General features: G+C 53.4%; 1 protein-coding gene across 1 annotated transcript; it reads left to right on the forward strand.

The window, feature by feature from the left end:
- The first annotated feature begins 26,269 nt into the window (after positions 1 to 26,269).
- LOC131561693 (hydrocephalus-inducing protein homolog) lies at positions 26,270 to 60,675 on the forward strand. The gene is made up of 14 exons (XM_058811068.1): positions 26,270 to 26,443; positions 38,766 to 38,885; positions 40,677 to 40,811; positions 42,051 to 42,250; positions 44,891 to 45,015; positions 46,279 to 46,483; positions 47,665 to 47,854; positions 51,488 to 51,711; positions 53,602 to 53,669; positions 55,829 to 56,061; positions 57,968 to 58,068; positions 59,315 to 59,450; positions 60,000 to 60,062; positions 60,616 to 60,675. Exons 1-14 carry the CDS (start codon positions 26,270 to 26,272, stop codon positions 60,673 to 60,675), a joined length of 2,034 nt encoding a protein of 677 aa, XP_058667051.1.
- The last annotated feature ends 5,739 nt before the right edge of the window (positions 60,676 to 66,414 follow it).

Raw genomic sequence — 66,414 nt, forward strand, 5'->3', positions numbered from 1 at the left:
CCCTTGGACCCTGACCCCAGGCTGGCTCTGAGAACTCCGGCCCCACGCCAGGAGTGGGGAACTGCCCCGGGCTGGGCATTGACCAGAGGCAGAACCCTCAGAACTGCCCCAGGGTGAGCACTGACCAGAGGCAGAACCCTCAGAACTGCCCCAGGCTGGGCATTGACCACAGGCAGAACCCTCAGAACTGCCCCAGGCTGGGCATTGACCACAGGCAGAACCCTCAGAGCCTCTTGCTCTACGCCGCAAGAGACAAGCCACCAACGGGACCAGGCAGAGGAGAAAGGAGGAGGATCTCTGTCTTGAAGTTCCACAAGGAAGGGTTTATTCCAAGCAAAAGGGTCAAAGCCAAAAGAGCCCTGGACACTCCCGTGCAAGGGCTTTTGTACAGATACAAATCAGAGGGTGAATACAAACAGCAAGCCAAAAGGGAATCCTCAGGGGAGCACTGAGGGGATTACATCAAGTGTCTGGGGCCACTTTGGGTAGGAGGGTGGGGAGGATGGCTCACATGGGCCAATGGGGCCTCCAGGAATAGGGGAATTCCAAAGGGGCATTGCAGACAGGGATTGGCTCCAGGTTAAATTGGCAAAGAAGGTTGGGGAACAAAAGGGGCTGGGTTTGACAGGCAGGGAAAGAGCTGGAACAAGGGGCAGGGAATGGCATGAGGGACAGCTTTGAGGGAGGCTAAAACCCAGGGGTAAACCAACTCAGGGAGAACACGGGGTACCACAGAACAAACCACTTAACAAGGAATCAATACAATAAATTTGAACCGCTACACATGGCTGCAGAGTTTTTTGTCTCCACTGGAGCTTCCTGCAGTGAACACAAATCATTCTGCTGCCCAGGAGGGGGGAAATGACACCACAAAGAAAAGCTCACTGCTTGATACAATGACATCTCTCTAACAGCCACCTTCTGCCCTCATCCTTGCTCTGCCCCATTGCAATCAAATCAATCGCTCTCAAAAACACAAGAATGGCTTCAGGCCTTGACCATAAGGTCTGTGAACTCAGGCATATGATTTTGGAAAGCAAACAGTGCTCTTTGAGGAACATCCCGAGTAAGCCAGCCAGCAGAGGCGTCCCAGCAGTGCAGATCTCTCAGTGCCAGCATGCTCCAAGCTGGCACCAGAGCTAAAGCCCTCCCACCCTGCAGTGCAGCTCCAGCCCTGGTGCTGCAGCGGCTGTGGCTGGGCTCTTGCCGTACCTCGATGTCCCGGTGTCCCTGGGGGAGGATGGTGCCTCCGCTGGGATTGATGGTGAACTCCCTGGGCTCCACACGGAAATGGATTCCCTTGCTCCAGGCCGGGTCGGTGTCCCTGCGGATCTGATCCACGCTGTCCACAGCCGGCTGCGTGCCATCGTCCGACATGCGGAGCTGGAACGTCAGGGGCACCGCGGAGCTGTTGGTGAGGCGGCAGCGCTGCGTGTAGGGAAAGCCTGGGCAAGGACACAAATATCCATTCAGGCACCCAGCAGGCCATGATCCTGGGGGCAAGATCCTGGCAGGATCAAAGTGGCATTGGAGTGGAGCTCTCTATGATCTGAACTACAGCTCACCCAGAAGCTGCGTGAGGAATTAATCGTCACTTAGCTCCCTTTGACACAGATTCCAGACTGCAGCCTTGAAAATGCCCACTCCTAGCCCTGCTGAACACTGCAAGCTTCTCTCTTTGTGATGGGGCCAAGCTCCCTCACCTGCCCCAAACCAGCACCAGTTCTCTCTCAGTGATGAGTGTGCACCCAGACCCAGCATTTACTCTGAGAATTCAAGCTGTCCAATTCCCTGCTCAGCCTGCCAACACTCCCACCTTTTTCAAGACATATAAAGAGTGAGTTGTCAGTGAGAAGAAGCTACAGCAAAAGAAAGTGAGGATGGAATCCGCAACTAGAACGTGAGGCAAAGAACCCTAATGCAGCTTCTCTCTGCAGGATCCTTAAGGCATCTCTTGCTTTGGGCCAAACAGACTGAGCACGTGACAGCTCAGAGCCCGCTCAGCTGGGGGCACAGCCGAGCCTTGCGTTGAGATTAGCAATCAGGAACCAGGTCCCACCTCAGCCCACAAACAGGGACATCACAGCCGTGCTGCTCACTGAGAGTGCTGCCTGCAAGGGTTTACCCCACTTTGGCTCTGAGATTTGCTTTCCATCCTGCAAAGCCAGAGATACAGCCACTCATGGTGGGGATGTCCTGCAGAGCGCGCAGAGCAGCCACAGCCTGCTCTGCACTGCACATCTGGCTGGGCTGGCCAGCTCTGTGGGGAGGAGACTTCTCCCCAGGCCTGCTCACCAAGAGTCAATGGGACACAGATGGGGAGGAAAAACAACTGCAGCTGCAGCCCAGAGCTTCTCTGTGCCCATCCAAGTGACCACTGCCAGCTCCAGCAGGGACTCCAGCAGGGAGGCAAGAGAGGCACAAAAAGGACAAACCCAGATGTCAAAACCTCCAAGGAGACTGAGGCCAGCACATGCAGACAGCAGTCAACAGTTACAAAGAAGCAAAAATACAACAGCTGCCTTCAGCCGAAGAGCCCTTAGGCATGAAATTGGATTCAGCAGGATCAATCTCCCGCTTCAGAACCATATTTCCATCTCTTTCCTTTCGTGTTTCATTCCTTCCAAAGGCAACTTGACAAGCGCCTCCGTGGTGATGCAGGCTGGGGAAGAAGCAGCTCGAGAAAGGCAATGAGTTTCCTTCAGAAGTTCATGAACTTCATTGTTCTGGCTTTAGGCTTGGCAGTGAACGTTGCCCTGGGTCTGGGAAGGGGGACAGGGGTTCTGGGGGGTTTTGGGGGGTTTTGGCCCTGGGCTGGGCTTTTCCCTGGGGGGTTCTTGGGAGTTGTGGCGTGATGCCGTGGGCGGCTGTGCAGCGGGAGCTGAGGCTGGGCAGGGAGCGGAGCTTCCCTTCCTCCCGCTCGGGGGTCGCAGCTCGGCCGCTGCTGCTGCGGGAGGTTTGTGCTTGGCCCGGGGCTGCCCTGGCTGCAGCTCAGCGCTGGCACCGACCCTGCCTGCCTGCCCCGCTGCTGCTGCTGCTGCTGCTGCTGGGCACTGCCCGCATCCCCCTGCCCTCTGGGGCTTTGCAAAAGGAGCATTTCCTCCTTCCCTTCCCTTCCCGCACCGGCTGGGGGGGATCCCTGGCCTGCCAGAGCCCACAGCTCCTCCTGCTGTCACCAGAACTCCACCAAAGGGGAAAAACAGGACTGGGAAATGTCTGTTCTTGCCTTCTTGTCTGTGCTCTCCTGAGACAGTCTAGCAAAGAACTGTTATTCCTTTTCCCACACTTTTGCCTGGGAGCCCTGTCATTTCAAAGGGATAATCATTTGGAGGGAGGGGCTCATCTTTCCATTGCAGCAAGATTCCCACCTTCCTTGGCAGACATCTGTCTTTTAAAGCAGCACAGAGACACCAGAAAATTCTGCCTTTCTATTCCTTGCTTCCACTGGATCTCACAATGGCAAAATGCCCCCTGAGGCAGCAGCAGCAGCAGCAGCTCTGCAGTTCACAGCCTGAAGAGGCTGCTGGGGCAGAGCAGGAGTGAGGGATGCTTTTCTGTTGGAAGGCACACATCCCTGAGGCTGTGTCCCAGCCCAGGGAACACTCACCAAAGGAGATGTCCCCGAAGTCGAGCTCAGCGAGGTCGAAGTGTAAACTCGGTGCAGTGACGCTGCCCCTGCAGGCCGAGGACAGAGCAGGCAATGGCTCGGTTAAAGGCGTTGCAAAGCTCCGGCTGTCGTGGCTCGGGGGCACAAAACCCGGGCTCAGGGCACCCGGGGTTTCCAACCAACACAGCCCCGTGTGCTCAGCACAGGGCCCTGGGCACAGGAGGCAGCTCCAGCCAAGGGGCAGCAGCCAACAGCCCCTGATGGGCTCTGGGCACAGGGCAGGCAGGAGAAGCCCCCGGGTTGCTGGGGGTCCCATGAAGGACCCTGAACACACACCCAGACATGGCTCCGTGCCTCAGTTTCCCCATCTGCAATGGCATGGACATCAAGGTGTCCCCACTAACTTCTGTAAGCAGCCCTTCCAGCCACAGCTTCCCTGCTTTGCTCCTTCTGAGCTGCAACTGCTGTTCCCATGGAGGAGCTTTCTCAAGAGAGTTTGACCCACACAATCATTACAGACACTGTTCTGAGACACGAATCCAGGGCATTCCCAAACATCCTCTGAAAAGGGCAGCAACAGTTCTACCCAGGGCACAGATGAATCCTAGAGGAAAGGACCAGCTTGTCAGCAGTGCACCAGCTGGCACAGCCAAGAGCAAGAGCTTCAACAACCAAACTTGGCTGTCCTGAATCTAGCACAGAACCTCACCTTCCCTTGAACTCAGCAGACACACTCCAAAAGCCACCAACATCCACTGAAATCAGCACTTGAAGCTGCACAACATTCACCAGTTGATTTCATGGTTGATGCCAATCAGTGCCCACTCTGCCTTTTGGTTCAAAATCAAGAACCAGTCAGCTGTGTCCTCTATTGTATTCACACGACTGCCCCTGGCTCTGCTCTGCACATCTCAACAAGAGACCTGCCCCTGCTCAAGGAGAAAGCTGCTTATGCACAAACACCCCATGGCCATTTTGGGGGAGGGACAGAGGAGAATCAATTATTTGATGGTGAAAGGTTCCCTCTTGATTTCCAAATGAAAAAAGCAGCACTTTTCCTCCAAAAACAAAGGCAGCAGACTTGTTTCTGCACTATGGGCAGACCTACTCACCACTTTTCTCTTGCTAAGGAATAACTTCCTTGCTCTTCTGTATCCATCCCCTTATCTCATTGGTATCATCCAGTGCAGATTGCTTTCATTTCTTCACTGCCTTGAGCCAGTGCTGCCCAAGAGCAGCAGCCCAGCTCCAAAGCTGCAGAGCAGCCAGCATCAGCTCTCCTGCTTCCACTCCATTATCCTGCAGCACATGGCTCAGGCTGGCAGGGACAAGGCCTCACGCTGCTGTGGTGCTGAGCACTGAGCTCTGCCTCCCCTATGATCCGCCCTTCTCCCTGTGGCTGGGCCAGGATTGTCTCTTGCCATGGCACCAGCCCACAGTTCCTGACTCCCACATCAGCGCTTTGCTGGCTGTGCAAAGGAGGCACCAGAGCCCTCTGGGCACAGGAGCTGGGGGCACAGCTTGTGCCCCACAGCATGGCCATGAGAGGTGAGCTGAGGCTGCTGCTGCCCATCTGGCAGGGATTATTCACACAAGGTTTTACAAACACTGCTGCTGCTGCTGCAGAATCAGCCAGGCTGGCCCATCTGCAAAGCCCTGGGGGCCTTGCTGGGTGTTCAGGTGGGACATCCCAGAGCAGCTGCTGCCCAAAGCTGATCCATCCCACTGCCTGCCATGGCCCAAGGCACAGGGAGATCCCTGCAGGGACGAGTCATTCCAGCTCCCAGCCACCACACAGGGCAGGAGGCAGCCTGACACCAAAGCAATGCCAGCGGCAGAGCAGAGATTTAGACCTCAGGAAACACCTTTCTCCTCTGCTCCACCCCAAAAGGAGGCAGGTGGGGGATGTCCCAGAGACAGCTACAGATGTGCCCACCCAGCTCCCAGGGTCCTTACTTGATGGTCAGGATGGCAGGCGTAGGAGATCCAGCCACACTGAACTGGAACTCCTCCTCAAAGCTCCCCAGCACGGTGGCACTGAAGGAGATCTGCACAGCCTGGCTCCCACCTGCTGCAATGATGCCCTCCTCGGGGGCAAACTTGAAACACAAACCCAGGTGGGTTGTGTGGTTGGTCGCTGAAGGGAGACAGGTGAAGGGAGCATCAATAGCTCCTGGGTTCATCAGTTTCACCTGCAGCAGCAAGAGAGCAAAATGGAAATACGTGTGGAATCTCCCCTTCTTGTGAGTTATTGTCTAATGATGCAATGAACACCCAGAAAAGGCAGAAAATGCTTTGTGCTGCTGAATGGCAGAAGTCCAAAGATTCAACAGGACAACTTCTGCCTTTGGGTTTTCATGCAGAGCAGTGGCAACTCCACAGAACTGCAGTCACCCTGGGCTTATCCCATGGACACAGAGCAGTGCCCCTCTGCCCAGCAGCACCAAGCACATTGAGAGCTGGCGCTGAGAGCAACGTGGGCTGATTGCAGCTGCCTAGGGAATCACCCCAGAGCTGCTGCTGCCCCAGTGAGCACAGCTCCAACAGCACCATCTACTCATTCACCTTTTCCCAGACCATGAAAACAATACCTTGAGAATGAGGCATCAGCATCAAAACGTACAGAGAGCACCATCGTTTGTAACAAATCTCAGCGTGTCTTTCCCATCCACAGCCAAGATTTTGAAAGTGTCTGCCATGATGCAGTGCCTCATGAAGTTTTGCAAGCTTGACTCTACTGGGGGGGAGACAAATAGATAGAAAAACCCTTTGCTTTATTCCCAGGAACACTTTTCTCTTTCTAGAGCCAGAGATGCACCAAGGTTGAAGTGCTGTGAGGAACTGGTCAGCAAGGGAGAGAACTCCCAAGGATTTCCTGTGATTGCAGCAATAAGCAGAAGACACATGGCTGGCAGCTGTTGGCAGTGGGCTGAAGCTCAAAGGCAGCCACTTTGGTGCAGATGCTTCTGCAGAGCCCAGTCCAAAGGTGCCTTGTGTCTGGCACTGCCACAAAAGCCTCTGAACATGCAGCTTTTTGACCCAGGCTTGGTTTCATGTGCCAAGGAGTTGTTTTGTAGGAAGCCTCCCAGCTGATCCCTAAGGAAGGCTGCCCAAAGGCAGGGACTGGGGCTTCAGGAACAACTGACACACCTTTGTGTCCCCCCAGATTTGAGCAGTCCATCAAATATTCCCTGCTCACAGCTGCCCAGGTTGGCAGCAAGTCCACAGCTGCACCAGGCTTGCTGCTGCCTCAGGAGCCATCAGGATCCATTCCAAGCCCTGCTGCTCACCTCATAGACATGGGGGGTGTTGACGAAAACGTTCCCAAGGTTCAGAGTAGGAGAGCTGAGTTCAACCAAGGGTCCTTGGCCTTCCCCTCTGAGCTGCAGGGGCAGCCTGCTCTCACAGCCTGGGGAGAGATGTCCATTGCAGTACAATCATTCCCTCTGCTCCACTGGATTTTCCAGGCTGCCTCAGTGCTAGTCCCCAACTCTGAGCTGGATGCAACCAGCTCCTGATGCTGCAGGAGAAGATATGGACCCTTCTCTTCCCTCAGGACATATCCCCTGAGGCTGACTTGCAATTTCTAACCCATTCCCTGGGCTGCTTTCCAATTTGAGCCACCAGTTTGCTGAGTTTAAAACATCTCTGGTTCCTGTAGTGACAGGCCATGGAGGTATGGGTAGAAATGGAGAGAAAGGAGATTTGGGTGAGATATTCGGGAAGAAATTTTCCCTGTGAGGGTGGTGAGGCACGGGAGCAGGTTCCCCAGGGATGTTGCGGAGGTTCCAGCCCTGAAAGTGTTCCAACCCAGGCTGGAAGGGGCTTGGAGCTCCCTGCTCTATGGGGAGGTGTTCCTGCCCATGGTAGGGGCCTTGGGACTAGATGATCTCTAAGGTCCATTCCATCCTTACCATACTGTGATTCTGTGGTTTCCTTCCCCTGCACCTAGAGGAGCTTTGAAATCCATTCAGTGCAGGCACAAAGCTCCAACAGGGTTTGGCAATTGCCAAACTCCCTGGCCCAGGAGCACAGGACTTTGTTGCCCAGGTGCTCCCCTTGTGACACTCAGCACTGTGTTCTATTGCCACAGACTGAGAGCTGCAAGGTGACAACTGCCACACAGGGAGAGAAGCAGCTGCTGGCCAAGGCTGCTCCCTCTACCAACAGCCCGGGCTCAGTGGGCTCAGCCCCCTCTGCTCTGCTGCTGTCTGGGCACTGGGAGGTGGTCCAGGCTCAGGGAGCCCATTTCTAACTCAGCTCCTGCTCCCTGATGATGGATCCATGGCAAATGGAGCCATCCTGGAGGCCAGGGTCCTGCAGGGGCTGAGTGCTTGTTCACTAAAGCTGTTCTGCTCTGGAGCTCTCTGGCCTTTGAGGGAATGCTGGCAAAGCCACGGCATGAAAACCTCTCCCTGCACTGCCTGGGCTGTTCTGGGATCAGTCAGGCACACACAGCATTCTGAGCCCTGGCCTGGCACGGGGGACTCCCTGGGAGCTGCAGGGCCAGGGGGGATGTGCCAGCACTGCCCTGCTGACCAGGGACCCTTCCCAGCACTTCCATGGGAGCCCAGTGGGCTCAGGCTGGCACCAGGGCTTCACTGAGAGGGACAGAGGCAGGGCAAAGGAGCTGCACCTGAGATGCTGCAGTAAGCCACACTTCCATACTCCAGTGCTTCCAGGGGTTTGAAGGTCACCTTGATTTCAGCTGAACAATTCGGCCTGATTTCTCCCTCCTACACCAGAAAGGGACAGCAAAAGATTGGTCTGCAAACTTCACATTCTTGTTTTCACCACCCTCCTGTAAGCCTTTGTTTAGAGCATCAGTGATGAGTGAACAACACAAGGAGTCAAGGAAACACTCCAAACCCAGCCCAACACAGCTCTCAATGCTCAGCTGATCAGCTCCCACTCTCCACAATATTCCTGCTGCTCTGACACAAGCTCTTGGGCACATCATGCTGCTGTCAGCTACAGTGGGATGCAACTGCCACTGTGCCCTGCTGGCTCTTGGCCTTAGATGGGCCATAGCTGTAACCAAGAAGAGAACATGATCCCCTTCCTTGGAAATAAAAATATTAGTTTAACCTCTACTGAAAGAAAGCAGAGGCTGGGATTATTCTAGGGTTTACTCCAAGATGAGAAGGGTGTTCCACTGTGCACACACCAGGCATTCATCATCTCTCACAATGCCAGTACTCAGAATCAAGGCTCTGGTTGATGGGAACATGTGGCAGTTTGCTTGCATCACCAGAAAAGGAAAAGGTTTTCTGTCCCTGTGTGCAGGACAACTCCAAAGGCCCATTTTAACCTTCCACCCTGGTGTCCAGGCTCACAGATGACGCTGGAAGGGACACTCAGAAATAGTGCAAGGCATGGTTACAGGAGGGGATTGGCATTTCTGTCATTAACCTTGGGCTGAATTTGGCCTCCTTTTGCTAGGGAACAATTGCAAGCTTCAGGTCAGTGTGTGAGCTGGCAGTGCTCCAACAGCCTCTGCTGAGCCCCACCTGTGGGGGGAGCCCCTGCCTACAAGAACTGCTCCCAGGGACACTGCAAGGACACGCAGGCAGTGCCTTGAGCTCGAGCCTGGCAGCAGAGCTGGGCTTTGTCAGGCTCCCAGCCCTGCCTGGAGCCTGCAGGGCACAAATGCTTTCAGCAGCGAGCCCTGCAGCCTCACCAGAAACTCCATGTCCTCCCTGCCAGCACATGGAGCCAGCTGAGGATCTGCCCAGTGACCGCAGCAGGGGAAGGGGTGGGTGTAGGGAGTAGGGTGGGTGGGAGGAGGAAGAGAAGGAGGAAGAGAATGTTCTCAGCTATCACTTACCATTGGCTCATTAAAAAAAATGTCATCAGAGAACAGCATGGGGTCTTCTTGCACCTTTGCCATCTTCTCCTGGACCATGCTGCTCAGGAGGGCACTGTGATCTCCACAACAGCCGTTCGCCTTTTCCATTTCTTTCTCCTCTGTGAAGTTTTCCTGGGACACCTCTTTGGGCGGCCGCAGCAAGCACTGCCTGCAGCCCCAGGGAGAGACAAGGCCAGCAGATGGTTTCATGAGCCACAGATTTGCAGAGAGAAGTGTGAGCACAGGAGAGCAAAGCACTTGAGGAGGAGCAGCAGCAGCAGCTCCCCAGCAAAGGCTGAGCCCAAGCCACGAGGGTCCCACAGGGATCAGAGGACAACTTGCTGTTCCCTGGCCCAGCAGGGAGTTTCACTCCACCCTTGCAAGCTCAGCAGAGGTTTGCAAAGCCAGCATCCCTCCAGAGAGCCTCCTGCCTCAAAGCCTCTGCCACAGCTGAGGGAGAATCAACCAGCCATTTCAAGTGGCTTTTCTTCCCACTGAGCTGCTCGGGGGGGCACAGAAAGATCACAGAGCACCCACTGCAGCATTTCCCTGGCAAGGGGAGACAAAGCTGGCTTGCAGCTACGTGTTACCAGCATCACTCTTTGTTTCTTCCAGTTTGGACCTGCCCCGTTCCCTACTCTGCCTTTCACAAGAGCATCCCAGAGCACTTCCACAGGAAATTGATGAATTCAGGCACCGAATCCCTTCAGGGACATTCAAGTTTTTATATGCAATATGCATGAAAACAGAGGCTCTGAGAGGGGAAGGAACTTTGTTGTGCGGGAGGGAGACAGCAAACTCCTGGAGAGACCTTTCCATGAGCCAGAGCTTTTTGGATCCCATCCCAGTGCATGGCACTAGAATGTCCTGAGAGGGAAAGGATCCTGCACTATCTTCTCTCACAAAAAATCCTCTCTGCTCTGAGAGCACAAAACCTCTCTGACAGCAGCACAGGGACACACTACCAGCCCGCATGGGCAAGGAGATTTTGAAGGAACTAAAGGGAAAAAAGAGGCTGTATCACCTTTGGAAAGAGGGACTGGCAACTCAGGAAATGCTTAAGGATGTTGCCAGGTCATGTCGAAAGAAGAGAAGAGAGACAAGAGCCCAATTAGAACCTGAGGAAATCCAGTCATCCCAATCAACCTTTCCTTCTACAGCCCCACTGAGGAAACCAAAGTTCCTGGCCTTGGTGCTTTGTTGCTGGTCAATCTGTCACTTCAAATGTGTTCTGGGGACTTTGCTGATGAATGCATTACACACAAAAACAAAGAGAACATCTGTCAAGCTGAACTTTGTTCATGTCAGTAGTAACAGCTGATGAACTTGCTTCAGGTTCTGCTCATTCAGGACCTCTTGCTGTAATTATGGGCTGACCTGTTCCCATTGCCACTGGTGAGGACATCACTGCTGGCTGATGGAGAAGCCTTGGGCCAGCAATGTTCATGTGCTGGACGTGAGACTTTGGAGGGAGGGGAGGAAAGACAAGGCCCCAGCAGCCCCAGAGCCAGATCAGTGCTCATGCTCCTGCATCTGCCCCCTGCTGTCCAGGAAATCTGGGACACAGAAAGCTCCAAGGCCACTGGAAGCAAGAGCAGATGCCTTCCATCCTGCTCACTTCCAGCCAGGCTGCAGGGCAGCAGATCCAGTGCTTGGTTCCTTCTGTAGCTCTTTCCCAACTCCGCTCTCACCCAAAGGTGTTTGCACAGGGACAGATGAGCTGCCTCACCTCTGCGTGCTCAGCTGGTACCGAGCTGCCCGGGCACCGACATTGCGCACCAGCAGAGTCTGCTGGGTGCTGACCTTGACTGGACACTTGGAGAAGTCCAGCTGGGCAGGGAAGTCCAGCACAGCTCGGGCACCAATGGCCCGAATTGGCACAACGATCCTTTCCCTTGCAGTGAGGCACACCAGCTCGTGGCAATAATCCTGCAGGAAAAGAAACTGGCTCAGCACAGGACATTTAGTGCCATCCCCATGGCAGAAGAAAAACCATTTCCTATACCCCTTCAAGGGCATCCATTTACCTATTGCACCCTCACATGAACACTAAGTTCTACTGCTATGTCACGTTTTAAAGGCACCTGCGCACTTTGCAAAATCCGTCTCAGTGGCATTCAGCTCTTGTGTCACTTGGCTCATACAGATAACAGCCCTAGGCCACCATCATTTCTACTCTAAACTTTAATGATGTTAAAGAATTCCTAAGCCCCTTCTAAGCAACATGGAGCTGGGGAACACAGGGCATTGCTCTTTAGGCTTCTATATTCCCACTGTCTGAGAATAGGACAAAGTGTTCAACTAACTCTTAGCAGCAAAAGGAAGAGGAGAAAACAGCTGCACCCAAAGACATCCTGCACCTCTGGCCTGGTGCAGAAACATCAGTTGGCTCACAACTCCCCTCTAACTTTGCCTGTCCAACCAAGTCAGGAGAAGAACGGTGCTAAGAGGTAGCAGGATGCTGTTGGAAAGGGCCTCTCTTTGTTTCCCTGCAAGGCTTCCTCCCTTCCATGCCATGCCCTCAACCCTTCTGTATGAACAAGCCTCCAGATCAGAACATGAACCCTCCAGATCCCAGCACTGAGATCAGACTTGCCAGGGCCTCAGCACTGCTGTTCAAAGCTCCCCACAAAAGCACCTTTGGCACGGAATGGGTGCCAGCTGACAGAGCAAGCACAGGGACAGGCATGAAGACAGAGCCCCAGCAGTGTCACTGCCACGGGCTCTGGGCTCACAGCTCTGCCTGCAGCTTGTACCTGCCCTACACCAGCTCCTTCAGGCAGGTGTCCAAGTGCCCTGCAGCTCAGCAACCTCCTGCTGACCAAGGGCACCCAGGGCCCAGTGTGCCTGTGCCAGGCCGGGCTCACGGGCACAGCACATCCTCTGCCCTGGCCCTGCAGCTGTGCCATGCTCACTTGTGCTCTGGGACAGCACAGCTGCAAGGCTGCACAACAGAGGGGGTGAAAAAGCACCGGCTTTGCTCCAGCCCAGGGGCAGGCAGGGAAGCTGTTGGCAGTCCAGGAAGGAGGAAAGCTCTCTGACCTCTTTGTTCCTCCGGTGTTTTCCATCAGAATGAAACCCCTTCCACTGGACCTAGAGATGGCCCAACATCTATCAAGAGCCCTCTGTCATTTTCATCCTGTTTCCCGTGCATCTTCCCTTGGCAATGCTCAGCAGTGTGCAGGGAGGGCAAGCAGAGCCTGTCAGGCCTGGCTGCAGTGCCTGCCAGCAGTGCCAAGGTGTGACTGGCTGCAGGCTGCCTGCCCACGCCTGGAGCCCAGCTCACAGCATGCAATGGGCTGGAGCCAGAGTGCAGGGAAAACAATGGCTGTGGAGATCATTGTGTGGTTTGGCTCCTCCAGCCTCACCTTGTTCTTGCTGGGGGTGAAGCGGATGCGCACAGGGGCAGAGGCGCCCGGCGGCACGGCACGGTACGCATCGCTGGAGCTCACCAGCTGGAAGTAAGGTGAGCTCTCCATGGAGACCTTCACCACGTGAAGAAACTGCAGCAAAGACATGAAATTATGATTTTGCCACTTGTGGAAACAGGACAAGGGGAGACCTGTCCATGCCCTGCTAACATCCCTCCCCTGCCCCTTTTCCAAAGCACTTCCAGCTGAGCAGGCACAGGCACATCATTCACAAGGCTGAACTTGAATCCCTTCTCTGGCTCCAGCATTTTGGCCAGGGGCAGTAGGGCAGCGCCTGCTGGGAAGGAAGGGCCGAGCAGGTCAGCACCAGCAGGATGGAGACACAGCACCTGAACCAAGTCACCTGCATGTTCAACAAGGCCAAAAAACCTGCTGGCTTCTGCCTGCACACAGCCATGAAGTGGTCATGTTCCAGAGGGGGAATGTGCTACCTAAAAGCAAACCAGCCCATTTCTGTGGGGGAAGGAAGAAATTCCCTTCTAGCAGATCAGGTTTGGGTAGGGACCTTCTGGGGATACAGTCAGGCAGGCAGAGCAGCAAGACAGGAGACCAAACACTGTGGTCTTACTGGGAATAAAAGCAAACCTGAAAAGCAAAAGAAGGAATGAACACAGCAAGACAATCCCTAAAACAAGGAGATGGCAAAGAGAATTTAAATGGGCAGTAAAGCAGTAAGGAAGAATCATAAAACCATGAGAGCAACCAGCTTGCCAAAAGTGACAGAAACACAGACAGGCGGTGTCTATTGACCATGGGGCTTCAGAGGCATTTTCTGCCTGGAGAAACAGGACCAGCACTGACTGACAGTGTGGTTCCAGTATGAAAAGCCAATCTTGGCTCTCCAGGGCTTCCTGCTGCCTGTGCAGGCAAGCTGGGCTGCTGGGCATTCCTGCCTGCAGCCAGCAGGCCAGGTTCGGCCCTCTGGGGTACACAGACACAGCACACATGCATTTTCTAGCACACTGATCTCATCAACCCCTGAGTACCAAAATGCTCTCCAAAAATCTAAACCAGGTGATTTGGACTCCCTCCTCTCTCCTCCCGCCAGCCCATTCTTGGCACAAGCCTCACTTGAGAAAATGTTTCCCTGACTGAAATACAATGGTCTCAAGTTTTCCTCCTTACAGTGGAACACAACTGACATTTTTCAACTTTTTCCCTCTCAGCTCTCTTGGGAAACTGCAAAACAATGCCAATTTCTTCAGGTGAAGGTGGAAACCTCCAGGAGCACATGGCTTTGGATGTGCTGTGCTTCTGCAAAGGGAAAGCAGAGCACCGTGTTGCTTTTGGAAAAGCTGAGCAGAGCTGGATGAAGCTGAGCAGGAGCCTCAAGTGGAACCTGAAGGCCTCTCACTGCTTCTGCTCCATCACTCTGATTGCAGGGCTCTTGCAGAACACGGTTCCTGCAGGGCCAATGCCATTAATGAGAAGTGATTCCAGCATAAAGTGCAGAAGGCTCAGCCCCTGAGCTTTGCCTGTGAGCTGCACAAAGGGAGCCAAACTGGCTGAGAGAGGCAGAGATTCCTACCAGGAGCCAAGATTAACCAAGGACACACAGGGTGTGCTATAGACCCAAGGCAAAGCATGAGAGCAGGTAAGAACTGTACAGCCCTCAACATTCCTGTCAATCCAGAGCTTTCAAGAGAAGGAAACTCCTTTGGGATAGACACCATCAACGCCTGGCCAAAATCTGGGGACAATTCCCAGCACAGGAAGATTTCCACCATCTTGCAGAAGAAGGTGCTGAGACATTTTCTTCTGCATGTGCTGCAGCAGATAACTTGCTTTGCTGTACACTGAGGGAATGACAGCACTCTCCTCTTCCAGCACAGCGTTAAAGCTCTGCGTGCCAGCACTTACCTTGTCCTTATTCATGAGAGACAGCACCATTTCCGACACCTGCCGAGCGACGAAGTTCTGAAATACCAGCTCTGGTGGGGAAACCCCAAACCAGCTCTGTTTCGGGGCAGCTGACGGCAGCTGGAGAGGAGAGAGAGCAGGGAGAGCTTCAGCTGCTGTGAGGAAGGTTCATGCAGGAGAATCTTCCACTGATCCCCAGTGAAGTACAGACTCTGAGGGAGCACGTCTGCCCAGCCCACACTGGGCAAACAGTGGCTCACCCACCTCTGCTCTGAGCTCATCCACAGCTGCTGGGCCACACAGAGCAGGCTCAAGCCAAGCTGCTCTTTCGGCATGGATTTCTCCAGGTTTCTTTCTCCAGAATGCCAGGCAGCACGTTCCTAAAACACAGCCCTGTGCCCATGCGGTCACAGAGCTCTGGGGCACTGACTGAGCACTCATGGAGTAAGTAAAACCCATGAATTTACAGGAGACTCCATGGGAAAGGATTTGGGATGTCTTTTACTCTGAGACAGGGAAACCGAGGCCCACACAACTGCAAATATCTTTTTTGCTCTAGAACTTAGACTTCAGTAAGAAGAGCACAGGACCAGAGCAGGTGTGAGAGATGAGGTGACATTTGGCTGAAGCCAAAAGGTTATTAAGCAAAAGAATGGAATTTGTTGGCTCTGTGTGTTATTTGTGGTTTGCATTTGTTCAGGTTGGTTTGTTGAGTGTCACAAATAGAGGGACAGGGTTGAAGACCTGACCAAAAGGAAGGAGGATGAGAAAGGAGCGGACAGAAAAGTTGGTGCTCAGTAGAGAATGGAAGCTCCTGAGTACCCATCCAATGGCAAAGGGCACAGGGACCGCCCCAGCCGGGTACAAAGGGGATACAAAGATTGCCATTTTCTCAGAGGGTGTGTGTGTGCCCTTGGCTCTCAGGGAGGGAGACATCCCCAGCTCAGCTGAATCCTTACTAAGAAACACTTTTCTTTTGCTTTGATCATTTTGTTCCTTTTCATTGTATTTAAAAGTTAGTGTGTTCCAAAGAGAGGAAAAGGCAAAAATAAAAAGACAAATGAGCTGAAAATAAAAAGACAAGTAAGGTGGATGCTGAATGAGGATAAGTTTCAGTTATTTTCTCAGCAACTTGGGTAAAAGTAGAGTTGGTATCTCCTTTTTCAATGGCCTTTAAATGGGTGCTTTCCTGTCATTACTGCAACCTTATTTCATGCCATTGTAGAGGCACGTCTGGAATGACACAACAACAGCAAATGCTTCTGGAGCAGAGACATTGCTTGGAGAAAACTCTGCCCTGCTTTGTCTGCCTTCTCCAGCCACACTGCTGTCACCGCAGAGACACAAGCAGGTCTCCTCTGTGACTTCACAGCAGACACATTCCGCTCAAGGGAGTGGCTGCAGCACACTGTCCCTTAGCTGTGCCCTTTCCTGAGGTGTTCCCAAGGCCCCTCTCCAGGACAATCCTTAACCTGGATTGTGTTCCGTGTCTCTTGCTGCCAATTTCCTGCTCAACAGCCCACCTCAGTCACCTACCCGTTTGGACTGTGCTTTATACCGAGCTAGTCCTGCCAGAAAAGCAGCTTTAAACACACCTCTGAATAGGCACTGATCCAGACAAAGCACATCCATTCCCCTCTGCCCAGGGCCAGTCCCCTGTACATCTGGCAGCCTGCAAAATCTAACACCCCGTCAGGCTCCAACACATTGTTCCAGCCCAAAGCAGTAATGCAATTTGTTTTGTTCCATCTGAAGTAATTCCTGCAGATCCTTGGCCTTCAAAGGCCAACGCTGCCACTCTGCAGGGAATTCTGTGACCCCGAGCATTTGATGGTGACCACACCAAAGCAAGAGGTGGCTCCTTCAGCAGGAGAATGGCAAAGGGCAATTTTGGGCCTCTGTGTCCCCAGCCTTCCTCCCATTGTTTTAGCAATGGCAGCTGCACTCCAGCACACCCCAGCAGCTTCAGCAGAGGGTATTTGTGTTGGCTTAGTGCAGATCAGGACTCCCAGTCCACCACTCCCAGCACCTTGCAATGACAGCAGGACCTGGACACTGTGGTATTTTGCTGGAGGCAAGCCTGTCACAAGCACACACCCTCTTCAAACTTCATGTGAAACAGAAAGGAAAAGAGCAGGAAAAGGCTACCTTTGGGCGAGTCTCACTCCTGTCTAGAAATGGGCCAATTCTGGGCAGAATACTCCCCCCAGTGCTGGCCTCCTTCTTCCTGCTGAGAAACTTCTCCCTCTGGAACTTAGAGGGAAGCAGCTGAAAGGCAAAAGTAAACCAGCTAGAGCCTCAGAGTTGTGCTTGTTCAGAAAGGCTTTTCTTGAACAAGTGGCACTGGTGAATAACTTGTGATCACAGCCACTAGGACATTCCTGGAAGCCCTGGGAGTTTCCAGCTGAAATACTTAGCATCAGTGAATTAATAATACAGAGTGGAACACACATACTCCAGCCATATGGCTCTGTCCCATTGGCTTCTCCATGACTGGATGGGACATGGTTGGGGATTTCTGCTCTTTGGGCATTTGTTTCCTCTTACGTTTCATTGGATTGAGGCAGTGACCTTTCCAGAGAATGGGGAGGAGCTCTCAGAACTGCCTGAACTCCATCCCTGCACAACGCTCAGAACTCACAGCAAGGAGATATCGCTGCTGGATGAGTCCAAGAGATGCAAGAAAGGAACGCTGTACCAAGAGTGAGGTGCACAGCAATGTCTCTAGGTTTTAGTTCCCCCTGTTGATTGTTTTCTCTGCCTGGGCTGACAGAGCCCTCCACAGAAGAAAACAGAGGCATCTCCTTGACAGAGCCTCAGCAGTGGGGCATCTTCAGCCAAGTGAGCTGCAGACAGCAAGGGACCTTTGCAGCCCTGGCTCCAGCGCTGCCTGCAGGCCTGCATCTGTGCCCACACAGGAGCTGGGAGAGAGCAGCTGCTTTGGAAGCTCTTCCAGCTGGGACCAGCCGTGGCTCTCAGGGCTTTGGGCAGAGTTTGAGCTTCCCCCCCCCCCCCCCCGCATGCCCAGGTGCCCAAGCATGGTCAGAGCAGCACCGGTGAGTGGTGCCCAGCCTGACAGAAGGAATTCCTGTGGCACAGGGAAAGGGACAGAACACATGCTCAGGCCTTCAGCTGTACATTGGTTTCACTTGGCTCTGCTGGCACAGCCAGGCAAGACACAGCTGAAGCAACCCACAGTGTTCCCTATTGCACCAGGACAGCCCCAGCAACAGCAGCACAGCACAAAGGGCTGGGCAGGGGCTCTGCAGCTTCACAGCACTGCTGGACAACAGGGGCAGGGAGAGCAGGGACACCAGGGCAGTGCCAGCCTTAACACAGCCCCAGGGGGTACTCACAGTATTAGGCTTCAGCCCTTCCCTGGACAAAAGACGAGGGGTCGGTGCCTTCTTTGGCAATCCAGACGCCATTTCCAAGGGACGGTGTCGCAGGTGAGCGACAGTGCCTCAACAAAACTGGAAGGAGCAATAATGGAACTCTGAAAATCCACAACCCAATTCATGGCAGATTCAAGGCATATTCTGGTGCTAAAAATGTTACATTACTTGAAAGTAGCTAAGTGCTTGTTTGGTGTAAGTAGCTAGTATAATTAGGCATCCAGTTGGACTTTATTTGAACTCTATGGCTACCTTGTGCAATTCAAAGTTAGATCATACTGAAACCTGGAGCTAAAAATCTGAACATTAATAGCAGTTCAAACAGACAAAGCTGTAGCTTAAATATTACTCAAAAATAGCTAGAGTGGGCCTCCTCTTCTTTAGGCTAAAGCACCCTTGCTCTCTCAGCTGCTCCTCACAGCTGAGAGACTAATGAGAGACTGGAATGTTATGGCTAATGGCTTAAATATCATTATAAAGGACTTTCTGCCCATTGTGACAAAACTCTATAAAGAAGCTGCGAACACCCAAGCCCACCCCTCCCTGAAAATGCCTCCTGACTGGAACTTGGCACTGTGAGTTAAGCTGCCTAAGGGAACTTGAGACAAGATCAAGGTGACACTATTGTCCCATTAGCTCAGGTCTGGGGACAAGTAAACAAGGCTGAGGAGTAAAACCTATCCACAACAAAGCCAAACCCAGCAGCTGTCCTGAAAATCAGCTCTGTCTGGGTTCAGGCTGGGGAAGTCAGAGCCACAGACTCTTCTGCTGAGGCCAGGTTTGCACACAAACCTCCCAGCAAAGACCTCCGCAGTGCCTCCAGACCCATTCCTGAGGCCTCGCACCAGACGACTGCAGGGCATGCAAAGTAACACAGCAAATCTGAAAATCCAGAACCCAACTCATGGCAGACTCAAAGGATATATGGGTGCTAAAGATTTTATATTATTTGAAAGTAGCAAGAGACAGAGTCCAACTTGCCCCACTCCTGGGAGGTACCTGGGCAAGGTATCCCCTTGCCCAAATCTGCATTAATCCATTGGAGTCTTACATTTTGCCAGACCTCACCACACAGAAGACCAGAAGAGGATTTAATGGTAGGCCAATGGGATCCAGGGAATGGTGATATTTTCTACTAAACCTCTCTCTGTCACTCTCTTTCTCCTCCCCCCTTTCCCAACCTCCATCCGCCTCCCACTTTTTCTTTTCTTTCCCTCTCTTTCTCCCTCACATTTACTGTTCTATAAAATCCAGACCATTGACTTTGGCATATGGTCTCCTTTGCACCTCAATACAGAGGCATCTCCCTAAAAATTTTAAAACCCAGATGATAAAAAACCTACTGAAGCTTGAAGAGAACTCATTCACCTTTAAGCACTTTAAGCACTTACCATAGGGAAAAAATGTATAGACTACTACCTTTAGAAAATGTTGCATTTCTTCAGTAAAAAAAGCACAATCATTAGTCCATTTATTGTTCATCCTCTCAGGTGTTCATGTCACTGAACTACTGCGCCAGAAGACTGGCATGATCACATCCTCTATTTCCCTTTGGCATTCTCTTTCAGAGCACAGATGAAACAAAACCAAAAAGTTCAACTTTAGTCGGTCTTTACCTTCAAGTGAAATTCAGGACTCCCTAGCAGACACCAGTGTTCTGCACGCTGCTGGGCTTTTCGCAGAGGCCAATGCTCTGCACCTTTAGCAATTCTCTACGCCGACAATTCACCCGGCGAATGGCCCGGTGCAGCCGCCTGCAGGAGCCCAGGCTGCGCACACCCAGCCAGGGCCGCGCTCTCAGGCAGCTGAGGCCGCGCCGCTGTCACAGGCGCTGAGGGCCCGGGCGCGGTTACCGGGCAACCGCGGCGCCGAGTGCGGGGCCGGGCCGGGCCGCAGGGCTTTGCCAAGGACATTGGCACTGCAGCGACTGACTGCAGTTTGGGGCTTCCCAAGAGTCTTTCTGTAACCAATGAAAGGTTAAAATGTGGTGACAAAGGCACCTATGCCAGGTCTGTACATTGCTCTTTGTAGCACTAGTATCCGACCCTGGCTGGAACAGCAGGAGGGGCTGAGGCAGCAGGGAAGGGGGCTCAGCCGGGAGAAAAGGAGGCTCAGGGGGGACCTTCTGGCTCTGCACAACTCCCTGACAGGAGGGGACAAGAGGCTGCTGCAAGTTCAGGCAGCGCCGGAGCCGCCTGGCTCCCCCTCTCTGCCCCCGCTCCGCCTCTTCCTCCCTCCCTCCTCCTCGTCCTCCTCCGCTCCCGCAGCCCTTGCAGCCCCCGGCAGGGGCGGGGATGGAGCCGGGACAGGTCGGAACGCAGAGAGGCCTGGGGGGATGCCAGGACTGGGAGTGACTGGGCTGTACTGGGATCATCCTGGGAGCAGCTCCTGGGTGACTGAGTTCTACTGGGATCATCCTGGGATCACACTGGCAGTGAGGAGGAGCAGCGCGATGGCTCCAGCGCTGGGGCTGAGGGCGCTCCTGGGGGGCCAGGGGCGAGTGGGACCCCCGGCACCGGGACCCTGAACCGCCACTGCCAGCACCGGGACCCCCCTGCTCTCCTTAGTCTGCACAGGGACCCCCTGAATCCCCCTGTTCTGGACATCAGGTCCCGCTGCTCCCCTTTTCCCGGCCATCCCATGGCTCCCAGCCTCCAGACTTGGCGTAGGCCTGACTCTGGGACAACCTGGAACGCCTTGGTCTCCCATTCCTGCCTTTCCCAGGCACACCTTTCTGCAAAACCAGAGACAGCCTGAACTGCCCCTTCCCGAACATCCCGGGTGTCCCCACTCTGGTCCCCCCTTTTTGGGAAACCTGGACTCCCCTTTCCTGGGCTCAAGGAACCCCTGGAACTCCCTTCTACCTCTTCACATCCCTGCCCACCCCCCCCATTCCCATGACCCTGAGACCCCCCTGGCACCCCCATTGCTGAGAACCCAGACCCCCCTGCATCTCTTCATCGAGCACCAACGCAACCTTTTCCCAGCCCCCCGCCTCTCCCAGCCCCCAGCCCCACCCTTTTCTCTGGCCTGGGACCAGAAGTGCAACTGACTGAAAACAAATGTGACAGAAAGAAATAATTTTGCACCTTTTATTTACTATTGAAATACAATTTCCTCCCTTTCTCACAAATCTCCTCCCAGTGTCATTCAGCAGGGCTGTCAGAAAGTCCTTAATTCTGAGTGGGTGTTCCAAGCTGCAGCCACAAGGAAACAGGGAATGGGGATTTTCCTGCTCCTGGGAAGTTTGACATCCTCAGCTGAGGAGAGGAGGAGGCACCAGAAGGAAAGGGCAGCTGGGCTTCATCTTTCCACAGGGAAGAGGGGGGGGAAATCTCTCATCCTGTCTGCAGCTGCTCCCACAGGGATGTGAGGGCTGATCCCAGAGCCCTAAGGGTCACAGTCAGGGCTGCCCTCAGGGAATGCTTGCCTGGTATTGAGGGGCAGCGTGGGAGCACCTGGATCTTGGGGCACCCAGCTGCCCCTCATGTTTGGAGGTGCCTGAGGAGGGCTGGGATGATGCCAGGGACATCCTGCAGTGACATTCCCTCTGTCCCGCTCTGGGTGAGCTCAGTCCCAAACCTGACCTTGATCCTGGTCTCAATCTCACTCCACGTTTAGACACACTCACAGTTCTGTATTTAATCACATTCCAATTCCAAATTTGTCTAGTTTGGAACCCAACCCCAGCCCAAAGCCAATCCCATGTCTAGCCTTAACCTCAATCCCAGCTCTAATCCAAATCTCAGCCTCAACTCCAACCCAGCCCCAATTCCAGCCCCTTCCTAAATCCTCAGCCCCAAACCAAATCCCAGGTTCTGCTGTTCTGGGGGTTTGCGGGTGTCTCTGTCCCTCTGACCCCGATGATGTTTGGGTGGGGTCACACCAGGGCTGAGAGGGACAGAGACTGCCCCGACCTCCACAGGTGTGAGAAGGTCGGAGAGCTCCCCCAGCCCCAAGCACCCTCATCCGTGAGCAGCACCCCTGCCGTGTCCTTTCTCCGGTGACAGCACAGACATGGCTTTGTGCCCGGGTCTGTGCCAGCCCCGCACACAGCACTGCTCTGCGGCAACGGGGACACGGGAAACGGTGCCCGTCGTGTGTCCCCTTTGTGTTGCTGTGTGTCCCCCCATGTCCGGCTGTGTTCCCCCGGCCAGGGAGCTGCTCTGGCCCGGGATGGCCGGGCCCAGCCGCTGGGCCTTGCCGGCGGCGGGAAAGAGCCGGCCCGGGCTGCGGGACACGGCGGGGCTGCCCGGCTGGAAAGCAGCTCTGGCTCCCGCCAGGGAGCTGTGGGCCAGGGGCTGCCGGCTGTGCGGGAGGAAAGCTGCTGGGCCGGCCCCTAACGCTGCCCCGCAGAAAGGAAGGGGAGGAGGGAGCTGACAAATGAGCTCGGAATGTGGCAGTGCTGAGATGAAGGACAAGTGCCCTTGGGGCCGCGGGTCGGGGCCAGCCCTCGGGCACGGCTCCGAGCGGCTCCTGAGCCGGCATGAGGGCTGCCTGTAAGGATTGCAGGCGGCAGCCGAGAGCAGCAGCGCCGGCATTGCCAGCCGGGCCCCATGGCCATCTGCCCGTGCCTTCGCAGCCCGTGAGGGCCGCGGGCTCTGCAGCGCGGCTCCGGCTCCCACAGCCGGCCCGGTGCCTCAGGGCTGCCCCGCAGGCGCTGCGGGAGCAGCAGCGGCCTCAGGGCCTGGCCCGGGGCTCGATCTGCTCAGCACGGGGGCAGAGCCACAGCAGGGGGGAAGGAGCTGAAGGAGCACCAGGGAGCCTGGGGAGAGACAGGCTGTGAGACAAGGCTCTGCCCGTAATTTTAACAGTTTTTATTAACCTAATAACTATGTACAACTAACTTAGTTATTATATACAAGTAAAAAGTCAAGTTCCTTATGACAGTTGTCACAGGTGTTTCTCGCTTCGGACAAGATGTCCCAGGCCGAGCATTGGGCGCTGAGTCCTTTCCAGCTGGCCGGGGGCTGTTGATGTCTGGCGGGGCTGGAGAGGCTGCTCGAGCCCTGGGGCCCATGAGACCTGTCAAGGAGCTGTGCCTGGCCGGTGCTGTCCTGAGGCGGCAGGGCCTGGGCGGTGAAGGACAAGGGTGAGCTGCCACAGGTGCTGGCCCCAGCGCACCAGCACTCAAGGTCTTGTCCCACACTGGGCATGGCCATTCTCCCACATAATTGCGGCTCCAAGCTCAGTTGCCCCATGTGCCAGTCCTCCTGCTCCATTCTGCCCCTTCCTTCTTACCCCAGACACAAAATACCCATGCCACATTACCCAGCACACCACTCATCCCCCAGCTAGCACCCTGCAGATAATCAGCCCCCTGTCATCACTGACCCCCTTGCCCCGACAGGGCCATGTCTGACGCATCCTGTGTCCTGATCGCCGTGCAATGCTGGTCATTACGGCCCCTCCAGATGTGTCCATCACCGTGCAGCAGGGTCACACGAGGCTGAGGAGGAGAGGGCAGCTGGCTGCAATGCAGGGCCCAATCCAGCACCCCCCAATAATCCTCCTAACCCAGGTCTCCCTGGGGACTGAAGGCACAGATTCCTCCTGGATAGTCAGCAATGCTTAAAGCCTCAGTCACCATTCTGTGTCTCTACCTTCATCACACCTGCCTTGTTGTGGTGTACCAGGAGACGCTGCAGCTGTGCAGTTGTATGTGGGGAAGCCTTGATGTTCTGCATCGTAAAACTGCTGCTTTGATGGTCCCCAGAGATCTGAGGCATACGGGGGACACTGGCACAGAGCAGCGGCCTCCTGTGGGATGGGACAGAGGAGGCTCAGTGCCCAGCCCTGTGGCATGCAGGGCATCACCCTGCTGTGCCAGGGAGGGCACTAGCAGGGCTGCTTGCAGGGGCATGTCCCTGCCAGCTCCTGTCCATCTGCTGCAGGAGCCCCAAGCCCATCCCACCAGGCTTGATCTGCTGGCTCTGTCCCCACAGCAAGGTGTGCTGGCCATGGCCATGGCAGGTCCCTGTGCACAGGACACCAGCTGGCAGGAGCTGCGCTGTCCCAGCTGCAGGGATTGGTTTTGGGAATCCTTTCACAGGAGGCACACAACTCCCCACCAAGCCTGAGCTCAGACTGAAAACAGACACAGCTCATCAGATGTGCTTTCAGCAACCTTGGGACAGAGAGGTGGGCCAGACAGGGCAGTGCAAGGCAAGGAATGCAAAAGCCCCCAGCCCTGGGGCAAGCACTGGCCCTCCACAGCTGCCTTCTGCTCCCCTACCCTGCCCCGTCCCCCCAGGCTCCTCTGCCCCAGCCCAGGTGCAGAGCCCTCCTTGCTGTGTCAGGGCTACCCTGCACCCCAGGCGCGGGGAACGTGTCCTCAGAGCCCTTACCTTTGGCTGGGCGGTGGCTCCTTGCTAAGGGGCATTGGCTGCAAATACGGGAGTTTTTCGGGGTACCTGGGGAGGGCAGGAGTCACAGGTGTGGGGCAGGGGACAACGAACCTGTTCCTGTTGGAGGCAGCACTCCCAAAGCCATGGGATTGTAGCCCATGGCATCTCGCTGCCTGTAGCCCTTAGGATGAGCCCCCACAGGCCCTGCTGATGGGCAGGGCTGCAGAGGGGGCTCCCCACATCAGCCCCTCCCAAGTAGACACTGTCACCCCTGTGCCCAGCACAGCGGGTCACCGCTGGCACCCATCTCCCCCCATGCCAGCCCTGCTGCCCCCGATGCACGGGTGCTACTCACTGGCCAGGAACCTGCATGCTGAGCATGCGGTCACAGGACAGGCACGTGAAAGGCACTGGCAGCTGCCTAAGGAGGGTGAGGGAAGAGCGCCAGCTGAGCTCCTGGGCCCACAGGCCTGCAGCACACAGGCAGCAGCTCCCTGCAGCAGCCAGCTGCTGGGCAGGTCACTGCACAGGCTCACGGCCATTGCAGGCTGAACCGTGGGCTGTTGAGCCTGTTTCTCCCCATCCCCAAGGTGCTGCTGATGCCAGGTGAGGGGCACAGGCACCCATGCCACCATCTCAAGCAGCCCCTGCAGCGCTTTCAGCCCCTCTCTGGCACCAAAGTCCCCCCGTGTGCACGGTCAGGAGGGCAGGGCACGGCCCAGCTCAGGGACATAGTGTGTGACAGCCCTGCCTGGAGGAGCAGTTGCCATCTCTGTTCCCAAAGCCATCAGAATCTCCATCGCACTCACTTCTTAATCCCAGCGGCGTTTTCATGCAACAGCCTATCCTCGACTTCCTCCATGTTCCTGTTCCAGGAGTCCTCCAGGTGTTTACGGAAAGTCTTCAGCTCCAGGCGATCCAGCTGTGAACAGGTGCACAGCCTCAGCCAGCTGCTCCAGGATGTGACATGGAGCTCTCCAGGGAACAGCCTGGAGGGGGATCCTCAGAGGGATGCTGCCGCAGGCTGTCAAGTCCCAAAGGTGCCAGTTCTTCATGGTGGGGACGAAATACCCCTCACCTTGTCTTCAATTGCATTGCTGAACTGCTGCTGCATATTGTTCCAGTGCTGCTCCTGGCCTGAAATCTGGCTCTGCAACTCCTGCATTCTCTCATCCAGCTCCTCCATGTTCTCTGCAAACTGGCTGCAATTGACTTTGCTGTCCAAGGCAGCTTTGTCCGCCTTCTAGCAGAGGGGAATGGCAGGAGAGCGGCGGGGAAAGGGATGAGGAATGCCAGGCAGGGCCAGCGTGTGAGGGGCAGAGGGAGGAGTGCTTCCTCCAGGCCATCATGCCCTTTTCAGGCTGCTGTGGCCCCATTTGCCCCATCACCCTGGTGAGCTTGGTCCCACCATGTGAAGGGTGAGGGACCCCATGAGCTCAGGAAATTCCCCCTCCCAAGGGGACAATTTCTGCCACCCAGCCCCCAAGGGACAAGGGGCATTTGTCACCCTGCCCGGGAAGCCCTGGGCTGGCACAGAGGCCCCTTAGACTGTACCATGTCCATGGCAGCCATCATGTCCTGCTGATCTGCTTTCTCCTTCTGCAGCTTCTCCAGGAACTGGGTCAGCATCTTTCAGCACAGAAAGGAACCCATGACACCACAGCAAGGTTGGGGCACACCCCAGGATGTAGGAGCACACTCCTCTCCCGCTGTCTGCACACACTCTGTCCCTGATTTGTCACAAGCCTTCTGCCCAGTTGGGTCTGTCAGGGATGAGCAAAATGGACGACAAACAGGGTGAACAAAAGGGTGATAGAAGCAATGAGCAAAGCAATGATAAAAAGGACGAGCAGCCAGCAGGCTCTTTCTCCTTCCACATCCCTTGCAGGACTGAGGCCCTCCTCAACACAACTCCTGTAGCCAGGCAACGCACCCCACTCCACTCCTGGGAGCCAGTGGGGCCCATGAAGTCATAGATTAATGGAGCCTTGGAATGGCATGGGCTGGAAGGGACCTAAAAGATCATCTCGTTTCACCCCCTGTCAGGGACAGGTAAAGGAACATTTTCCACTAGACCTGGTTGCGGCAAGATCCCATCTAAGCTGCTCTTGGACACTTCCAGGAATGGGGCAGGCTCTGTTAAGGCATCACCATGCTCACAGGGAAGAATTTCTTCCCAATATCCCACCTATCTCTCCCCTCTGTCATTGTGACGCCATTTCCATGCCAAGCCCTTGTACAAAGTCCACCTCCAGCCCTTTTATAGTCCTTTTAATTGCCATAAAGTGCTCAAAGTTCTCCCAGGTGAGTACAGCCTCATTGTTTTTCTTTGGATCAGTTTAAGATGTGTGTCACATCTGAGCCAGTTCCCCCACTGCTGCAAACCCACAGCCTGGTTTGGAGCATCCATTGGGATCAGCCTTTGCCAGGGGGGCTGTGCATGAGCCCCTGGCTGAGCTATGGGGTTGTTGGGGCACAGAATCCTTTCTTCTCAGGAGTTCAGGCAAAAAGTCTCTGTGGGTGAAGCCTTTGGACATTTTCCTCCAAGTCAGGTTTTATGTCAGCTTGACAGTCCATAAAGAAGACAATGACATCATTTCTCCTGCCAATGTCCCCAAGACTGTTGGGGAAGACAGATCAAGTTCTTCCCTTCAATACCTGCCATTTACTAAACGTTCTACTTTAGGTGTCCACAGAGCCCCATAATTACCTTGGGCCGCCTTGATTTGTTACTGAGCTCTCAAGGTAGCGCTGACTGTTCCATTAACTGCCACTTTTGCAAAATTTGCTCCACTTTCAGCCAGGTTTTATTGTCCCCTGGGGAATGGCCTGGGGTGACAGGGACAGGGACAACACTCCCAAGCCCCTCCCAAGCATCCCCCAGGGCAAGAGGCACAGAGACCCCTTGAGCATCTCCTGGGCACTGGACAAAATAAACTTGGCAGAAATCAAACTTAACTCTGCATAAATCACTTTGAAGAATATTTGCTCTTCCCACAAGTAACTTGTGATGGAAATGCAAACAAATCCCAAATATGAATAAACTGACAATCCAAGCAGTGATGTGGCAATTCCAAGTTTCATTGGTTCCTGCACAGCTCCAGCTCAGCTGCTGGCAGGTTCTAAAAGAAGAAAAGAGAATATTTGGCCCAATACAGATTATTAAAAGGAAGGGGAAGCTCTGTGTAGCTGTCACAAAGGTGACAGGGATCAAGAGAAAAATGATTCTCACATTTGGCAAAGAACCCAAGCCTGGGAATTCAGGAGATATTCAGGAATTTAGGTACTTGAGCTGGGCTTCTTGTAGGACTTTCAGCAGCCTTATGTTCCTCACCGTGGGGTGAATGAACCTTGTCAGTCTCGCTGGTAACATTTGCTCCCTTTCCTCCAATGATTTTAACACACTTTTCAAGGAAGGACAACAAAATATTTTCTTTTCACTGGCCACCCACAACAGCCATTTTCCTCATCAGTTCTCCCGTAAGTTGCTCAGAGGAAGCTGTGTCCAAGTTTCCAAGAGTTCCTCCAGAGAGAACCACAACCTCCTCAGAGGACGGGAACCATGCTGTTGTCAAAGGCACCTGGGGACAGACAACAGTGCCCTGAACTCACTGTGCCAAAATCATGTGGCAATCTGGTTAAGAAAATTGTTAGAGAGATGCCTCAGCCCCAATTAAGGCGCTAACGAGACCAAATCCAAAGTGGATTTTATTGAACAGTAAATGTGAGGTAGAGAGAGAGATGGAAAGAAAGAGAAAAGGGGGGGAGAGCAAGGGAGTGACAGGGACAGAGACCTCCCCTTGAGCAGGTGTAAGAGTCTGTCCGAATTTTCCCTCATCTGCCTCACGATCGTCATTTGAGGACCACTGAAGAGAAGATCCCCCCCCTCCCCCCGTCTCCTCTGTAGGAGAAAGTCATATGCCACAAGGCCCTGAGACCTGAGAGCATTGCTAAGCTACTGTTTCCACAAGTGTTGTTTGCTGTATGCTACACTGAGCCCAATGAGAAGGGGGCACCGTGCCCTTTTTGCAACAACAGCCTTGGAAGCTGCCCCACCTCTCGGTCTGGCTGGACTTCTCCTGAGTGGTGGAACCCTGCAGAAGACCCCTCTCACTCGTTTGCAACCACCGTGACACACAGACTGAGATGTAAGAAGCCTCTTCATCAAGAGACCCAGACATCAAACCCGCATGTGAGAAGCCCCCCTCTTATACTTTCCAAGGACTGGGACTGAGACCCCCAACCCGAGGGAGGTGTGTGGGGAGAGGCAAGCTGACCAAAGTGAGATGGATGTTGCAGGTGTGAGCATTGGGCCACAAAAACAATGGCTCATGCCCACTGCCGAACATGGACTGTGTGTACCCTTTCGAAACACCATTCTTTCCCCAAAACTACCTTTGATTCGGTTGCAAAATTCATTCCCCCTTCCCCCATTGAAAAAGAGTACAATTGGGGTCCAGATGAACTGCGCCTCTGAGATCTCCCCGACGTAACAGGCGGATCCTCAACTGGACTGGACCAAAGGACTTTATGTTTGGCAGTTATATTTCCCTCTCTCTCTCTCTCTCTCTCTCTCTTTCTCTGAATTTTTCTCTCCCTTAATCCCTCTATTGCATTTTGCTGTGGTCATTCAATAAAGGTGCGTTTGTTTTGATTATTACTGCAAATCCCCCTGTCCTGTGTCGGTTTTTGCACCCTGAGATCAATCCATGAACGATCACGAAACCCGTTCATAAGGACGGATCGTGACACTGGGGTTACTGGGAGCTACCAGGCCCATGCTGGGAGCTCTCTGTGCACACAGTGGGAAGAACTGGGAGCAACTGGGAATGACAGGATGCATGCTAGTGACAACTGGGATGTCCTGGCAGTGACTGGGATAAAACTGGGGGCAGCTGAACCATGCTGAGGTAACTGGGAGTGCCTGGCAATGACTACGAGAATGTTCAGGGCAGCTGGGATATACTGGGAGTGCCTGAGACCATGCAGGCGATGACTGGGACTGGACTGGGAGCCACCGGGAGCCACTGGGAGCGTGCTGCGGGGAACTGGGACCATGCTGGGGGCAACTGGGGGCAAGTGTCAATGACTGTGGCCCTGCTGGGAGAGACTGGCATCATACTGGGAGTTACTTGGGGCTACACTAGGGGCAACTGGGAGAACTGGGAACACACTGGCTCAAAGGGGGAGCAACTGAGACCAACTGGAACTGTGCCAGGGGCAAATTGCATCATAATAAAGAATGACTGGGAGCAACTGGGATCATACTAGGAGCAGCTCCTGGGTGACTGAGTTCTACTGGGATCATCCTGGGATCACACTGGCAGTGAGGAGGAGCAGCGCGATGGCTCCAGCGCTGGGGCTGGGGGCGCTCCTGGGGGGCCAGGGGGGAGTGGGACCCCCAGCACCGGAACCCCCCTGCTCCTCTTAGCCTGCACAGGGACCCCTGAATCCCCCATTCTGGACATCAGGACCCCCTGCTCCCCTTTTCCCGGCCATCCCATGGCTCCCAGCCTCCAGACTTGCCATGGGCGTCACCCTAGGATGCCCTGGAGCACCTTGGATCCCCATTCCTGCCTTTCCCAGCCCCCAGCCCCACCTTTCTGCAAAACCAGAGACCCCCTGAACTCCCCCTTCCCGAACATTCCGAGTGTTCCCACCCTGGTCCCCTCTTTTTGGGAAACCCTGAACTCCCATTTCCTGGGCTCAAGGACCCCCTGGAACTCCCTTCTACCTCTCCACGTCCCTGCCCCTGTCTCCTGTCCCTCAGTTGTCCCCTGTCCCTCGGCTCTGTGGGGCCAGGGACAGCAGCAGGACCCAGGGCAGCCCTGGGGGAGAACAACCCTGAGCCCCAGCTGGGCCAGTTCCCCCCCAGGTCACTCCCAGCATGGGCCCTGTGGCTCCCAGTCACCCCCAGGATGGTTCCAGTCACTTCCAGTTACACTCAGTGTGATCCCAGTATCATCCCAGTCACTCCCAGTATGATCCCAGCATGGTCCCAGCACAGTCCCAGCTGTTCCCATTCACCCCTACCATAGTTCCAGGCACTCCCAGTATGGTTCCAGTCCTTCCCAGTATGATTCCAATATGAACCCAGTCACTCTCAGTACAGTGCCATTTGCCCCCAGTATGATTCCAGTCACTCCCAGATACTCCCAGTATTATTCCAGTAACTTTAAGCTTCCTCTGTGATCCCAGTCACTCCTGGTCTCCCCCAGTATATCCCAATTGTCCTTAATGTGTTTCCACTCACTCCCAGTTGCTCCCAGTAGTTTCTAGCATTATTCCAGTTCTCATAACCACTCCCAGTCACCTCCAACATGATTCCTGTCACTTCCTGTATATCCCAGTTGCCCCATCATGGTCCCAGTTGCTCTCAGCCTGCTCCCAATCACTTCCAGTATGATTCCAGAAGGATCCCAGTCACCCTCAGTGTGGTGCCAGTTGCTCCCAGTATGATCCCATTGTTCCCCAGCATGTCCCCATTTCCTCCCAGTGTGATCCCAGTTGCCTCTAGCACAGACCCAGTCCCTCTCAGTATGATCCTTCTCTGATGCCGTGATGATCCCAGTTGCTCCTAGTATGGTCCTGGTTGCTACCAGTTGCTCCCAGTCTGATCCCAGTTGCTCCCAGCGGCCCTGTGTTATGCTTTGGAGTGGGAGGAAATTTAGGGAAGTGATGCAAAGCTTTTTGTGTATCTGACAGTCTGTTGAGCTACTGAAAGCTAGACACGCTTTTGTGAAACACACATGGTAAAGATGAAAAAATTCAGAAACCTTTTTTCTTTGTTGGTCGGCAGGGAGCTGCTGGGTTTTGGCTTCTGCTCTGTGTCTGGGCTGTGCTGGGCTGGGCTGGGCTGGCAGTCTTGCTGCAGGCGGGGCTTCTTTTCTATTTTCTGGGCTGCTTGCTGGCTTCTCTCTCCATGGGCTCTGGTTTGGCCGGGCTGGGCTTCAGCAGCTGCCGGGCAAGGAGACAGGGGAGGCTGCGGAGCTTTAGCCAGAGCAGGGCTGGCTGTGGCTGCGAAGATCTCGCTGTCAGGCTGCTGCTTCTTCTTAGCGTGGCTGAGACCAGAGACTTCTGTGGCTGGTGTAGAAAACGAAACTCCAACTATAAAGCTGATCTGAACACAACTGAGCCACAGCTTTCTGTTACAAGTTATTGGTGGGTTAGGTAGGCCTCATGTGTGATGTTAAGTTTTTCAGTACTTCAGTCTTCTTCTGAGTGAGAGAAAAGAACAAAATGCAAGTATATAAAAAACAACATGAAGACACTCAAGTCAATAAAGAAGAAGTTAAGTCTTAGATGAGAGGGCTGAGAAGATGCTTTGTTTTTAGAGCTGAAATTTTCTTGTAAGCTGTAAAGGAGAGGAATAGTGAATTTGTTTTTACTAACAATCTGTGGGTCTGCTCGTAGATAAAACTAGCTCTGGAAGATAAAAGAAACAATGGGAAGGATTCCACTGATCGATAATTGGAAAAAGATATTTGCTTTTACAAATACACTTTAGGTTTGCAGATAAACGAAATAAGCCATTGAGAAATGAAAGAAACAATGGGGAAGAAAAACCCCTAAACTCCGTAAGAATTAAAAACTAAAAGGGAGGGTTATAGATTAGAGGGAAATCTTTGGGAAATCTTCGGTGTCAGGCGTATCAGGGCATCTGTACCTCTCAAGCACCTCAGCCAAGGGGAAAGAGAGAAGGGAAATGTGGCCAGGAAATGAGGATAAAAAGAAGGCTGCATCCTCCAAAAATTCAAGAGATCCCAGGGGAATGCCCCATGGCCTCTCCCTTTATTGGAATAAAGCCAGAAAGGATTCCTCTGTCTCCTTTGTGAACATAAACCTCTGGTGTTTCTAACAACAAGAAAATACTCTTTTTCTTCATAACGCATTAAACTATAAAGAGATTAAAGTGTTCAAATTGATATCAAATAAAGGCTTCTATGTTAAAGTAAGCAGATGTTAAAATAGTTGTAATCCCATGAGGAGTTCGAACAGACAAAGAGTGGTCTTGTGCTTCTAAAAAACGAAGAAGGGGCTGGGAAAAGGTTGAGTTGGTGCCGGATAAAGGGTGTAGGGGGGTCTCAGTACTGAGCAAAGGGGTAAAAGGGCATCTGGGTTCTCAGGAATTGGGGTGCCAGGGGTGTGTCAGGGTCATGAAAATGGGGGGGGTGGGCAGGGACGTGGAGAGGTAGAAGGGAGTTCCAGGGGGTCCTTGAGCCCAGGAAAGGGGAGTCCAGGGTTTCCCAAAAAGTGGGGACCAGAGTGGGGACACCCGGGATGTTCAGAAATGGGGACTTCAGGGGATCTCTGGTTTTGCAGAAAGGTGTGCCTGGGAAAGGCAGGAATGGGAGACCAAGGCGTTCCAGGTTGTCCCGGAGGCTGGGAGCCATGGGGTGCCCGGGAAAAGGGGAGCAGCGGGACCTGATGTCCAGAACAGGGGGATTCAGGGGGTCCCTGTGCAGGCTAAGGGGAGCAGGGGGGTCCCGGTGCTGGCAGTGGCGGTTCAGGGTCCCGGTGCCGGGGGTCCCACTCGCCCCTGGCCCCCCAGGAGCGCCCTCAGCCCCAGCGCTGGAGCCATCGCGCTGCTCCTCCTCACTGCCAGTGTGATCCCAGGATGATCCCAGTAGAACTCAGTCACCCAGGAGCTGCTCCCAGGATGATCCCAGTACAGCCCAGTCACTCCCAGTCCTGGCATCCCCCCAGGCCTCTCTGCGTTCCGACCTGTCCCGGCTCCATCCCCGCCCCTGCCGGGGGCTGCAAGGGCTGCGGGAGCGGAGGAGGACGAGGAGGAGGGAAGGGAGGAAGAGGCGGAGCGGGGGCGGAGAGGGGGAGCCAGGCGGCTCCGGCGCTGCCTGAACTTGCAGCAGCCTCTTGTCCCCTCCTGTCAGGGAGTTGTGCAGAGCCAGAAGGTCCCCCCTGAGCCTCCTTTTCTCCCGGCTGAGCCCCCTTCCCTGCTGCCTCAGCCCCTCCTGCTGTTCCAGCCAGGGTCGGATACTAGTGCTGCAAAGAGCAATGTACAGACCTGGCATAGGTGCCTTTGTCACCACATTTTAACCTTTCATTGGTTACAGAAAGACTCTTGGGAAGCCCCAAACTGCAGTCAGTCGCTGCAGTGCCAATGTCCTTGGCAAAGCCCTGCGGCCCGGCCCGGCCCGGCCCCGCACTCGGCGCCGCGGTTGCCCGGTAACCGCGCCCGGGCCCTCAGCGCCTGTGACAGCGGCGCGGCCTCAGCTGCCTGAGAGCGCGGCCCTGGCTGGGTGTGCGCAGCCTGGGCTCCTGCAGGCGGCTGCACCGGGCCATTCGCCGGGTGAATTGTCGGCGTAGAGAATTGCTAAAGGTGCAGAGCATTGGCCTCTGCGAAAAGCCCAGCAGCGTGCAGAACACTGGTGTCTGCTAGGGAGTCCTGAATTTCACTTGAAGGTAAAGACCGACTAAAGTTGAACTTTTTGGTTTTGTTTCATCTGTGCTCTGAAAGAGAATGCCAAAGGGAAATAGAGGATGTGATCATGCCAGTCTTCTGGCGCAGCAGTTCAGTGACATGTTGTGGTGGTTTGACCAGGAAGAAGTGGGAACATTTTCTAAAGATAGTAGTATATACATTTTTTTCCTATAGTAACTGCTTAAACTGCTTAAAGGTGAATGAGTTCTGTTCAAGTTTCAGTAGGTTTTTATCATCTGGGTTTTAAAATTTTTAGGGAGTTGCCTCTGTATTGAGGTGCAAAGGAGACCATATGCCAAAGTCAATGGTCTGGATTTTATGGAACAGTAAATGTGAGGGAGAAAGAGAGAGAAAGAAAAGAAAAAGTGGGAGGGGGTTGGAGGTTGGGAAAGGGGGGAGGAGAAAGAGAGTGACAGAGAGAGGTTTAGTAGAAAATATAACCATTCCATGGCTCCCATTGGCCTACCATTAAATCCTCTTCTGGTCTTCTCTGTGGTGAGGTCTGGCAAAATGTAAGACTCCAATGGATTAATGCAGATTTGGGCAAGGGGATACCTTGCCCAGGTACCTCCCAGGAGTGGGGCAAGTTGGACTGTCTCTTGCTACTTTCAAATAATATAAAATTTTTAGCACCCATATATCCTTTGAGTCTGCCATGAGTTGGGTTCTGGATTTTCAGATTTGCTGTGTTACTTTGCATGCCCTGCAGTCGTCTGGTGCGAGGCCTCAGGAATGGGTCTGGAGGCACTGTGGAGGTCTTTGCTGGGAGGTTTGTGTGCAAACCTGGCCTCAGCAGAAGAGTCTGTGGCTCTGACTTCCCCAGCCTGAACCCAGACAGAGCTGATTTTCAGGACAGCTGCTGGGTTTGGCTTTGTTGTGGATAGGTTTTACTCCTCAGCCTTGTTTACTTGTCCCCAGACCTGAGCTAATGGGACAATAGTGTCACCTTGATCTTGTCTCAAGTTCCCTTAGGCAGCTTAACTCACAGTGCCAAGTTCCAGTCAGGAGGCATTTTCAGGGAGGGGTGGGCTTGGGTGTTCGCAGCTTCTTTATAGAGTTTTGTCACAATGGGCAGAAAGTCCTTTATAATGATATTTAAGCCATTAGCCATAACATTCCAGTCTCTCATTAGTCTCTCAGCTGTGAGGAGCAGCTGAGAGAGCAAGGGTGCTTTAGCCTAAAGAAGAGGAGGCCCACTCTAGCAATTTTTGAGTAATATTTAAGCTACAGCTTTGTCTGTTCGAACTGCTTTTAATGTTCAGATTTTTAGCTCCAGGTTTCAGTATGATCTAACTTTGAATTGCACAAGGTAGCCATAGAGTTCAAATAAAGTCCAACTGGATGCCTAATTATACTAGCTACTTACACCAAACAAGCACTTAGCTACTTTCAAGTAATGTAAGATTTTTAGCACCAGAATATGCCTTGAATCTGCCATGAATTGGGTTGTGGATTTTCAGAGTTCCATTGTTGCTCCTTCCAGTTTTGTTGAGGCACTGTCGCTCACCTGCGACACCGTCCCTTGGAAATGGCGTCTGGATTGCCAAAGAAGACACCGACCCCTCGTCTTTTGTCCAGGGAAGGGCTGAAGCCTAATACTGTGAGTACCCCCTGGGGCTGTGTTAAGGCTGGCACTGCCCTGGTGTCCCTGCTCTCCCTGCCCCTGTTGTCCAGCAGTGCTGTGAAGCTGCAGAGCCCCTGCCCAGCCCTTTGTGCTGTGCTGCTGTTGCTGGGGCTGTCCTGGTGCAATAGGGAACACTGTGGGTTGCTTCAGCTGTGTCTTGCCTGGCTGTGCCAGCAGAGCCAAGTGAAACCAATGTACAGCTGAAGGCCTGAGCATGTGTTCTGTCCCTTTCCCTGTGCCACAGGAATTCCTTCTGTCAGGCTGGGCACCACTCACCGGTGCTGCTCTGACCATGCTGCCCTTGGGCACCTGGGCGTGTTGGTGGGGGGAAGCTCAAACTCTGCCCAAAGCCCTGAGAGCCACGGCTGGTCCCAGCTGGAAGAGCTTCCAAAGCAGCTGCTGTCTCCCAGCTCCTGTGTGGGCACAGATGCAGGCCTGCAGGCAGCGCTGGAGCCAGGGCTGCAAAGGTCCCTTGCTGTCTGCAGCTCACTTGGCTGAAGATGCCCCACTGCTGAGGCTCTGTCAAGGAGATGCCTCTGTTTTCTTCTGTGGAGGGCTCTGTCAGCCCAGGCAGAGAAAACAATCAACAGGGAGAACTAAAACCTAGAGACATTGCTGTGCACCTCACTCTTGGTACAGCGTTCCTTTCTTGCATCTCTTGGACTCATCCAGCAGCGATATCTCCTTGCTGTGAGTTCTGAGCGTTGTGCAGGGATGGAGTTCAGGCAGTTCTGAGAGCTCCTCCCCATTCCCTGGAAAGGTCACTGCCTCAATCCAATGAAACGTAAGAGGAAACAAATGCCCAAAGAGCAGAAATCCCCAACCATGTCCCATCCAGTCATGGAGAAGCCAATGGGACAGAGCCATATGGCTGGAGTATGTGTGTTCCACTCTGTATTATTAATTCACTGATGCTAAGTATTTCAGCAGGAAACTCCCAGGGCTTCCAGGAATGTCCTAGTGGCTGTGATCACAAGTTATTCACCAGTGCCACTTGTTCAAGAAAAGCCTTTCTGAACAAGCACAACTCTGAGGCTCTAGCTGGTTTACTTTTGCCTTTCAGCTGCTTCCCTCTAAGTTCCAGAGGGAGAAGTTTCTCAGCAGGAAGAAGGAGGCCAGCACTGGGGGGAGTATTCTGCCCAGAATTGGCCCATTTCTAGACAGGAGTGAGACTCGCCCAAAGGTAGCCTTTTCCTGCTCTTTTCCTTTCTGTTTCACATGAAGTTTGAAGAGGGTGTGTGCTTGTGACAGGCTTGCCTCCAGCAAAATGCCTCAGTGTCCAGGTCCTGCTGTCATTGCAAGGTGCTGGGAGTGGTGGACTGGGAGTCCTGATCTGCACTAAGCCAACACAAATACCCTCTGCTGAAGCTGCTGGGGTGTGCTGGAGTGCAGCTGCCATTGCTAAAACAATGGGAGGAAGGCTGGGGACACAGAGGCCCAAAATTGCCCTTTGCCATTCTCCTGCTGAAGGAGCCACCTCTTGCTTTGGTGTGGTCACCATCAAATGCTCGGGGTCACAGAATTCCCTGCAGAGTGGCAGCGTTGGCCTTTGAAGGCCAAGGATCTGCAGGAATTCCTTCAGATGGAACACAACAAATTGCATTACTGCTTTGGGCTGGAACAATGTGTTGGAGCCTGACGGGGTGTTAGATTTTGCAGGCTGCCAGATGTACAGGGGACTGGCCCTGGGCAGAGGGGAATGGATGTGCTTTGTCTGGATCAGTGCCTATTCAGAGGTGTGTTTAAAGCTGCTTTTCTGGCAGGACTAGCTCGGTATAAAGCACAGTCCAAACGGGTAGGTGACTGAGGTGGGCTGTTGAGCAGGAAATTGGCAGCAAGAGACACGGAACACAATCCAGGTTAAGGATTGTCCTGGAGAGGGGCCTTGGGAACACCTCAGGAAAGGGCACAGCTAAGGGACAGTGTGCTGCAGCCACTCCCTTGAGCGGAATGTGTCTGCTGTGAAGTCACAGAGGAGACCTGCTTGTGTCTCTGCGGTGACAGCAGTGTGGCTGGAGAAGGCAGACAAAGCAGGGCAGAGTTTTCTCCAAGCAATGTCTCTGCTCCAGAAGCATTTGCTGTTGTTGTGTCATTCCAGACGTGCCTCTACAATGGCATGAAATAAGGTTGCAGTAATGACAGGAAAGCACCCATTTAAAGGCCATTGAAAAAGGAGATACCAACTCTACTTTTACCCAAGTTGCTGAGAAAATAACTGAAACTTATCCTCATTCAGCATCCACCTTACTTGTCTTTTTATTTTCAGCTCATTTGTCTTTTTATTTTTGCCTTTTCCTCTCTTTGGAACACACTAACTTTTAAATACAATGAAAAGGAACAAAATGATCAAAGCAAAAGAAAAGTGTTTCTTAGTAAGGATTCAGCTGAGCTGGGGATGTCTCCCTCCCTGAGAGCCAAGGGCACACACACACCCTCTGAGAAAATGGCAATCTTTGTATCCCCTTTGTACCCGGCTGGGGCGGTCCCTGTGCCCTTTGCCATTGGATGGGTACTCAGGAGCTTCCATTCTCTACTGAGCACCAACTTTTCTGTCCGCTCCCTGCTCGTCCTCCTTCCTTTTGGTCAGGTCTTCAACCCTGTCCCTCTATTTGTGACACTCAACAAACCAACCTGAACAAATGCAAACCACAAATAACACACAGAGCCAACAAATTCCATTCTTTTGCTTAATAACCTTTTGGCTTCAGCCAAATGTCACCTCATCTCTCACACCTGCTCTGGTCCTGTGCTCTTCTTACTGAAGTCTAAGTTCTAGAGCAAAAAAGATATTTGCAGTTGTGTGGGCCTCGGTTTCCCTGTCTCAGAGTAAAAGACATCCCAAATCCTTTCCCATGGAGTCTCCTGTAAATTCATGGGTTTTACTTACTCCATGAGTGCTCAGTCAGTGCCCCAGAGCTCTGTGACCGCATGGGCACAGGGCTGTGTTTTAGGAACGTGCTGCCTGGCATTCTGGAGAAAGAAACCTGGAGAAATCCATGCCAAAAGAGCAGCTTGGCTTGAGCCTGCTCTGTGTGGCCCAGCAGCTGTGGATGAGCTCAGAGCAGAGGTGGGTGAGCCACTGTTTGCCCAGTGTGGGCTGGGCAGACGTGCTCCCTCGGAGTCTGTACTTCACTGGGGATCAGTGGAAGATTCTCCTGCATGAACCTTCCTCACAGCAGCTGAAGCTCTCCCTGCTCTCTCTCCTCTCCAGCTGCCGTCAGCTGCCCCGAAACAGAGCTGGTTTGGGGTTTCCCCACCAGAGCTGGTATTTCAGAACTTCGTCGCTCGGCAGGTGTCGGAAATGGTGCTGTCTCTCATGAATAAGGACAAGGTAAGTGCTGGCACGCAGAGCTTTAACGCTGTGCTGGAAGAGGAGAGTGCTGTCATTCCCTCAGTGTACAGCAAAGCAAGTTATCTGCTGCAGCACATGCAGAAGAAAATGTCTCAGCACCTTCTTCTGCAAGATGGTGGAAATCTTCCTGTGCTGGGAATTGTCCCCAGATTTTGGCCAGGCGTTGATGGTGTCTATCCCAAAGGAGTTTCCTTCTCTTGAAAGCTCTGGATTGACAGGAATGTTGAGGGCTGTACAGTTCTTACCTGCTCTCATGCTTTGCCTTGGGTCTATAGCACATCCTGTGTGTCCTTGGTTAATCTTGGCTCCTGGTAGGAATCTCTGCCTCTCTCAGCCAGTTTGGCTCCCTTTGTGCAGCTCACAGGCAAAGCTCAGGGGCTGAGCCTTCTGCACTTTATGCTGGAATCACTTCTCATTAATGGCATTGGCCCTGCAGGAACCGTGTTCTGCAAGAGCCCTGCAATCAGAGTGATGGAGCAGAAGCAGTGAGAGGCCTTCAGGTTCCACTTGAGGCTCCTGCTCAGCTTCATCCAGCTCTGCTCAACTTTTCCAGAAGCAACACGGTGCTCTGCTTTCCCTTTGCAGAAGCACAGCACATCCAAAGCCATGTGCTCCTGGAGGTTTCCACCTTCACCTGAAGAAATTGGCATTGTTTTGCAGTTTCCCAAGAGAGCTGAGAGGGAAAAAGTTGAAAAATGTCAATTGTGTTCCACTGTAAAGAGGAAAACTTGAGACCATTTGAATTTCAGTCAGGGAAACATTTTCTCAAGTGAGGCTTGTGCCAAGAGTGGGCTGGTGGGAGGAGACAGGAGGGAGTCCAAATCATCTGGTTTAGACTTTTGGAGAGCATTTTGGTGCTCAGGGGTTGATGATATCTTTGTGCTAGAAAATGCATGTGTGCTGTGCATGTGTACCCCAGAGGGCCGAACCTGGCCTGCTGGCTGCAGGCAGGAATGCCCAGCAGCCCAGCTTGCCTGCACAGGCAGCAGGAAGCCCTGGAGAGCCAAGATTGGCTTTTCATACTGGAACCACACTGTCAGACAGTGCTGGCCCTGTTTCTCCAGGCAGAAAATGCCTCTGAAGCCCCATGGTCAATAGACACCGCCTGTCTGTGTTTCTGTCACTTTTGGCAAGCTGGTTGCTCTCATGGTTTTATGATTCTTGCTTGCTGCTTTGCTGCCCATTTAAATTCTCTTTGCCATCTCCTTGTTTTAGGGATTGTCTTGCTGTGTTCATTCCTTCTTTTGCTTTTCAGGTTTGCTTTTATTCCCAGTAAGACCACAGTGTTTGGTCTCCTGTCTTGCTGCTCTGCCTGCCTGACTGTATCCCCAGAAGTTCCCTACCCAAACCTGATCTGCTGGAAGGGAATTTCTTCCTTCCCCCACAGAAATGGGCTGGTTTGCTTTTAGGTAGCACATTCCCCCTCTGGAACATGACCACTTCATGGCTGTGTGCAGGCAGAAGCCAGCAGGTTTTTTGGCCTTGTTGAACATGCAGGTGACTTGGTTCAGGTGCTGTGTCTCCATCCTGCTGGTGCTGACCTGCTCGGCCCTTCCTTCCCAGCAGGCGCTGCCCTACTGGCCCTGGCCAAAATGCTGGAGCCAGAGAGAAGGGATTCAAGTTCAGCCTTGTGAATGATGTGCCTGTGCCTGCTCAGCTGGAAGTGCTTTGGAAAAGGGGCAGGGGAGGGATGTTAGCAGGGCATGGACAGGTCTCCCCTCGTCCTGTTTCCACAAGTGGCAAAATCATAATTTCATGTCTTTGCTGCAGTTTCTTCACGTGGTGAAGGTCTCCATGGAGAGCTCACCTTACTTCCAGCTGGTGAGCTCCAGCGATGCGTACCGTGCCGTGCCGCCGGGCGCCTCTGCCCCTGTGCGCATCCGCTTCACCCCCAGCAAGAACAAGGTGAGGCTGGAGGAGCCAAAGCACACAATGATCTCCACAGCCATTGTTTTCCCTGCACTCTGGCTCCAGCCCATTGCATGCTGTGAGCTGGGCTCCAGGCGTGGGCAGGCAGCCTGCAGCCAGTCACACCTTGGCACTGCTGGCAGGCACTGCAGCCAGGCCTGACAGGCTCTGCTTGCCCTCCCTGCACACTGCTGAGCATTGCCAAGGGAAGATGCACGGGAAACAGGATGAAAATGACAGAGGGCTCTTGATAGATGTTGGGCCATCTCTAGGTCCAGTGGAAGGGGTTTCATTCTGATGGAAAACACCAGAGGAACAAAGAGGTCAGAGAGCTTTCCTCCTTCCTGGACTGCCAACAGCTTCCCTGCCTGCCCCTGGGCTGGAGCACAGCCGGTGCTTTTTCACCCCCTCTGTTGTGCAGCCTGTCAGCTGTGCTGTCCCAGAGCACAAGTGAGCATGGCACAGCTGCAGGGCCAGGGCAGAGGATGTGCTGTGCCCGTGAGCCCGGCCTGGCATAGGCACACTGGGCCCTGGGTGCCCTTGGTCAGCAGGAGGTTGCTGAGCTGCAGGGCACTTGGACACCTGCCTGAAGGAGCTGGTGTAGGGCAGGTACAAGCTGCAGGCAGAGCTGTGAGCCCAGAGCCCGTGGCAGTGACACTGCTGGGGCTCTGTCTTCATGCCTGTCCCTGTGCTTGCTCTGTCAGCTGGCACCCATTCCGTGCCAAAGGTGCTTTTGCGGGGAGCTTTGAACAGCAGTGCTGAGGCCCTGGCAAGTCTGATCTCAGTGCTGGGTGCAGGCCAGAGGTGCAGGATGTCTTTGGGTGCAGCTGTTTTCTCCTCTTCCTTTTGCTGCTCAGAGTCAGTTGAACACTTTGTCCTATTCTCAGACAGTGGGAACATAGAACTGTAAAGAGCAATGTCCTGTGTTCCCCAGCTCCATGTTGCTTAGAAAGGGGCTTAGGAATTCTTTAACATCATTAAAGTTTAGAGTAGAAATGATGGTGGCCTAGGGCTGTTATCTGTATGACCCAAGTGACACAAGAGCTGAATGCCACTGAGACGGATTTTGCAAAGTGCGCAGGTGCCTTTAAAACGTGACATAGCAGTAGAACTTAGTGTTCATGTGAGGGTGCAATAGGTAAATGGATGCCCTTGAAGGGGTATAGGAAATGGTTTTTCTTCTGCCATGGGGATGGCACTAAATGTCCTGTGCTGAGCCAGTTTCTTTTCCTGCAGGATTATTGCCACGAGCTGGTGTGCCTCACTGCAAGGGAAAGGATCGTTGTGCCAATTCGGGCCATTGGTGCCCGAGCTGTGCTGGACTTCCCTGCCCAGCTGGACTTCTCCAAGTGTCCAGTCAAGGTCAGCACCCAGCAGACTCTGCTGGTGCGCAATGTCGGTGCCCGGGCAGCTCGGTACCAGCTGAGCACGCAGAGGTGAGGCAGCTCATCTGTCCCTGTGCAAAAACCTTTGGGTGAGAGCAGAGTTGGGAAAGAGCTACAGAAGGAACCAAGCACTGGATCTGCTGCCCTGCAGCCTGGCTGGAAGTGAGCAGGATGGAAGGCATCTGCTCTTGCTTTCAGTGGCCTTGGAGCTTTCTGTGTCCCAGATTTCCTGGAGGCTGCTGGAACATGTTGGGAGCTGGCTTGCACCCTGCTGAGCACAAGCAGCTTCTGAAATGCTTCCTCAGCACTGTCAGCCAAAGAGAGCCATTCTCTGGGAGGCCACAGGCACGTGGCTTTGCAGTGATCCTGGAGGGGACCTCTGGAAATCATCTGAGCAAAGACACTGCTCAAAGCAAGAGCAGTGTCTGGGGGTTGCAAGGTGCCATTGGGAGACATGGACCTGTCTTTAGATGCCTTACAAGAAAACAAACATGTCAATGGACCTAGTTATAAAAGCAGAAGAAAACAACCTTTTAAAACCCCCTCCATACCTTATCTTTTCTGCCTGTCAGGTGCAGTAGTGATTCATTGAGAGGATGGATCTAACAGGATGAGAAGTGTCTTAAGGAGCAGCTGACAATTAACAGAGAAAAGCCCAAAATTTAGCTTTCCAGGCCCACCTCTTGACAGCGATTTTAATTTGGTTCTTACAGTGTCAGGGATGTCTCCTTCACAGCTCTTCTAGCTGTGGGCTCAGGGAACAGTTTAGTGGTGTTGGCCGAAATTCAGAGGAGTTAAGTTTAGCTGTGGAGCTTGTGTCTTTGGGTCTTGGGGAGCCAGGTGTGTGTGAGAGATGACTGCTAGAGCAGGGACAGAGGAGTCTGGTGGGTAGAGCCCAGGGATGGAGGCGATGCGGGGGCTGATTTGCACTCAGTTTTTCAGTCCTGACAGCTGAGTCCTGAACTTGGCTGGATCCTCTTCTCCTGATAATTTGAAAAGAAGAAGACACCTTCTTTCTCAGGCAAGCCCTGAAGTCATCCCTGGAATGTTATTCCCATCCTGCCACCTGAAGGCAGGAGCATGTAAGATGGGGCAGGAGTGGGAAGGGAATGGAATGGAAGGCAGTGCTGAAGCCTGGCCAGGGATTCCCCTAACTGGCAGCTTCTCTATTGCGGTGAAATTTCTGGCCAAAGACTAAGAACAGAATGCTGTGCCTTGCCCCCAGCAGGCCCTGATCCCCCCAGCCCCAGCAGAGCTGCAGCAGTGCTGGCATCAGCCCCGGGGCAGATGCAGGAGCACGAGCACTGATCTGGCTCTGGGGCTGCTGGGGCCTTGTCTTTCCTCCACTCCCTCCAAAGTCTCACGTCCAGCACATGAACATTGCTGGCCCAAGGCTTCTCCATCATCCAGCAGTGATGTTCTCACCAGTGGCAATGGGAACAGGTCAGCCCATAATTACAGCAAGAGGTCCTGAATGAGCAGAACCTGAAGCGAGTTCATCAGCTGTTACTACTGACATGAACAAAGTTCAGCTTGCCAAATGTTCTCTTTGTTTTTGTGTGTGATGCATTCATCAGCAAAGTCCCCAGAACACATTTGATGTGACAGATTGACCAGCAACAAAGCACCAAGGCCAGGAACTTTTGTTTCCTCACTGGGGCTGTAGAAGGGCACAAAGCCCAGCAGCTGCTGGGCAGAAGCACATTTCCCCTGAGCTGTCCCTGAGCATCAAAGCACAGAGTCTTGTGTTTGTCAGGCAAGAGCTGTTTACCTGGTGACTAAATCCTGATTGCTCCTGTTAAATCCAAAGTGCACCAACGCATCTGCATCATTATTTCCAACACATTGCACAGAGTTTCTCTGCTGGGCCAAGCAAACAGTTACCAGCCTGCATGACAGCCCAGAGTCCCAGACTGCATTGCTGGCAAACACACAGAAACCTCCGGTTCTGCTTCCTTGATGTGCTCCTGCTCATGGTGCTTCATTTAGCTGGGATTGGACCCTTCAGACTGTAAATGGCATCGTCCTTTTGGGTTTCCATGTCACTGTATTGCTCTAGTCTGCATTTGCACTCTTTCAGAGTTTTGATTACTCCTCTTCTTAGAGCAGCTTTCATTGAAATGCCTTTAAAAGTTGCCCTTTTTAGGCTAAATCACGATGATTTCAAGGTAAAATAAACCAAAGAAGCACACTGCAAATTCAACAGGAACTATTCCTTGGTCTTCAGGGAAAAGTTCCTTCTCCCTGTCTGATTCCTAGGCTGTAATCTCCCAGGACAGGGAGTGCCCTACCATTTGCATCTCTTGAGATGGGATTTGTAGGCAGCAGGAAAAGAGAAATTCCTGAGGCAGTCAGTGTCAAGTTGTGCATGCAAATAGCTCTGAACCCTCTCTGTGCTTTTCACAAACCATTCTCTGATGGGATTGCTGGCAGTGGGAGCCTTGAGGCTCATTGCAGAGAGCTGGATGCAGAGAATGGGGAGCTGAGGCCCTGTTACCCCCAGGGTCTTGTGAGGGCTGGATCTTGTCAGCAGTGGCTCAGTGGCTGTTTGTGATCCTGTCTGTTCTGTCTCTTGTGCTGCCTGTGCTTGGTTTGCTCCCTGCTTGGCCAAGGGAGCTGCAGGGAGCTGCAGTGCAGCAGGAATCTCATGGCCAGGCGTCCCCAGGCCTGACCCCTCTCTCTGTGTTGCAGTCCTTTCTCCGTGGTGCCGGCCACAGGAGCTCTGGGCGCTGGTGACACCGTGCAGGTGACAGTGGCATTTCACCCGCTGGCCAGCGGTGCCCATTGCGGCTCCCTGGCCGTGTGCTGCAGCTCAGGTGAGTGCTGGGCCCTGCAGGGCACAGGACAGTTCTGCACATGGCTCCCTGCTGTCCATCCCCTGCATTGCCTCCAGAGGTGCCTCCCCTGTTCAGCCTTACCCCAAAGCAAACTGAGAACTCCTTGGTGTTTAGGGGCTTGAGAAAGGCAAAGATTTTTGACTGCTGTTTTGCTGGGACTTGCTGAGTGGAGGAAGGAGGAACTCTGATTCTCCACTACCATGTGGCTATGCCTGGGTGAAGTTTTATTTGATTCCTGGGCAGTGCTGTAGGTGAGGTCTCCATCAGACTCTCTCCAATGCAATGGATTTCTTGCACACCTCTGTCCCATATGCTGCTTCTCCATTGGCTTGTCACAGGCCCTTTTTCTGTGTGGCCCTTACACATAGATGTAGTTTCTGTCTAACAACATTTTCAGGCCTTTAAGTTCCTTTTTTGTGACAAATCAAAACAATTTTTTCCCTGTCCCCATTTCCCAGGCTGTTGAAGCTGTTGCAAACCTCTCACATCTATCTCCCATTTGATTTCTAGACTGAGGGATCCCATTCAGTCTTAATGTAGAAACTGCTCTGTACTCACTGATCTTTCCTTTGTCCCTTTCTTCTTTGATTTGCAATGCTCCAGCTTGGTTTTTCAGATCAGAACAGTATAAAATATTTAAAGACTGATGTGGCTGTGGGTTTGGACAAGGAGATGATTTTCACGGTGCTCATTCTGTAGTGGTTTGTCACATTGCAGAGCCAGGCTGGTTGTGTTTCCTCACCTGTGTCCCCTCCTGCTGTGGGCTGTCACTTCACTTGTTCCTCTGGGCCTCCTTTTGCTGCCCAGCTGCCCCCAGGCATATTTGCTGGTCAGCAAGAAGGGATCCAAGGGATCAGGAGTCTCCTGGGATGCCCAGGGAGAGCCTGGGCAAGGCAGGACTGAGCAGGGCTCCTCAGCCCTGTCACCTGAAGGACTTGGATGCAGAAATCCTGGTGATCTGAGTGGGTCACCGGAGCACATGGACCAATCTCCCTGTCCATCCTGTCCCCTTGGGGCCAAATCTCTACAAACACCCTCAGAAATAAGGTGTTTTAGGAGGTGCCCAGGACATCCTCACGCTGTACACACAGAGCTGAAGGATGTGATCAATGGGGTGGTCCACAGAAGTGCTCCTTCAGCGCAAAACTGGGACACTTTCTTCTGTGCCCTGTGCTTTGCTCTGTCCCTTGTGCTTCCATCAGCCAGTGAGCTGAGCAAAGACTCCCCTTTGCTTTGTTCCAGGTGAAGAAAGAATCCACACAAAGCTCCAGGGAGAAGCTGTAGATGTCAACATTGGGCTGAGCCCAAATTCCGTGGAGCTTGACAAGACTTTCACCAGCATGTCAAGCCACAGAACCCTGTTCATTGAAAACAGGAGTAACATCACAGCCCACTTCCAGTGGAAGGCTTTTGCTACTGAGGAAGAAGAGAATGAAGCGAAGAGGAGGTTGGTTTGAAAGATGCATTTCAGTGAGATACAGGCCCAAGACTGAAACTAACGTGTGGCCTCAGGGGATGTTGGTGCTTTTGAATGGTTTAGGCCAAGTGAACCATGCCCGGCACTGGGGTGTGTGTCCCTGGGCTTCAGGAGCTCAGCACTCAGCATTCCAGGTCATTTATACTCCAACCAGGGATGGCATTTTGGGAAGGAAAGGTTGATTGGGATGACTGGATTTCCTCAGGTTCTAATTGGGCTCTTGTCTCTCTTCTCTTCTTTCTACATGACCTGGCAACATCCTTAAGCATTTCCTGAGTTGCCAGTCCCTCTTTCCAAAGGTGATACAGCCTCTTTTTTCCCTTTAGTTCCTTCAAAATCTCCTTGCCCATGCGGGCTGGTAGTGTGTCCCTGTGCTGCTGTCAGAGAGGTTTTGTGCTCTCAGAGCAGAGAGGATTTTTTGTGAGAGAAGATAGTGCAGGATCCTTTCCCTCTCAGGACATTCTAGTGCCATGCACTGGGATGGGATCCAAAAAGCTCTGGCTCATGGAAAGGTCTCTCCAGGAGTTTGCTGTCTCCCTCCCGCACAACAAAGTTCCTTCCCCTCTCAGAGCCTCTGTTTTCATGCATATTGCATATAAAAACTTGAATGTCCCTGAAGGGATTCGGTGCCTGAATTCATCAATTTCCTGTGGAAGTGCTCTGGGATGCTCTTGTGAAAGGCAGAGTAGGGAACGGGGCAGGTCCAAACTGGAAGAAACAAAGAGTGATGCTGGTAACACGTAGCTGCAAGCCAGCTTTGTCTCCCCTTGCCAGGGAAATGCTGCAGTGGGTGCTCTGTGATCTTTCTGTGCCCCCCCGAGCAGCTCAGTGGGAGGAAAAGCCACTTGAAATGGCTGGTTGATTCTCCCTCAGCTGTGGCAGAGGCTTTGAGGCAGGAGGCTCTCTGGAGGGATGCTGGCTTTGCAAACCTCTGCTGAGCTTGCAAGGATGGAGTGAAACTCCCTGCTGGGCCAGGGAACAGCAAGTTGTCCTCTGATCCCTGTGGGACCCTCGTGGCTTGGGCTCAGCCTTTGCTGGGGAGCTGCTGCTGCTGCTCCTCAAGTGCTTTGCTCTCCTGTGCTCACACTTCTTTCTGCAAATCTGTGGCTCATGAAACCATCTGCTGGCCTTGTCTCTCCCTGGGGCTGCAGGCAGTGCTTGCTGCGGCCGCCCAAAGAGGTGTCTCAGGAAAACTTCCCAGAGGAGAAAGAAACAGAGAAGGTGAAGAGCTTTTGTGGAGATCACAGTGCCCTCCTGAGCAGCATGGACAAGGAGAAGATGGTAAAGGTGCAAGAAGACCCCATGCTGTTCTCTGATGACATTTTTTTCCTTGAGCCAATGGTAAGTGATAGCTGAGAACATTCTCTTCCTCCTCCTCCTCCTCCTCCCACCCACCCTACTCCCTACACCCACCCCTTCCCCGGCTGCGGTCACTGGGCAGATCCTCAGCTGGCTCCATGTGCTGGCAGGGAGGACATGGAGTTTCTGGTGAGGCTGCAGGGCTCGCTGCTGAAAGCATTTGTGCCCTGCAGGCTCCAGGCAGGGCTGGGAGCCTGACAAAGCCCAGCTCTGCTGCCAGGCTCGAGCTCAAGGCACTGCCTGCGTGTCCTTGCAGTGTCCCAGGGAGCAGTTCTTGTAGGCAGGGGCTCCCCTGACACGTGGGGCTCAGCAGAGGCTGTTGGAGCACTGCCAGCTCACACACTGACCTGAAGCTTGCAATTGTTCCCTAGCAAAAGGAGGCCAAATTCAGCCCAAGGTTAATGACAGAAATGCCAATCCCCTCCTGTAACCATGCCTTGCACTATTTCTGAGTGTCCCTTCCAGCGTCATCTGTGAGCCTGGACACCAGGGTGGAAGGTTAAAATGGGCCTTTGGAGTTGTCCTGCACACAGGGACAGAAAACCTTTTCCTTTTCTGGTGGTGCAAGCAAACTGCCACATGCTCCCATCAACCAGAGCCTTGATTCTGAGTACTGGCATTGTGAGAGATGATGAATGCCTGGTGTGTGCACAGTGGAACACCCTTCTCATCTTGGAGTAAACCCTAGAATAATCCCAACCTCTGCTTTCTTTCAGTAGAGGTTAAACTAATATTTTTATTTCCAAGGAAGGGGATCATGTTCTCTTCTTGGTTACAGCTATGGCCCATCTAAGGCCAAGAGCCAGCAGGGCACAGTGGCAGTTGCATCCCACTGTAGCTGACAGCAGCATGATGTGCCCAAGAGCTTGTGTCAGAGCAGCAGGAATATTGTGGAGAGTGGGAGCTGACCAGCTGAGCATTGAGAGCTGTGTTGGGCTGGGTTTGGAGTGTTTCCTTGGCCCCTTGTGTTGTTCACTCATCACTGATGCTCTAAACAAAGGCTTACAGGAGGGTGGTGAAAACAAGAATGTGAAGTTTGCAGACCAATCTTTTGCTGTCCCTTTCTGGTGTAGGAGGGAGAAATCAGGCCGAATTGTTCAGCTGAAATCAAGGTGACCTTCAAACCCCTGGAAGCACTGGAGTATGGAAGTGTGGCTTACTGCAGCATCTCAGGTGCAGCTCCTTTGCCCTGCCTCTCTCCCCCTCAGTGAAGCCATGGTGCCAGCCTGAGCCCACTGGGCTCCCATGGAAGTGCTGGGAAGGGTCCCTGGTCAGCAGGGCAGTGCTGGCACATCCCCCCTGGCCCTGCAGCTCCCAGGGAGTCTCCCGTGCCAGGCCAGGGCTCAGAATGCTGTGTGTGCCTGACTGATCCCAGAACAGCCCAGGCAGTGCAGGGAGAGGTTTTCATGCCGTGGCTTTGCCAGCATTCCCTCAAAGGCCAGAGAGCTCCAGAGCAGAACAGCTTCAGTGAACAAGGACTCAGCCCCTGCAGGACCCTGGCCTCCAGGATGGCTCCATTTGCCATGGATCCATCATCAGGGAGCAGGAGCTGAGTTAGAAATGGGCTCCCTGAGCCTGGACCACCTCCCAGTGCCCAGACAGCAGCAGAGCAGAGGGGGCTGAGCCCACTGAGCCCGGGCTGTTGGTAGAGGGAGCAGCCTTGGCCAGCAGCTGCTTCTCTCCCTGTGTGGCAGTTGTCACCTTGCAGCTCTCAGTCTGTGGCAATAGAACACAGTGCTGAGTGTCACAAGGGGAGCACCTGGGCAACAAAGTCCTGTGCTCCTGGGCCAGGGAGTTTGGCAATTGCCAAACCCTGTTGGAGCTTTGTGCCTGCACTGAATGGATTTCAAAGCTCCTCTAGGTGCAGGGGAAGGAAACCACAGAATCACAGTATGGTAAGGATGGAATGGACCTTAGAGATCATCTAGTCCCAAGGCCCCTACCATGGGCAGGAACACCTCCCCATAGAGCAGGGAGCTCCAAGCCCCATCCAGCCTGGGTTAGAACACTTGCAGGGCTGGAACCTCCACAACATCCCTGGGGAACCTGCTCCAGTGCCTCACCACCCTCACAGGGAAAATTTCTTCCCGAATATCTCACCTAAATCTCCTTTCTCTCCATTTCTACCCATACCTCCATGGCCTGTCACTACAGGAACCAGAGATGTTTTAAACTCAGCAAACTGGTGGCTCAAATTGGAAAGCAGCCCAGGGAATGGGTTAGAAATTGCAAGTCAGCCTCAGGGGATATGTCCTGAGGGAAGAGAAGGGTCCATATCTTCTCCTGCAGCATCAGGAGCTGGTTGCATCCAGCTCAGAGTCGGGGACTAGCACTGAGGCAGCCTGGAAAATCCAGTGGAGCAGAGGGAATGATTGTACTGCAATGGACATCTCTCCCCAGGCTGTGAGAGCAGGCTGCCCCTGCAGCTCAGAGGGGAAGGCCAAGGACCCTTGGTTGAACTCAGCTCTCATACTCTGAACCTTGGGAACGTTTTCGTCAACACCCCCCATGTCTATGAGGTGAGCAGCAGGGCTTGGAATGGATCCTGATGGCTCCTGAGGCAGCAGCAAGCCTGGTGCAGCTGTGGACTTGCTGCCAACCTGGGCAGCTGTGAGCAGGGAATATTTGATGGACTGCTCAAATCTGGGGGGACACAAAGGTGTGTCAGTTGTTCCTGAAGCCCCAGTCCCTGCCTTTGGGCAGCCTTCCTTAGGGATCAGCTGGGAGGCTTCCTACAAAACAACTCCTTGGCCCATGAAACCAAGCCTGGGTCAAAAAGCTGCATGTTCAGAGGCTTTTGTGGCAGTGCCAGACACAAGGCACCTTTGGACTGGGCTCTGCAGAAGCAGCTGCACCAAAGTGGCTGCCTTTGAGCTTCAGCCCACTGCCAACAGCTGCCAGCCAAGTGTCTTCTGCTTATTGCTGCAATCACAGGAAATCCTTGGGAGTTCTCTCCCTTGCTGACCAGTCCCTCACAGCACTTCAACCTTGGTGCATCTCTGGCTCTAGAAAGAGAAAAGTGTTCCTGGGAATAAAGCAAAGGGTTTTTCTACCTATTTGTCTCCCCCCCAGTAGAGTCAAGCTTGCAAAAACTTCATGAGGCACTGCATCATGGCAGACACTTTCAAAATCTTGGCTGTGGATGGGAAAGACACGCTGAGATTTGTTACAAACGGTGCTCTCTGTACGTTTTGACGCTGATGCCTCATTCTCAATGTATTGTTTTCATGGTCTGGGAAAAGGTGAATGAGCAGATGGTGCTGTTGGAGCTGTGCTCACTGGGGCAGCAGCAGCTCTGGGGTGATTCCCTAGGCAGCTGCAATCAGCCCACGTTGCTCTCAGCGCCAGCTCTCAATGCGCTTGGTGCTGCTGGGCAGAGGGGCACTGCTCTGTGTCCATGGGATAAGCCCAGGGTGACTGCAGTTCTGTGGAGTTGCCACTGCTCTGCATGAAAACCCAAAGGCAGAAGTTGTCCTGTTGAATCTTTGGACTTCTGCCATTCAGCAGCACAAAGCATCTTCTGCCTTTTCTGGGTGTTCATTGCATCATTAGACAATAACTCACAAGAAGGGGAGATTCCACACGTATTTCCATTTTGCTCTCTTGCTGCTGCAGGTGAAACTGATGAACCAAGGAGCTATTGATGCTCCCTTCACCTGTCTCCCTTCAGCCACCAACCTGGGCTTGTGTTTCAAGTTTGCCCCCGAGGAGGGCATCATTGCAGCAGGTGGGAGCCAGAGTGTGCAGATCTCCTTCAGTGCCACCGTGCTGGGGAGCTTTGAGGAGGAGTTCCAGTTCAGTGTGGCTGGATCTCCTACGCCTGCCATCCTGACCATCAAGTAAGGACCCTGGGAGCTGGGTGGGCACATCTGTAGCTGTCTCTGGGACATCCCCCACCTGCCTCCTTTTGGGGTGGAGCAGAGGAGAAAGGTGTTTCCTGAGGTCTGAATCTCTGCTCTGCCGCTGGCATTGCTTTGGTGTCAGGCTGCCTCCTGCCCTGTGTGGTGGCTGGGAGCTGGAATGACTCGTCCCTGCAGGGATCTCCCTGTGCCTTGGGCCATGGCAGGCAGTGGGATGGATCAGCTTTGGGCAGCAGCTGCTCTGGGATGTCCCACCTGAACACCCAGCAAGGCCCCCAGGGCTTTGCAGATGGGCCAGCCTGGCTGATTCTGCAGCAGCAGCAGCAGTGTTTGTAAAACCTTGTGTGAATAATCCATGCCAGATGGGCAGCAGCAGCCTCAGCTCACCTCTCATGGCCATGCTGTGGGGCACAAGCTGTGCCCCCAGCTCCTGTGCCCAGAGGGCTCTGGTGCCTCCTTTGCACAGCCAGCAAAGCGCTGATGTGGGAGTCAGGAACTGTGGGCTGGTGCCATGGCAAGAGACAATCCTGGCCCAGCCACAGGGAGAAGGGCGGATCATAGGGGAGGCAGAGCTCAGTGCTCAGCACCACAGCAGCGTGAGGCCTTGTCCCTGCCAGCCTGAGCCATGTGCTGCAGGATAATGGAGTGGAAGCAGGAGAGCTGATGCTGGCTGCTCTGCAGCTTTGGAGCTGGGCTGCTGCTCTTGGGCAGCACTGGCTCAAGGCAGTGAAGAAATGAAAGCAATCTGCACCTGATGGTACCAATGAGATAAGGGAGATGGGTAAAGAAGAACAAGGAAGTTATTCCTTAGCAAGAGAAAAGTGGTGAGCAGGTCTGCCCATAGTGCAGAAACAAATCTGCTGCCTTTGTTTTTGGAGGAAAAGTGCTGCTTTTTTCATTTGGAAATCAAGAGGGAACCTTTCACCATCAAATAATTGATTCTCCTCTGTCCCTCCCCCAAAATGGCCATGGGTTGTTTGTGCATAAGCAGCTTTCTCCTTGAGCAGGGGCAGGTGTCTCTTGTTGAGATGTGCAGAGCAGAGCCAGGGGCAGTCCTGTGAGTACAATAGAGGACACAGCTGACTGGTTCTTGATTTTGAACCAAAAGGCAGAGTGGGCACTGATTGGCATCAACCATGAAATCAACTGGTGAATGTTGTGCAGCTTCAAGTGCTGATTTCAGTGGATGTTGGTGGCTTTTGGAGTGTGCCTGCTGAGTTCAAGGGAAGGTGAGGTTCTGTGCTAGATTCAGGACAGCCAAGTTTGGTTGTTGAAGCTCTTGCTCTTGGCTGTGCCAGCTGGTGCACTGCTGACAAGCTGGTCCTTTCCTCTAGGATTCATCTGTGCCCTGGGTAGAACTGTTGCTGCTCTTTTCAGAGGATGTTTGGGAATGCCCTGGATTTATATCTCAGAAAGTGTCTGTAATGATTGTGTGGGTCAAACTCTCTTGAGAAAGCTCCTCCATGGGAACAGCAGTTGCAGCTCAGAAGGAGCAAAGCAGGGAAGCTGTGGCTGGAAGGGCTGCTTACAGAAGTTAGTGGGGACACCTTGATGTCCATGCCATTGCAGATGGGGAAACTGAGGCACGGAGCCATGTCTGGGTGTGTGTTCAGGGTCCTTCATGGGACCCCCAGCAACCCGGGGGCTTCTCCTGCCTGCCCTGTGCCCAGAGCCCATCAGGGGCTGTTGGCTGCTGCCCCTTGGCTGGAGCTGCCTCCTGTGCCCAGGGCCCTGTGCTGAGCACACGGGGCTGTGTTGGTTGGAAACCCCGGGTGCCCTGAGCCCGGGTTTTGTGCCCCCGAGCCACGACAGCCGGAGCTTTGCAATGCCTTTAACCGAGCCATTGCCTGCTCTGTCCTCGGCCTGCAGGGGCAGCGTCACTGCACCGAGTTTACACTTCGACCTCGCTGAGCTCGACTTCGGGGACATCTCCTTTGGTGAGTGTTCCCTGGGCTGGGACACAGCCTCAGGGATGTGTGCCTTCCAACAGAAAAGCATCCCTCACTCCTGCTCTGCCCCAGCAGCCTCTTCAGGCTGTGAACTGCAGAGCTGCTGCTGCTGCTGCTGCCTCAGGGGGCATTTTGCCATTGTGAGATCCAGTGGAAGCAAGGAATAGAAAGGCAGAATTTTCTGGTGTCTCTGTGCTGCTTTAAAAGACAGATGTCTGCCAAGGAAGGTGGGAATCTTGCTGCAATGGAAAGATGAGCCCCTCCCTCCAAATGATTATCCCTTTGAAATGACAGGGCTCCCAGGCAAAAGTGTGGGAAAAGGAATAACAGTTCTTTGCTAGACTGTCTCAGGAGAGCACAGACAAGAAGGCAAGAACAGACATTTCCCAGTCCTGTTTTTCCCCTTTGGTGGAGTTCTGGTGACAGCAGGAGGAGCTGTGGGCTCTGGCAGGCCAGGGATCCCCCCCAGCCGGTGCGGGAAGGGAAGGGAAGGAGGAAATGCTCCTTTTGCAGAGCCCCAGAGGGCAGGGGGATGCGGGCAGTGCCCAGCAGCAGCAGCAGCAGCAGCGGGGCAGGCAGGCAGGGTCGGTGCCAGCGCTGAGCTGCAGCCAGGGCAGCCCCGGGCCAAGCACAAACCTCCCGCAGCAGCAGCGGCCGAGCTGCGACCCCCGAGCGGGAGGAAGGGAAGCTCCGCTCCCTGCCCAGCCTCAGCTCCCACTGCACAGCCGCCCACGGCATCACGCCACAACTCCCAAAAACCCCCCAGGGAAAAGCCCAGCCCAGGGCCAAAACCCCCCAAAACCCCCCAGAACCCCTGTCCCCCTTCCCAGACCCAGGGCAACGTTCACTGCCAAGCCTAAAGCCAGAACAATGAAGTTCATGAACTTCTGAAGGAAACTCATTGCCTTTCTTGAGCTGCTTCTTCCCCAGCCTGCATCACCACAGAGGCGCTTGTCAAGTTGACTTTGGAAGGAATGAAACACGAAAGGAAAGAGATGGAAATATGGTTCTGAAGCAGGAGATTGATCCTGCTGAATCAATTTTCATTCCTAAGGGCTCTTCGGCTGAAGGCAGCTGTTGTATTTTTGCTTCTTTGTAACTCTTGACTGTTGTCTGCATGTGCTGGCCTCAGTCTCCTTGGAGGTTTTGACATCTGGGTTTGTCCTTTTTGTGCCTCTCTTGCCTCCCTGCTGGAGTCCCTGCTGGAGCTGGCAGTGGTCACTTGGATGGGCACAGAGAAGCTCTGGGCTGCAGCTGCAGTTGTTTTTCCTCCCCATCTGTGTCCCATTGACTCTTGGTGAGCAGGCCTGGGGAGAAGTCTCCTGCCCACAGAGCTGGCCAGCCCAGCCAGATGTGCAGTGCAGAGCAGGCTGTGGCTGCTCTGCGCGCTCTGCAGGACATCCCCACCATGAGTGGCTGTATCTCTGGCTTTGCAGGATGGAAAGCAAATCTCAGAGCCAAAGTGGGGTAAACCCTTGCAGGCAGCACTCTCAGTGAGCAGCACGGCTGTGATGTCCCTGTTTGTGGGCTGAGGTGGGACCTGGTTCCTGATTGCTAATCTCAAAGCAAGGCTCGGCTGTGCCCCCAGCTGAGCGGGCTCTGAGCTGTCACGTGCTCAGTCTGTTTGGCCCAAAGCAAGAGATGCCTTAAGGATCCTGCAGAGAGAAGCTGCATTAGGGTTCTTTGCCTCACGTTCTAGTTGCGGATTCCATCCTCACTTTCTTTTGCTGTAGCTTCTTCTCACTGACAACTCACTCTTTATATGTCTTGAAAAAGGTGGGAGTGTTGGCAGGCTGAGCAGGGAATTGGACAGCTTGAATTCTCAGAGTAAATGCTGGGTCTGGGTGCACACTCATCACTGAGAGAGAACTGGTGCTGGTTTGGGGCAGGTGAGGGAGCTTGGCCCCATCACAAAGAGAGAAGCTTGCAGTGTTCAGCAGGGCTAGGAGTGGACATTTTCAAGGCTGCAGTCTGGAATCTGTGTCAAAGGGAGCTAAGTGACGATTAATTCCTCACGCAGCTTCTGGGTGAGCTGTAGTTCAGATCATAGAGAGCTCCACTCCAATGCCACTTTGATCCTGCCAGGATCTTGCCCCCAGGATCATGGCCTGCTGGGTGCCTGAATGGATATTTGTGTCCTTGCCCAGGCTTTCCCTACACGCAGCGCTGCCGCCTCACCAACAGCTCCGCGGTGCCCCTGACGTTCCAGCTCCGCATGTCGGACGATGGCACGCAGCCGGCTGTGGACAGCGTGGATCAGATCCGCAGGGACACCGACCCGGCCTGGAGCAAGGGAATCCATTTCCGTGTGGAGCCCAGGGAGTTCACCATCAATCCCAGCGGAGGCACCATCCTCCCCCAGGGACACCGGGACATCGAGGTACGGCAAGAGCCCAGCCACAGCCGCTGCAGCACCAGGGCTGGAGCTGCACTGCAGGGTGGGAGGGCTTTAGCTCTGGTGCCAGCTTGGAGCATGCTGGCACGGAGAGATCTGCACTGCTGGGACGCCTCTGCTGGCTGGCTTACTCGGGATGTTCCTCAAAGAGCACTGTTTGCTTTCCAAAATCATATGCCTGAGTTCACAGACCTTATGGTCAAGGCCTGAAGCCATTCTTGTGTTTTTGAGAGCGATTGATTTGATTGCAATGGGGCAGAGCAAGGATGAGGGCAGAAGGTGGCTGTTAGAGAGATGTCATTGTATCAAGCAGTGAGCTTTTCTTTGTGGTGTCATTTCCCCCCTCCTGGGCAGCAGAATGATTTGTGTTCACTGCAGGAAGCTCCAGTGGAGACAAAAAACTCTGCAGCCATGTGTAGCGGTTCAAATTTATTGTATTGATTCCTTGTTAAGTGGTTTGTTCTGTGGTACCCCGTGTTCTCCCTGAGTTGGTTTACCCCTGGGTTTTAGCCTCCCTCAAAGCTGTCCCTCATGCCATTCCCTGCCCCTTGTTCCAGCTCTTTCCCTGCCTGTCAAACCCAGCCCCTTTTGTTCCCCAACCTTCTTTGCCAATTTAACCTGGAGCCAATCCCTGTCTGCAATGCCCCTTTGGAATTCCCCTATTCCTGGAGGCCCCATTGGCCCAAGTGAGCCATCCTCCCCACCCTCCTACCCAAAGTGGCCCCAGACACTTGATGTAATCCCCTCAGTGCTCCCCTGAGGATTCCCTTTTGGCTTGCTGTTTGTATTCACCCTCTGATTTGTATCTGTACAAAAGCCCTTGCACGGGAGTGTCCAGGGCTCTTTTGGCTTTGACCCTTTTGCTTGGAATAAACCCTTCCTTGTGGAACTTCAAGACAGAGATCCTCCTCCTTTCTCCTCTGCCTGGTCCCGTTGGTGGCTTGTCTCTTGCGGCGTAGAGCAAGAGGCTCTGAGGGTTCTGCCTGTGGTCAATGCCCAGCCTGGGGCAGTTCTGAGGGTTCTGCCTGTGGTCAATGCCCAGCCTGGGGCAGTTCTGAGGGTTCTGCCTCTGGTCAGTGCTCACCCTGGGGCAGTTCTGAGGGTTCTGCCTCTGGTCAATGCCCAGCCCGGGGCAGTTCCCCACTCCTGGCGTGGGGCCGGAGTTCTCAGAGCCAGCCTGGGGTCAGGGTCCAAGGGCAGCCATGAACTGCCCAGCACCTGCTGGGCCACACTTTGCCCTCAGCCTCCTGCTGTAAAGCTGAACTCGTTGTGGTCGAGTCAGATTTCCTCGGCATGGATGTCTTTGTAGTCAGATGAGAAATTGGCCCCTTAATTTGAATGCAGTGTTGCATGGAGCTGTAGTCTAATGTTTTAACGTAGCTGACCTGACATAGGAAGGGGACCAGGACACCAGGTGGTTCATCACAGGTCCAGTTTATTGAAGAAAGCTTCAAACACTTATACAGCAAATAATAAGCTTATGAATATTCTGTAAGCCAAGCAATCTATTGGTTAAACTATACCATTAACTCTTCCTCATTCCTTAGGGGTTACATCTCTCTTTTCTCATGTCTCTCTCACTATTTGTTATCCTACTACAGCTAGGCCCAAGGACACGCTATCTCACAGGTGCAGGACTTGGAATTAGCCACAGTCTTGTACTTTTACATTCTCTAGTCTCCTAAATTTCCCAACACTGACCTGTGCCCTTATAGCAAGGTGTGTTTAACAAATGTGGTATTGCCAGAAGGCTTTTGTTACTCTGAGACTGTGCTCTACACATGGAGCAGCAGAAGAATGAAGGGCAAATCCTCCCTCAGGAACTGGAGGTTATCACCCGTGGGTAATGAGCTTTTGTAAGGAAGCATTAACTGTTCTTCTCTTCCACCAGGTGACCCTGTGCTCCAACACGGTGATGGAGTTCTACCGGAGATTGCTGGTGGACCTGGAGGGTATTGGCAAGGGAGTGGCATCCCTGATCATCACAGCCAGGTACCAGCCCTTGCCTGGCCTCCCCCAGGCACTGCCTTGCCCAGGCTGTGCTGGCTGCAGCTGCCAAGGAGAAGTGCTGCTGAATGCCCTCATGTTGTGCCAGCTGGACACGAGAACAGCAGTGCTTGGGCAGCAGCCCGTGGTGAAAAGCACGTTTGCTCACAGCCCAGCACGGTCCTGGGCCCTCTTCTAAAGGCACCAGGAATTATATCATTGATTGGCCTTGTTTTTGGTGCTTGAGGTGGAACAAATTTCCTGAGGGCCTCCTCTCCTTCAGGCTGCAAGAGGTGGAGTTGTGCTGGCTGTGAGCACGGTGCACTGGTTTGGGCCACACCAAGCAGCTGCTGAGAGTCAGGCTCTGCCTCTGTCCATGAGGGCACATGGCAGGGGAGAAGTGGCTCCCAGCAAGAGTGGGGAGGGCAAGGTGTGACAAGGGGAAAGCAGCCCTTGATGTGGCAGGTCAGCTCCAGTTTTTGTCCTTCCCTCTGCTTCCCGTTTTGAGCTTTAATGTTGTCAGAGTTGAGAGCAAAAGTCGTTGTTGCTGCAGCAGAATTCCATGCTGCTGTGCTGCTGTGGGTGTCAGTGTGATGCCCAGAGGGATGCAGCTCCCTGGTGCTGTTCCCTGTGCCAGGCAGAGCCATCCAGGCAGTGCCTGGGCTGCCACTGTGTACAGCAGGTGGAGCTGGGGCCAGGCAGTGCCTGGAGCTGTGCAGTGAAGGAGCCAGGGAGCTGCAGGGCCTGGCAGGGGCTGATCAGCCCCTCTGTGGGGCAGCTGCTGTCTCGTGCCCTCCAGGGCTGGGGCAAAGAGCTGAGTTCTCAGGCAGGGCAACAGCACAATGGCAGAGAAGGGAGTCAGTTTTACTGAGACCCTGGAGCTGTGTGTTCCTTGAGCCTTAGGGAGCACTGATCCTTGTTGGGAAGGCTTCCCCAGAGCTCGTGGGTCACTGGCACTGTTGCAGGAGTCCTTGCAAGCCTTCTTGGGTAAAGGAGGGGCTGAGGCAGCTGTGGGGCAAAGTGCTCTGCCTGGGGCACTTGGCAGCCTCTGGGTGCTGCCTCTCAGGGTTTGCCCCTCCTTGACAAGACATGTGGGAGTGGGAAGAGGTAGAAGGCAATTTATCCCTGTAGGGCTCTTCAATATGCATTTGACAGTGACCAATGGGTTCTGCTCCATTTCACAGTCTTTGGGGGTAGGCATTCTCCATTCTCTCAGTATCTCTGATTGTCCTGGGGTCATCTCTTTGCCCAGATGTCTCGTTCCTGAGCTCCAAGTGTCCTCCCCAGTGGTGCTGTGTGATGAGTGCCACCTGAAGGTGCCCTACGAGAGAAAGATCCTCATTAGGAATCCCAGCCACCTTCCTGGCTGCTACGGGCTTATTCCCCAGGTTTGGCATCACATCCACCTTCTCCTGTCAAATATTCCTGAGGAGATTATTAGGGGAACAAAGGGTTTGGATAAGACCTTGCTGCTTTCTATTCAGTCTTAAAGATCTGCTGAGAGCAGGATCCTACCAAACTGTAAACTTTAGGAGGCAGTTTAAGCTCCTGAAAAAACAGTTGATGCTCTAGTCCTCAGGGTGTTTTCCTGTGGGAGATCTTAGAGGGTTGTGAAAAGCTGCTGCACCCACAGACACCAGTGCCTGTGCTGGCAGCCTTCTTGCAGGATCCCCTGGGAGTGCTAAACCTACAATTCTTGCATCTTGTTTGTGCCTTTGACCTTTGTCCTGGGGAGCTTTAAAGGTGTGTGTAAGTTTCTGTTGTGGTGGATGTTAAGGAGCCTACAGTTTCTTGAGAGGTCCCTCTGAATCTGCGTTTCATTGTGTCCCTTCCAGAAGCGCAAGGAGGACTCTGCTGTGCTCTACTCCAGCCCCAAGCCCTGTGGGATTGTGCAGCCCCAGAGCACAGCAGAGATCCCAGTTGTGGTGGCAGTGCAGGCCCTGGGCACTCATCGCACCAACGTTCTCATCGGCGTGTTCGGGGATGAGAGAAACCCCCTGGTGAGGGCAAGGGGAGATGTGAGCCTGTGTGCAGCTGCTCCTGGCAGGGTGCACAGGGACAGGGATTCTGCCGGGGAAAACAGGCACAGGCTGCTGGGGAGAAGGACAGGAGGGACGGGGGCACAAACAGCTCCTGCCTTAGAGGTGGGAATCTCAGTGTCTGACACAGAATGGAGTTGGGCTCAGCTGGAATCCAGGGGGCATTTGAGGTCATTATTCTTTCAAATGCTGGTAACTTTGGAAACATCTGTTTGAAAATGTCATCTCTCTGAGCGCAAGAGAGGATGTCAGAAGACTTGTGGGAACCTTGAGCTTTCTGTAAAAGAAAGGAAAGCTGGCATTTGAAGAGTGGTTGCAAGGACTGAAACTTCGAATAAAACATATGGAAATGGCAATGCCAAATTCCCCGGATGGCACCAAACATCTGAACCCGGGCCGTCGTGGCACTGCCTGTAAATCAGTGAACAGGAAGGAAAGGCAATGCAGGCTGTGCCAGGGAGCCTGAAGTTTGAGCAAACAGGTGCTTTTAACTATCAGGCTGCTTCCCTTAAAGAGGAGGGTTTCTCCCCACCAGAAGAACCAGTTGTTTAACCGTCAGGCTGGTCTTACCTAGAGATTTCTTGCAAAGATAAAACCTTTCGGACAGTAACTTTTAGTTTGAAAGGTTCTCTTAGCTTAATCCTTTTCAATTTGGAGGTGAACATGTAATTTTCTTTTTCCCCAAAAGCCCAGCATTTCAGCTGGAGAGTGGTAGCTGTCCCTAAAGAAATGACTTGAGCAGGGTTGAGCTGTTGAAGGTTTTTTAGGTTTCTCTGTTGTGGTTTGTTTTGGGTTTTTTAAAATCTTTCTTGCTTGCTTCCTGGAACAGAGAGCACAATTACGGAGCTCAGGACGGCTGGCAGAAATCTCCCCAAGCCCAAGGCTGGCAGAGCTTGGCAGGATCCCAGCACCACAGCCTGTGTATGTATGGATGGAAGGAAGGATGGATGGGGAATGCGACCTGAGTCACCTGGGAGTGTTGTAAAATGTCAACCAACCCCCCAGCGGTGTCAGGGGAACATTCCTGATAAATCCCTGGTGGAGCTGCAGAGTTTCTGGCCTTGGGCACTGGGTGGGCTGTGCTGGCTGGGCACTGGCTGGGTCTGCCCCTCGGTGTCTCAAATCTCACCTTTTTGCTGCCTTCTCTGTCTTTTCCTCTCCCACTGTGCTTTTTGCATCCCCACCAGGTGTAAATGCCTGTCCTCTGTAATTGCTCAATGCGAGCAGTTGCAGCTGCTGCAGCACCTCAGTGCCATCCCTGGGCTGCCTTTAGAACAGACCTGCCCCAGCCTGGATTGGGAAGGGCTGGATCAAACCATTTCTCAGTCCAACGAGCCAGCACCCAGCCAGGGGCTGCATCCTGGCCAGGAGCTGCTCGTGCAGGTGTCCCTCCCTCCCTCTCTCCCACTGCAGGTCCCTGTTCATAGTTATTTATTTTCCAGAGATGAGCTCCACCCACCTAAATTCAAACCCCAGCCACCGAAGGAGAGGAGAACCAGTCTGGATTGTGCGGCAACTCGATGGAGGCACTTCAGGACTGGACAGGGGGAGGCAGCCAGAGCCCTGAAAGAAGTGCAGGATTTTACCCACTCTTCAGGAGCAGAGGTAGATTTTCTTGTACACCGACTGCTTGCTTTGCCTCCCCAGCCTGCCAGCACCAAGTCCTGCTCATGCTGAGCTCCCTTTTTGCTGCCCTGCTGTGCTGTGCCCTGACAGTGGGCTGGGCAGCAGGGCACGTGGCTGGACATGGGCTGAGGGGGAGGGAGAAATAGGAGAGTTTTCCTTGGAGAAGCTGGCTCAGATCCTACAGGCCTGTGCTGAGTGTGGGATTTTTTTGCCTTGTTTCCTTCCCAGTGTAAGATGAGGCTTTTCTCTGCATCATCATGGTAACACCTCCAGCTTCCCTCACAGAGCAAGCTGGGATTATGCTGATCTCCATGGACCCTCTTCCCAAGGCAGCCAGACTCCCTGTTTGCAGGGCTCTGCTTTCACCCAGAGCTGCTATTGCACTGCTGGCCCTGGAGCTGTCTGACAAAGGCAGACTTTGCAGAGGGGCTGTCTCTTCCTCCCAGCACAGAAAATGGCTTGTTTTTTGGGTGCCAGCACCAAGTCCTGAGCACCCTCACCTGCCTCGAGGCTTGGAGGGATTCAGGTGCTCCCTGGACGTGGCGCACACTGCCCTGGGAGCAGAGAAGGCAAGAGGGAATCTGACTCCCTTGCCCATTGTCAGTGTGGCAAGCAGGGCTGGAGCTGCCAGTGCCACTGGGGGCCCTCAGCATTGGCCACAGAGGGGCCTCCCATCCCTGCAGGCCATCGCAAAGTGCTGCTGGAGCAGCTGCTTGTTGGAGAGGCCGTGCAGGACACGTTGCAGGGCTGCCCAAGGATGCTGTTCAGCACCTGTGGAGGGCACTGCTCCCCCTGGAACTCCTGAAGTGCTCCACAGGAAATTGTTGCAGGAGCTTTTGCTGTAGCACCTTGAGAAAGAAGCATTTAAATCAGAGAGAGAGGGGAAGAGCCTCAGGAGTCAGATGAGCTGGACTGGACTCCTTCCCTCAGCTCCAAGAGCTCTCACTCTGAGTCTCCTCCTTTTCTAAAAGCAGGAAGTTTTGAAACTTTGTAATGGCAAATTGTGCATCAGAGAGAATTTCTACTGCCAGGAGACATCCTAGTTCACTTTCATGTAATGTACTAATTAATGCATTGTGCTGTGAGTATGGGAGAAGATTTTCCCCATGGTCCCTGCACTGGTCAATGGCATGGATGCAGGATGAGGTGAGGGTGATTCTGGCAGTGTTTGGGGAATAGGCCCCTCTGGCTACAGCTCCAAGATGCTCTTCTGCATCCATTTCCATGCTCAACACCTCAATCTCTCTTGTCTTCCATCCAGTCTTTCAATATCCTGCCACTGCCAGGTGTGCTGCAGCCAGGAGAGAGCCAGCAGGTCACCTCCACCTTCTCTGGCCACCTCAACACCACCTGCAATGTCCCGGAGCTGTGCCACATGGAGGGAGGCTCCACCTCTGAGGTGCTGGTGCCCAGGGCGGCCTCACGTGTCAGCTCCTCCCTGAGCCCCCAGGAGATCAACTGTGGCTCTCAGGCCTCTCTCAGGGACAGGTGAGTCAGCCTTCCATGGGTTCCTGCTCTGCCACGGGTTATTGTCCCTGCAGGGCTTCCCTGCTCCAAGGCCTCTGAGCTCAGAGGAGCTGCAGAGCAAAGGCCAGCAGCAACATAGGGATGGCCACTCTGAGCTCCCTGGCTGCCAAGAGAGGAAGGACCTTCTTCTGTTGAGACAGAACATCATCTTCTCTATTTGAGTGCTGAGCCCTCCTGGCTTAGCTGCTCTCTGCGGGGAGCTGGGCTCTGGGCCTGCCTTGGCACCGCATTTAGAGGTGTCTTGAAGTCCATGGTGTTGAGTGGCATCTTCTTCATCATCTGCCTTCTTCACCAGAACAGTGGGATTGTGGTATGGGCAGGCGTGGGGCACAGAGCAAACCTTGCTTTGGGTCCTGCTCCTGCCACAGATGAAGTCCTTGCACTGCTGATCTGCCAGGGTTCTCCTTATGGTGGCATAGCAGCCAGAAAAACTCCTGTGCTTTAGGCTCCCCTGCAGCTGCAGCCGTAGGCAAGCACAGGAGAAGCTCAGCTCCAGCAAGGCAGCCCAGCTCAGGACACACAGGCCAAGTGTGGAGCTGGGAGTGGAGGTGCTTAAAGCAAGCCTGTGCATCAGGACTTCTTCAGGCCAGGCTGAAGTTGGTTTCATGGGGAGGAGACGGACGAGGCTGCTTCCAGTGGTTTCCATGGCAGCCAGCACTGGTTTGCTTGGTCCCAGCTGGGTTCCAGCAGGAAATCTGCCCGACAAGAGCCTGTCTTGCAGGAGAGGAGTTCCTGCAGCCTTTGCTTTCTGACTGATAGGATTGTTCTCATGAAGGAGCAGGCTAGGAGTCGTTAAAACCGAAGATCACGGGCAGAGACTCTCTAACTAATTAAAGTTAGACAGTGGGATGTTTATTAACACCGGCGGGCGGCACCAGAGCCGTCCCTAAAAGGCGTGACCGCGCTGTCCAAGGTTCTTTGCCCTCTCTTTATTTCCCAAGATCTTACACACAATACATCTGCACAACCCCAGCACCTCCCATCCCTGCTCTGTATTCAAATGAGGTCATTGGTCCTTCACTCCTGTGCAATTCTTCCCTTGAATTGGGTTGGTGTCTCGAATTGGGTCAGTGGTCTTAGGGGATGAAGTCAGGAATGTCTTCATCAGGTCTCTGTGACCCTCTGGCACCATCCAAGGTCCCCTGCTTAGTGATTGATTGACATCAAGCCCAGGTGCTAACCATTGTTCTACTGGTTTCGAGATGTTCTTATAACAGTTCACTTCCTCCACTTCCCTCTCCTAATGGTAAACAATAGAACAATCTGCTCCAGCTTAAGCATCTCATAATCATTAACCTATGGTCTGCCTATCTAACCTACATCCTGATCAATGGGAATTGCTTCTAACCCTCAGCTGAAATCTGAACTCTTTAAAATCATGCTTCAGCTATGCCCAGGGAGAAGGGGGCTGAATGAGCTGAGTAAGAACTGTAGGAGAGCTAAGCAGATGTCAGCAATCTGTGCTCTGCTTTAAACTGGGAAGCCAAGAGACAAAGGGCGTTTCCAGGCACCAGTGCAGAGAGCTGCTGGATCAGCCTTTGGCAGGGGCTGGAGGGGTCTGGCTGTGCCTTCAGAGGGAGCTTGCACAGTCAAGACCTTATGATGGCAAAGCTCAGGTTTGGCCGGTCCTGGAGGTCCCCTTCCACCCATGCCCTCACTTGGGATGTTCCCAACCTCTGTGGGTTGAGGAGAATTCACGGAAATGGCCTCAGGGTCAAGGAATGAAGTGCAGGGCCAGCCAGGACGAGGGAGCCCAAGGTTCTGGTGGGACTCTCAGCCATATTTTCTGTTTTGTCTGCAGAAGGGAGCTGAAGGAGCCAGCTCAAAAGGTCGAGGAGGAGGCAAAAGCCTTAGAGGAGGAAGAGAGGAGGAAGGAGGAAGAGAGGCAGAAGAAGGGAAAGAAGAGTGTCTCTGTTGGCAAGCAACCTCCAATACCAGCAAAGGGGAAAACCAAGACCCGAGAGAATAAGGAAACCAAAATTCCAAAAAAAGAAACCAAAATCCCAGAGAGGAAGGAAAGCAAAGCATCAGAAGGGAAGAAAATCAAAGCATCAGAGAAGAAGGACACCAAAGCATCAGAGAGGAAGGAAACCAAGATCCCAGAGAAGAAGGAAGACAAAGACCCAAAGAAGGCGGAACCCAAAGCTCCAAAGAAGGGAGAACCCAAAGCCATCAAGAAGGGGGGAACTGAAATCCCATAGGACTAAGCTAAGATGGAGAAGAACTCTTTATTCTTTATTCATACAACTCATTTTACACAGTTTAACAGACCTTGTGTGCACCTTTAGTTCATTCAAAGGTTTCTTATCAGTTAGTCGATTATTGGTTAATAAAATAGATTTTACTTGTGCATCAAATCTCTCTATTGTTTACCTCTTCACTGATTCTCATGGGACAAATTACTTGTTATTGCAGGTGCATTTGTTTTTCACCCTCAGAATAGAATGGTCACAAAGTCTCATTCTCAAAATAGCTTCACATGGGAACTTGTAACTGCTTAGTTGCACACAGAAGAGATGATAGGCCAGCTATTGATGTGGCTGAACAAGGCTTCATTTCAAAAGGCTTTTCTGTCGCAGACATTTTTTCACAGAAATCCTTTCTTTCAGTTTTCTGTGTCTTCTGGAAGGCTGAGGCCTCAGAGGAGAACATAAACAATTATTATCAGCTTCTGGGGAATGCAACAGGGGCACCTATTTTGATTGGTGATTGGTTCATGTTCCCATGTTTATAATTAAGGGCCAATCACAAAGTGTAAGCCAGGGGACTGAGTCCTTGGCCACAGCTTTGTTGGGATTCTTTTCTATCTCTTCCTAGCTAGCCTAGCTGCTCTGCAAACCTCTCTCCTTATTCTTTCTAGTATAACTATAATGTATTATATCTTATATTAATAAATTCAGCTTTCTGATTCAAGAAACAAGATTCACCGTCTCTCTATCACCAGCAGCGCCCACTCAGGCGCGGTAATATCTGGTGACCCGACGTGTCAGAGCAAAAATTAATTTGATAAGACCAGAGGAGCAAAATTGCTGCACTGGGTAAAATCCTGTATGTGTGGCATTTGATGGTTGCTTTGAAGTGACCAAAGAAAGTGGATTCAAGCCAGGAGCTGAAGAACTGAAGATCCTGATTTGGACAGAGTTCACAGCCAAGGCTGACC

The sequence above is a fragment of the Ammospiza caudacuta genome, chromosome 10 (assembly GCF_027887145.1).
Source record: "Ammospiza caudacuta isolate bAmmCau1 chromosome 10, bAmmCau1.pri, whole genome shotgun sequence".
Lineage (NCBI taxonomy): Eukaryota > Metazoa > Chordata > Aves > Passeriformes > Passerellidae > Ammospiza > Ammospiza caudacuta.

Coding starts and splice junctions, on each gene's coding strand:
- LOC131561693 (XM_058811068.1), top strand. CDS start 26,270: ATGGACGACAAACAGGGTGAACAAAAGGGTGATAGAAGCAATGAGCAA. Junction 40,812..42,050: donor TCACCCCCAGCAAGAACAAG/GTGAGGCTGGAG, acceptor CTTTTCCTGCAG/GATTATTGCCACGAGCTGGT. Junction 45,016..46,278: donor GGCCGTGTGCTGCAGCTCAG/GTGAGTGCTGGG, acceptor GCTTTGTTCCAG/GTGAAGAAAGAATCCACACA.